Source organism: Nicotiana tabacum, chromosome 4 (assembly GCF_000715075.1).
Source record: "Nicotiana tabacum cultivar K326 chromosome 4, ASM71507v2, whole genome shotgun sequence".
Taxonomy (NCBI): domain Eukaryota; kingdom Viridiplantae; phylum Streptophyta; class Magnoliopsida; order Solanales; family Solanaceae; genus Nicotiana; species Nicotiana tabacum.
The window spans coordinates 121,042,576-121,114,664 of NC_134083.1; the positions used below are offsets into that span (position 1 = coordinate 121,042,576).

Here is a 72,089-nt window from a genome sequence, read left to right on the forward strand (position 1 = left end):
CCATATGGATTGGGGTAAGTGATTCTAACTCAGTTTTAGTTAAAGTACATGAACCTATTATTGTTTTTATCAACAAATTAGTATTTTGGGTTGAAAATAGTAGAAATATTCATAGACTTTAATTGAGGATTTGAAGGCCGAGTTGTGGTCGAATTTGAGCAATTTTGGTATGGTTGGACTCGTGGTTGAATGGGGCTTCGGATTTTGTGAGTTTTATCGGATTCCAAGACGTGGGCCACACGGGTGATTTTTGGGGCGTAATTTCCGATTTTTGGAAAATTTTAATATTTTGATATGGAATTAATTCCTATAATTTTTGTGAGCTGAATCAAATTAATTGTGACTAGATTCGAGCCGTTTGGAAGTTGATACGCGCAGAATGGAATTTCTGGAGCATTGCTTAGCTTGCTCGACATTGGATTTGGCTTGTTCGAGGTAAGTAACTCTTCTAATCTTGGAGATGAGGGTATGAACCCTGAATATATGTATTATGTGAATTGTTGGGAGGTGACGCACATGCTAGGTGACGGGCGTGTGGGCGTGCACTATAGAAATTGTGACATAATTGTTTCTGTGTAACTTTGTAGTTAAATAATCTTGGCATTTTCCATGCGATTTTATGAGTTAAAGTAATTGAGCTGAAAAGCATATTAAAAATCATGTTGAGGCTATGTGCCAGTATTATTGGAACCCACAGAGGTCATATTGCTGTGAATTATTGGTTATGTTGAAAATTCATACTCAGGCGTATGGATCCAGATATTTATATTATGGTACGTGCGTTGTCCGTGCAACACGTGAGTTGTCCGTGCTTATAGTGCTTGGGCTGTAGGAGCCCCTCATAAGTCTGTATACACCCCTAGTGAGCGCAGTCGACTATAAACAGGGATCGGGCTGCACGCCGTAACAGGTATTGTATAGCGCTGAGTGATTGAGTATGATGAGCATAGTGAGAGAGAATGCCAGACAGTGAGATGGAGTACTCTGACAGTGTGAGTACATGAGTACAATCTCTGATATACATTGCATTGACATGCACACATGACATATATGCATAGAGATGTGTTTTCCTTATGCTGTACGGTATCACATTATTCATGATTTCTCACAAATGTTGACAGATGGGCATAGTGATGCATTTATTTTACATTGGTTATCTGGAAAGAAAATGAGACATTTTATTTATTATTGAAAGGATTTTAGAAAAATATTACTGTTTTCAAACTTATTCATATTTTTGGTAACTTCGGTAAGCGATTTGGGGTTTTTCACTGATGTACTTGAAAGGCAGAACTATTTTCAGAAGTCATGATTTAGCTGAGCATTTATTCTTTGAGTTACTTCTGGTATTACTTGTTTAATATTGTTATGAACTATTATTGGTTATGGAAGTTGGACTCTGACCTTGGTACAAGTTTGTCACTACTTTCAACCTAAGGCTAGGTTTGTTACTTCCTCAGTATATGGGGTCGGTTGTACTAATACTACACTTCTGCACATTGCGTGTAGATATTGGCTGTCGTTGTTGCTGTGTTCGATGGTTGCCGGATTTGAAGATATACCTGTGTTCCTGTTGTAGCTGCCTCTTGTTCAGGGTAGTCTTAGATTTATAAAAGCTCCGTTTATATATTATTCAAATAGACTATGTATTTATTTCATTTCCGCTTTGTATACTCTATTCTTAGAAGCTCATGATTTGTACTACTAGTTCTTGGGGAAAAGTATTGGTTTTAGATATTTTCTTTTAATTAATTTCATTGGAATTAGATATTTGGTAATTGGCTTACCTAACGGGTTGGGTTAGGTGCCATCACGACTAGTTGGATTTTGGGTCGTGACAAGGTGGTATCAGAGCTCTAGGATTCATAGGTTCTACAAGTCATAAGCAAGTGTCTAGTAGAGTCCTACAGATCGGTATGATGACGTCCATACTTATCTTCGAGAGGGTACAAGGCATTTATGATATATACTTCCCATCTTTCTTTCCTTATCGTGCGGGGTTGATTCAGCTTGGGACATAACTCTTTTAATTCCTTCCACGTATTCGTATGCACACATGAGCACTCGGTATCAGCTATGCATCGTCGACTTGTGATTCCATGAATGAAGTTCGAGATGAGTATTTTGTGTTTTGGTGATGGGCCAGTCTGGAGGACTTGAGGCCGTGGTTAGACCGCAACTTAGGCTCGGTAGTTTCTGTTGTGAGAACTTGTACATTTGGACTCGTATATCCGGTAATATCCCTACGAGTATAATTTATGGCTCGATGAGTGGTGGAATGGCCTTGTGATGGGTATGATGTGACCGTGGGATGTGTTAAGACGATTTGAATGTGACGAGAAGTGTTTCCTTGAAATGTAAAGAAATGGCCATTGGGTGCTTGATTTTCGTTTTAATGTGACGTACAGTCTCGAGTATGAATGTTTTGAAGGATCTTTCATATTGTTAAATTTTGGGGTAAATTAAATTCTCATGTCTGAGTAATGAGTTTGGACTCAGATTGACTAAGTGATTGCATAGTAATTGTGACTGCAAAAAGATATAACAAGATGCCAATTTGAGGCTAGGGAGGTGGGTTATCTCCTGGAGAGTAATCTACGTAGGTGTGTTCCTTATATGTGAGTGGAGAGTTACTTTTCCGCCAGCAAGGCGTATGTGTGGAGATTTGAATTTGAATCTGGCTTAGAAAGTTGACTTGAGTGTCAAGAGAATGATTGCGAGCTTAGCAGATGATTTGGGGTATTTTTATGGTTGGCGTTATATGAGCTTGAGAAGAATTTTTTATTGAACTGGCGAAAGTATTAGGGCAGTAGTAGAGTATGGATATTGTGAGTTATGAAGTGTTTAAATTTATGGCTTTGAGCCAAGTTGGGGAGCCTGCTGCAGACGGGTTAATTTCATAGTTATATATTAAATTTTAGTTTTGGTCTGAAACATACTTGTGGATTAGTTATGACTTGCAGAGATGGAGTTCGAGAATGACTTGAGTAAACGAATTCTTGGATATGGGTTATATTGTACTTTATGAGTATGTGAAAATCATGGGATGAGTGAGTTGTTATTTTCAAAATATGTAGTACGCACGGAGTATGAATTTGATTGGGGGTATTAAAGTAGAGTTACTTCTATGAGTGTTGTTGTGCTAATGGGGCACGTGTCTTTTGACCCATTTGGGCGGTGCAATTAGATTTGAGCAAAGTGGGTGACTCTCGAGAAAATTCTTGTGGGTTTGAGAATTTTATATAGCAATTGAGAATTTCTCTGGACTTGTGTATGGATAAAATCTGAGATTTACACTGGATGGTGCCTGGACTTGTGGAAATTCTGTATGACTATGGATTCTATGTTGTAATATAAGGAGGGTGAGGAGAACAATTTCAAATTCACATAAGGTATTTTCAGAGCGAGTGTTACAATTGTGGTATTTTTGAAGGTGCTTAAGAAGAATACAGTTGCTTATGGGTCGTAGGGCATTGTGGTTCTATGCTAAGGTTTGTGGGGGGAGTTGTGGTTAAAGATTGTGGTGTTTTAGCAAGGAGAAATATCAATTTCAAGACAAATTCGGAAGGGACTTGGAGAAATAGGACAACTTGGTAGTAATGGATCAGTATGGTAATGGATATGATCGGTTCTTTGAGTGCTTATGGTGTGGGGGGTTTTCTACAGGTGCTTTGTGGCAATACTTTTGGGTTTGGTGACCTACGTGGCTTGGTTGAGTTAGAGAGATTAAATTTGATGGAATCAGAAATAGTGATTCGTGTGTTCTATGGATTTGGAGACTGGGAGTTCTCAGGAGCAGATTGTTTCGTGGTATTGGACTATGAAGTCGTGACCGAAGCGAGTCAGATGATATGATGTATTATGAATCAGTCGCGGTGAAATTTTGGAGGGTTATTTATCCATTGTGTTGACGAGAATTGATTTGGGGTCCATACGAAGTCCCAATTAAGATGTGTATTCTACACCAAGCCGGAATGGTTGGCTCCATACTGATATTGTTGAGGGATGTGTCATCCGATTGATGTTGAACTTATCCGTGTTCTGAAATGATCTGTGACTTACTCCTTTATGCTATGAGGAGTTGTGATTCATTGGTTATGTGCACAGATGGTGCGGTTCTATTTAAGTTTTATAGTGGAATTTGAGAATATTTGGGTATTCCATGAGCGATTGCGTAATGGTTATGTTCTTTCAGGTTTTGTGTGGCATTTTTGTCCTTTGCCTCTCTGTGGTTATTGATTTTGAGCGGGGTGGCTCGAGGTATATATTATGGACCAGCGTTTGGATGGGGTCACGCATTGCAGCAGAGTTATGTTAAGGTATGAACCTTATGTTAGAATCGGGTGATGGTTCTACGGTGTATGATGAATTTTCAGCGTTTCGTTGTGGCGGTATTTGTTAATCTGGCAGGGCAGTTCTCTCATTTGAGTCATTTTCCAGGACTGGATACATTTGAATTGTTGTTTATTGGTGCACGGATTGCACAGGATATGGCTCTGAGTTAAATTGGTGCGGTATGTCTATGGAACTGTTGTTTTTAGTAATAAAAGGTCATTGGACCTAGAATGGGTAGTATCAGGTTTGATTTCGGTATATTCGGGAGTATAATATTGAGAGTCGGCTCAAAAGGTGATTATGGTTCTGGTTGGGGCAAGAGAGCTCTGTGACTTGTTGATCTGATAAGTGGTCATGAAATTTCACATGTTTCTTTTTTATCAACAGTGTACGAAGGTTTTGGGATGAGGTTTGGTTCGATATGGGTTTAATACTAGTATTTGGTTAGTTTTGGAGTAGTCACTGTGGTCAGGAATGGTGCTATGAGCATGCGAGTTGTGTAATATGTTAGGTGATTATGTCCATGGTTATGATTATGGTTATGGCTTGATACAGCTGGTTCAAACTCATACAGGGTGTAAATGTAAGATTCGTGTCTTGAAAGAAATTCTAAAGGTTGGAAATTAAATTCCAAGGTTTATGGGCTAAAGTTAACTCAATGATTTCAGTTGAATTGTATTGTCAAGCTCATATGGAATAGGGTGATGTGGGTTCACCCCCGAGTACGTGTGTGGTAAGATGGAACAGTGATTTGATGGCTTGGAAACAACTCTTGGCACGTTCGAGGATGAACGTATGTTTAAGTGGGGGAGAATGTAACAACTCGACCGGTCGTTTTGAGTATTTCAACCCCGTTTCCATATTTACTACTAAAATTGGGATTTACAGTTGTTGTGTGACTTGCCAGGGCAATTGGTTCAGGTCCGGTGAGGTTTTGGAATAAATTGGAACACTTAGTTCCAAGGTTTAAAGCTTAAGTTAAAATAGTGACCGGATGTCGACTTATATGTAAATGACCTCGGAATTTAGTTCTGATGATTCCAATAGCTCCGTATGGTGATTTTAGACTTAGGAGCGTGTCCGAAAAATTATTTGGAGGTCCGTAGTGGAATTAGGCTTGAAATGCCGAAAGTTGAATTTTTGGGAAGTTTGACCGGGGAGTTGACTTTTTGATATCGAGGTCGGAATCCGATTCTGGAAATTGGAATAGCTTCGTTATGTCATTTATGACTTGTGTGCAAAATTAAATGTCAGTCCGGATTGATTTGATGTATTTCGTCACAAGATATAGAATTTGAAAGTTCAAAGTTCATTAGGCTTGAATTGAGGTGCGATTCATAGTTTTAGCGTTGTTTGATGTGATTCGAGGCTTCGAATAAGTTCGCATGATATTTTAGGACTTGTTGGTATATTTGGTTGAGGCCCCGAGGGGCTCGGGTGAATTTCGGGGTGATTTCGGACCATTTCTAAGCCATTTTTAGTTGCTGGTTTCTGCCTACAGAGGTGTGCATCGCGATCGCGAACATTTGGTCGCGTTCGCGAAGAGCAAACAGCAGTTTGGAACCTTGTGAATCGCGATCGCGGAAGCTCTTTCGCGATCGCATAGAACAAAATCTCTGTTGCGCTGACCCGAATTTGGAAGCTTATATCTCGCAATCTATACGGAATTTGGAGATAATCCAAAAGTGAAAGTTGTAGCCCTTGATGTCTAGTTTTCGTAAATGCTAATCATTTCTCATTTGGAGTTGTATACAAAAAGTTATGGTAGATATACCATAGGTTGTCCGGGAAGAGGTTGGAAATCTCTGTTGCACAGGGCTGACTTTGGAAGATTATATCTAGCAATCTGTAAGGAATGGGGAGATGAAAAACAAATGAAAGTTATAGCCCTTGATGTCTAATTTACAGAAAGTTAAACCATTTAAAATTTAAAGTTTTGTACAAAACGTTATGACCATTATATTAGAGGTTGTCTAGAAGTGCTGGGAATTTGTTTTTCGCGATCGCGAAAGGCAAATTTTGGGCTGAAAATTTTTGTGCTTCGCGATCGCGAAGAGTAAATGCCTGGACAGAAGATATATTTTGAGGTTTCGGCCATTTTAACACATTTGGAGCTATGGAGCTCTGATTGAAGCGATATTTGAGGCGATTTTCACCATATGGATTGGAGTAAGTGATTCTAACTCAGTTTTGGTTAAATTACACGAATCTATTATTATTTTTATCAATAAATTAGTGTTTTGGGTTGAAATTAGTAGAAAAATTCATAAACTTTAATTGAGGATTTGAAGGCTGAGTTGTAGTCGGATTTGAGTAATTTTGGTATGGTCGGACTCGTGTTTGAATGGGGGTTCGAATTTTGTGAGTTTTATCGAATTCCGATATGTGGGCCCCACAGGTAATTTTTGGGGCGTAATTTTGAATTTTTGAAAAAAAAAATAGTATTTTGATATGGAATTAATTCCTATAATTTTTGTGAGCTAAATCAAATTAATTGTGACTAGATTCGAGCCGTTTGGAAGTTGATACGCGCAGAATAGAATTTCTGGAGCATTGCTTAGCTTGCTCGACATTGGATTTAGCTTGTTCGAGGTAAGTAACCCTTCTAATCTTTGAGCTGGGGGTATGAACCCTGAATATATGTATTATGTAAATTGTTGGGAGGGGACGCACATGCTAGGTGACGGGCGTATTGGCGTGCACTATAGAAATTGTGATATAATTGTTTCTATGGAATTTTGTAGTTAAATAATCTTGGCATTTTTCATGCGGTTTTATGAGTTAAAGTAATTGAGCTGAAAAGCATATTAAAAATCATGTTGAGGCTATGTGCCAGTATTATTGGAACCCACAGAGGTCATATTGCTGTGAATTATTGGTTATGTTGAAAATTCATACTTAGTCATATTCATTTCATTGCATATCATATCTCAGTCTCTGTTGTTATTTATTGATACATCATATCATCATTTTTGGGCTATTCTCATGACATTGTGAGCCCGTGAGAGAGAGACTGGAGAGATTGATGACTGAGGGAGGCCGAGGGCCTGATTGTGAGAATATTTTTGGGATCGGGCTACACGCCGCAGCAGGCCATGTTGGTTTTATATATATTATTACTATTATATGGATCGGGACTGCCCGCCTGCAGCAGGCCTTATTGGCTTATTATTGCACGTGAGTTGGCCGTGCGGATCCTTATATTATTATTGCACGTGAGCTGGCCGTGCAGCACGTGAGTTGGTCGTGCGGATCTTTATATTATTATTGCACGTGAGTTGACCGTGCAGCACGTGAATTGGCCATGCGGATCCAGATATTTATATTATGGCACGTGAGTTGTCCGTGAAGCACGTGAGTTGTCCGTGCTTATAGCGCTTGGGCTGTAGGAGCCCCTCATAAGTCTGTACACACCCCCAGTGAGCGCAGTCGACTATAAACAGGGATCGGACTGCATGCCGCTGCAGGTATTGTATACCGCTGAGTGATTGAGTATGCTGAGCATAGTGAGAGAGAATGCCAGATAATGAGATTGAGTACTCTGAGAGTGTGATTACATGAGTACAATCTCTGAGATACATTGCATTGACATGCACACATGACATATATGCATAGAGATGTGTTTTCCTCATGCTGTACGGTATCACATTATTCATGATTTCTCACACAAGTTGACAGATGGGCATAGTGATGCATTTATTTTACACTGGTTATCTGGAAAGAAAATGAGACATTTTATTTATTATTGAAAGGATTTTAGAAAAAAATTACTGTTTTCAAACTTATTCATATTTTTGGTAACTTCGGTAAGCGATTTGGGGTTTTTCACTGATGTACTTGAAAGGCAGAACTATTTTTAGAAGTCATGATTTAGTTGAGCATTTATTCTTTGAGTTACTTCTGGTATTACTTGTTTAATATTGTTATGAACTATTGTTGGTTATGGAAGTTGGACTCTGACCTTGGTACAAGCTCGTCACTACTTTTAACCTAAGGCTAGGTTTGTTACTTACTCAGTACATGGGGTCGGTTGTACTGATACTACACTTCTGCACATTACTCGTAGATATTGGCTGTCGTTGTTGCTGTGTTCGATGGTTGCCGGATTTGAAGATATACCTGTATTCCTGTTGTAGCTGCCTCTTGTTCAGGGTAGCCTTAGATTTATAAAAGCTCTGTTTATGTATTATTCAAGCAGACTATGTATTTATTTCATTTCCACTTTATATACTCTATTCTTAGAAGCTCATGATTTGTACTACTAGTTCTTGGGGAAACGTATTGATTTTAGATATTTTCTTTTAATTAATTTCATTGGAATCAGATAGTTGATAATTGGCTTACCTAACAGGTTAGGTTAGGTGTCATCACGACTAGTTGGATTTTAGATCGTGACAGAAACTAGTTAAGATCGTTATATGAATCCTTACCTATTACGCTAGGATTCATCATAAATCAACTAATTCTACAGTTAATTAGTATCAACTTATTATAACTCTTCTCTTTTGTTTGGCCCGACTTGAGAAATGCATGGAACATTCTCACATTAATTTGTTGGAGTTACTTTGCTTTAAATTATCCTGCTTTAAGAATAATACTAGCTGCCTAAGCCTAAATACTGCTATTAAATGGGTGCTTTTGGAGACTGCCAAGAGGAGCTACGCAAGCGAAACACGGGTGCCGCCAACAGTGTTTGGTCCCAAGATATTAAAGAAAGCAAATTCAGGGTTTAAACTTTTTAAGTTTGAATTTGAGATTTTATTATAATTCAAAAATTTTCCAAAGTGAAGATGCTAATTGGAGCAATATTTATATTTTTTATACAATTCACAAAATCAAGTCCGATCAACCTTCTTAATTATCACTAGAGGAAATAGTAAACGAAGACCAAGCTAGGCCAAAATTGTCTCATTTTATGGAATATATACGTTTGTTTCTTAGTTTCCATGCCTTGTTTGAAGTCAATCTGGTTTATTTAATTTAACTATTTTATACAACTAGATTATTACTCTAATTTCCAAACACCTCCCTCATTTTCATTATATAAATGGTCACCTCTCTGTATCAATATTCTTATATAATAACTATTCACTATAAATGCCGAGTTATTCTCAGAACCGAATATTATATTATGTCATAATATATGTTCTCTATAACTGCACTTTACTATAACAGCCAAAAATCTTTCGGAACAAATGAGACTGTTATATAAAGGTTTGACGGTATATGAACCCTCTTTCACCACTCTCATTATTCCATGCATTAGCTTTACTTATTTCCATATATGCCTTTCTCTTTATCTTCTTCTCTCCTATATATATAGAATCCCAGCAACTAGCAGCAGATAGAGAGAAAAAATATTAGGAATGGAGTTACAGGATAATGTTCCGAGATGGACACCTAGTCCAAATAGATCACCACATAGACGCCAAGAATCTGAAACAGATAATGAAAGTGTCACTTATTCTCAAGATGATATTCCTTTTAACAACAACAACCCAACCAAAAATTTCCCATTTAGTAATAGTCCACCACCTCATATTGCTACTATTGAAGCACCATCTCTTAGGGTTGATTCTGAGATAAAGAGGTTCTTAGAAATGGAAAAATATGAAGCACCACCAATATTTAGGGAAGAGATAAAGGGAAATAGTACTACTACTGGTTTTGCATATGAAGTAGTCCCTTTTAATACAGGTGGTGGTAATGAAGGTATATACTTGACATGGAAAGATTTGTGGGTGACAGTGCCGGACAAGAAAACAGGGAGGAGAGCTATATTGCAGGGGCTGACTGGTTATGTACAACCTGGTCAAGTCTTGGCCATTATGGGTCCTTCTGGTTGTGGCAAATCTACTCTTCTTGATACTTTAGCAGGTACTATTCTAATACTGCAATTGTTTTGGTTAAATAGTCTAAGTTTATTAGTCCGACTAATCTAAAGTTATAGTAAAAATTTTGCAGGCACCCTATTTGGTCGTCTCTTTTAACCTATACCCATTTTTTTTTAAAGTTTTAACTTGTACCCACTTTTTAAACAACTTCACGCCTCTTTCTTCTTCTTCTTCTTCTTCTTCTTCTTCTTCTTCTTCTTCAGGTGACAATGATTTTTTTATATGGTGGTTGTGAACATATTTTAATGTAGTTTATGATATTTTACAATGGTGAGCTGTTATGACGTTTTATTTTTTACTATTGCTTAGGGTTTCTTCTTCTTCTTTTTCTTAATTGCAAAATGGGTTCATTAGATTTATTGTTGTTTTGACAAATTGATGATTGGGGATTGTTCCTGATGATATTTGGAGGTTATAATTATGTTTCGAATTTGAGCTCATTTGGAGTAGATTTAGGTATTAAATCGTATATTGGGTTGTTATAATTCGAACAACAAATTTTTGTTTCTGGGCAATTTGCACTTCAGGCCTATTTGGCCTTAAGTACATAAAAACGTTAGTTGCACTTCAGACCTTTTGGCCTTAAGTGCATCTGAAATGCAATTTTTCACTTTAGACTTATTGGTCTTAAGTGTAGCAAAACATTTGTTGCACTTCAGACCTTTTGGCATTAAGTGCATCTGAAGTGCAATATTTCACTTCAAACTTATTGGCCTTAAGTGCATGAAACCATTGGTTATACTTCAGACCTATTTGGCCTTAAGTGCATCTGAAGTGCAAATTTTCACTTCAGACTTATTGGCCTTAAGTGAATGAAAATGTTTGTTGCACTTCAAACCTTTCGGCCTTAAGTGCATTTGAAGTGCAATTTTTCACTTCAAGCTTATTGGCCTTAAGTGTAGCAAAACGTTTGTTGCACTTCAGACCTTTTGGCCTTAAATGCATCTGAAGTGCAATTTTTCACTTCAGACTTATTGGCCTTAAGTGCATGAAATTATTGGTTACACTTCAGACCTATTTGGTTTTAAGTGCATCCGAAGTGCAAATTTTCACTTCAGACTTATTGGCCTTAAATGAATGAAAACGTTTGTTGCACTTCAGACTTTTTGGCCTTAAGTGCATTTGAAGTATAATTTTTCACTTCAGACTTATTGGCCTTAAGTGCATTTGAAGTGCAATTGTTCACTTTAGACTTATTAGCCTTAAGTGCATGAAACCATTGGTAAACTTCAGACCTATTTGGCCTTAAGTGCATTTGAAGTGCAATTTTTTTACTTCAGGCTAAAGTTTTTTAACTTCAGACCCGATAAGTCTGAAGTTGATCGTAAAGTGGGTACGCTTGCAAACTTTTTTGCAAAATGGGTATAGATTCAATTGTGACTCCAAAACCGGGTATAAATACAAAAGCCCCAAAGTTATACTGTGGGTGAAAATTTGAGCCCAACCCCATTTGACCCGCCCAACCTATCCAAGATTAGGTCAGTCATTGATCCACCTATTTATTGAACTCAGTCCATCTTGATCCAGCTCATCTGAGCTTATCTAAAGTTGAGCTGATTTTTATCCCAAATTGATCCATGAGTGACTTTCTGAAAATATCTTTAAAATAATTCTTTTTTGTTTGATATGTTATATGTCACCATAAAAAAAAGTCTTATTTAGTAATTAAATAATCCATACGAAAATAACACACATTAATTAAAACTTGATAAGAGTTGGGCGGGTTGGGTTATGACCCAAATTTAGCTTATTTTGACCCAGCCCATCTCAGACCAAATAACTTTTTGGCGGGTCATTGATTCACTCATTTATTGACTCGGCCCATTTTAATCCGCCCAAAATCAGCTTAACCCGCAAATTTGATACCTCTAAATTGTACAAATAGGCCTAGTAAGGGGGAAGATTTTTTCCTTCCTATATAATATTTGAAACTTATTTACCAAAATTATCCTAATTTTATATATTACCCATCCTAAACAAAGATTACTTACAATATATATACAATCTATTATTAGTGCCTTAAATTAGGGACTTAATTACATCATTTTCCTATTTTCTGTCCACTCCTCTTTCAATAAGGAGGACATGACTACTCTCCAGTTTTTATCTCTCCAGTTTCCCCCAAAAGAAAAAACAATTACAATATATAGATTTAATCATTTTTACAAAAGACTAATTCAAAATATAATCACTTCATAATTCACTTCGATCTCTTTTCCTTCGTTCTTCATCTATTTATGCTGGTGCACATGGACCACAATAGATACCTCTCTCTTCCAACTTTTGCGAGATAAGTGTATGCGGATTGAACCGAGCTCGATGCTTGATCTAGCATCTGAAACAATAGATCGGACTCGGCACATTTATAAAAGATCGAAGGTATAGATGAAACCGAGATCGATATCGAGGTTCGAAGTTCGACAATACCATCAGATTTGCCCTCGAGTTTACCAAAGGCACGACTGATCTTGCTTCTAACGGCCTCGAAGAAGAACTTTACCAACTCATCCGACAAGGATCCGTGATTCTTGCCATTAACCAATCTTTATGGCGGAAATCACGGGATTAAGTCAAAAAAGGAGCTAACGGTCTACATAATTTCACATAAAATAATGTCTTAAAAGCCTAATCTCCCTAAATATATAGAGAAGAAACTCACTAATTGGGAGACATTGTAACTCACTTCAAAGAACAAGATACTATTTTTTCAGCTTTGTTAATATTATCCTGGCTTCAATAATATCACATCTAAATTCGAAGGAAGTTAACCTTGCGAGGATTAAGTTGTTCAATCTTCATGGTTCGCATTTATTTTTTTACTTATTCTTCCATTTTTTATCTGATTTCTCACTTTGTATCAAATTAGATCACATATCCTTAAAATCGCGTATAAATTCAATTGTTATCCAATTTTGGGGTAAATAATAAGTATCACATGTCAGGATCGAAGACTCTAAAGTCTTACTACTAATTTCTGGCAAAATCAGACAAGAAACCAGAAATTAAACTTCGTCCATTAGTAACAAACCCTACTGACTAGGGATAACAAACCCTAAGGCACAACATATTGTTACAGAACTAAGAGACCCACCAAGACGCCGCTCCCTAATCTAGGATGGGACTCAACAAAGAAACACACTAAACTCAGTAATACATAAAACAACTTTAGCAGCGTAGAATCTTTCATAAACCCCTATCAGAAATTATTTGCTATTCATTGCTCTACCTTTCATATCATAAGGTTAATCCCAATTTAAGAAATCATAACATGGCTTGTCCATGAGCCCGAAATTATAAAAAGTTACCTTGAATCACAACATGGCTTGTCCTTCAATCAATGTATATATAATATGTGTTTGCATATTGACTTCTTTCATTTAACTATGATTTATCAATAGGCAGAATACAACATCCTACAACTTAAATATAATTCTCATACAAATTTTATACAATATGTCTTTTTGTGTATTTTGTATATGATTTGTATATATTTTGTAAGTGGTGTGTTTTTCTTTCTCTATGAAATTCCAATCAAAACTTACTCTTTTAATCTAATTTTGATACATATAAATAAATATAAAAAGATAGTATTTATAACTTAAATACAAATTTCATAGGACGATTCGTACATTATACAACTATTTTTTAACTTTCATACAACATTCAAATAAAAAAATGTATAATATAACATAATACAATTTACATACAACTTTAATACAATTTCGTAAGGATATTGTATGTCATGTATTCTTCTTCTTCTTCTTCTTCTTCTTCTTTCTTTCTTCTTCTTCTTCTTCTTCTTCGAGTTTCAGTCTGAAATTCAGCCAAAATCAAGTCTAATCTTCACCAAACACGAGATATAAACTCCAAAGAATATTTTTAATTATTTGCAACAACACCCAATTCAAACAAACAATAATTTTTGAAAACCCAAATTCGAATTCAAAGCTTCGGAGCTTTTTAATGGCTGTCAATAGTGGAGAATCAAACACCTTCAAAATTTATTGATTGACAATTTTAATTCGAACACCAATTGCGCAACATGAAAGAAAATTGATAAGTTAAAACTCTATATTAAAACAATTGAAATTCACTGATGATTTTTCTGAAAATAAAGGGGGAAAAGCAGAAAAAAATGAAGGAAGAAAAATTGGGGAAAGAACGGAGAATGAGAGAGAGAGAGAGAGGGGATGAGAAATAATTTTTTCCTTATTCAATTCATAATATAAATGGGTGCTCATTAATATTAATTTGTATATAATTGGTAATTTGTATATGCTAATATAATTAAGTTAAAATTTGATTAGGAAAAGTAAATAAATTTTATATGTAATATAGATAGGTAAAAAATTTATGTGGTCACATCCCTCGGTGATTAATTTGATGCTAGGAATTGGTCCATCTAAACCATATATTTAAAAAAAAGAAATGTTTTACTCCATCTAAAAAAGACCCCGCTAGTTGTTAGCTAGTCGATACATTAAAAAATAAATAAGTCCCGTTTGGCAGTAGATTTTGCCAAATTTTTTTCAATTTTTTTTGACAAAATATGTTTGTTTATAGATTTTATTCATGTTTTGGTAAATTTTTAAAACAAAATTTCCAAATCCCAAAACTAGCTATAGGCTTGTTTTTGGCCTAAAATATCACCGTTTATTTTTTTTAATAATTTCAAAAATTACCCCAAACTTTTATATTTTATAAAAAAGTCCACCATCTATTATGACCCAACCCACCAGCTAATTACAATCATTTTCTTTTGGACTGGTGGATCTGGTAATATTATTGCAATTTGACGAATTATAGTGGCTAGTAATTGTGTTATTAACATTTGTATTAAAATGTCAGGTTATGATTTTAGGATAGTGTATTATGTAGTTCATTATAAAAATGATAATTTTGTGCCAAACATATCTATGTTTAGGACTATGGTTTGTGATAATATTAATGAATGGCACCGATGAAGGTTCTACGTATACAGGATTAGCTAGTTTATTTGTTTGGTATTGTTGACTATTTTTGATAATTTTTAGAACTTATGAGTATAAGTCACATTTCATGTTTTTTCAAAAAAAAGTGATATATGTCCAAACAGATTTTTATCTTCAAATCAAACTTCACACAAATCAAATTTTTTAAAATAAATTTGAAAATCTATGGTAAAACGCTAACTAACAATATCTTTCTATGAAATCCACGTTCACATTGCTCAGTATACATTTCTGACCCCACCCGTTTCCTCTATACCGTAGAAAACAGAGGAATAAAACAAGAATTTATGTTTAAGTTTGTAAATCTGATTTTAAGCTGGGAATTAATACTATTGCAGGCAGGGGCGGATACATACCTTTACAAGCTTCACAAAAAAAAACACTAAATTTATGAATAAATGATAAATTAAAAACGAAATAACGGTAAAATATTATTACAGTGACACCATTTGAACAAGTGAAGTGCTCCAGTCCAATGGTAACATAGTTCATTATGCTAGTGTGTGTTGTGGGTTCGATTCTAAGCGTTTTGTTTAGTTTGGGCACATTTTTTACTTATTTATTATAAGTTAAAGAGTCCTAATCCTAATGACATGTGATTCGTCCAGATATTTTCCTTTAAAAAAGTAAGAAAAAAATGACAAATCACAATAGTGGCTCTAAAAAAAAGTTTATTATTAAGGATAAAATATTTAAAATCTAAAATCTATTTAAAAAGAAATTCTTAATGATATTCTACTTGTTTTACAAGTCATAACGTTTCTCGGGGACATAGTTTATTCTCCGAGTTTGGTGTTATGGTAAAAAAAATAATCATTTGTTTACTTTTTTTTTTTAAGTGTAACACCACTTACGCAAAATACCATTGATTGCAGGGAGATTGGATTCCAACACCAGACAAACTGGAGAAATCCTCGTCAATGGTCGGAGGCAAGCTCTTGCTTTTGGCACATCGGTAAGGAGAACTAATAACTCACCTCTTTCTTGTCGAGTTTAACTTCTATATAATGTGTAAAACAGAGTTTAACACTTTAACTTAGTATTTTTAGGAATATAGCATGTTAAAACTATGATATATTTTATAGGCTTGTTTAGTGACTAATTAAATGACATCCTTTTATTTATATTTTTCTTTTTCAAAAGGCTTATGTGACACAAGATGATACCCTGATGACAACACTAACAGTGAGAGAAGCAATATATTATTCAGCACAACTCCAATTACCAGATTCAATGTCAAGATCCGAGAAGAAAGAAAGAGCTGAAGCAACAATCAGAGAAATGGGTTTACAAGATGCAATGAATACTAGAATTGGAGGGTGGAGTGTAAAAGGATTAAGTGGTGGACAAAAAAGAAGAGTTAGTATTTGCATTGAAATACTAACACGTCCAAAGCTTCTTTTCCTTGACGAGCCAACTAGTGGACTTGATAGTGCAGCATCTTACCATGTTATGAATCGAATAGTTCAATTGGCTAAACAAGATGGAAGAACTGTTGTTGCTTCTATTCATCAACCAAGTAGTGAAGTTTTTGAGCTTTTCCACAATCTTTGCCTTCTCTCCTCTGGTAGGACTGTCTACTTTGGTTCCATTTCTGCAGCAAATGAGGTATTATAACACTATAGTCACAGGAGTTTAACTTCTATATAGTACAAAAGATTATTTTTTTAAAACATTATCATGGTTCATAATAAGTGAAATTAATCACCTGAAAATAAAACAGACAACTTACTATAACAGGTTAAATTACACTGATAAATCAGTCGATATAAGTTAAATCTATAACAATGATGTCACTCAATATTATGAAAAGTCTAAAATTAGTTGATGATGAATCTTTAATACTAATATTTTTTCAGTTTTTTGCGTTGAATGGCTTCCCGTGTACAACTATGAGGAATCCTTCTGATCACTACCTAAGGACAATCAACAAGGACTTTGATGCTGTAAGTATATTCCCATCTTCTTCATTTAAAATCTATTTATTTGCAGAAAAATAATTTGTTGAAATCAACATGTGCAGTATAATGTTGTACATAAGCAATGGTAGTTGTACATAATTAATTAGTATAAGTTTAGTACTAATAGATAGTTATATGTATTGTTAGAAGAAGTTCGAGTAGGGGGTATATATTTAAAGGGTTACACATGTGTAAAGATAGATGAAATAATAGAGTCAAAATTTCCAGAACTTTCTTCTCTCTCTGTTCTCTCATTCTTAGCTCGAAGAGCAGATGAACACCCGTTTCGATACGAGTCCAACCATATAAAAATTATCAAATTCCGACATCGGATTGACCTTCAAATCTTCATTTTATATTTTTGGAAGATTTTATAAAAATCTGATTTTTCTTCCATAAATTCATGGATTCATGATGTAAATGAATATGGAATCATGAAATATAATCAATATAGGATAAGGAACACTTACCACAATATTTTTTCATGAAAATCGCCCAAAAATCGCCTAAACCGAGCTCCATAAACTCAAAAATGAGTAAAAATGGCAAGAACCCCGTTTTATAGACCCTTAGATGTTTCGGGCATCACAGGTAGCGTGGGGCGCTGCCTGTGGCGCAGTTTCCAGTATCCCAAAATTCCCAGCGCCAGGGCTAGCGCCCCACGCTACCCTGGGCGCTCGCGGCGACGAAAAATCATTCTTGAAATGAAAAATTAGCATTTTCATATGGAATTGATTCCTATACCTCGTGTTGATTGTATCGAATTATTTTGACTAAGATTCGAGGCGTTCGGAGGCCGAATCACGAGGAAAAGGTTTATTGGAATAAAGAATTTGCTTGGATTGAGGTAAGTAACTCTTCTAATCTTGGAGTTGAGGGTATGAACCCTGAATATATGTATTTTGTGAATTGTTGGGAGGTGACGCACATGTTAGGTGACGGGCGTGTGGGCGTGCACTATAGAAATTATGACATAATTATTTATGTGGAATGTTATAGTTAAATAACCTTGGTATTTTCCATGCGGTTTTATGTGTTAAAGAAATTGAGCTGAAAAGCATATTACAAATCATGTTGAGGCTATGTGCCAGTATTATTGGGACCCACAGAGGTCATATTGCTGTGAATTATTGTGTTAAATTGAAAATTCATACTCAGTCATATTCATTTCATTGCATATCATAACTCAGTTTTATGACTCTATTTTGATGCATAAAAATGCTTTGGGCCGAATGCCCTGTTTAACTGAGATGCCCGAGTGGCTTGAGAGGTTTATGACTGAGTGAGGCCGAGGGCCTGATTTATGTTGCATATTTATGGGATCGGGCTGCACGCCGCAGCATGTTGCATATTTATGGGATCGGGCTGCACGCCGCAGCATGTTTGTTATCGGCTGAGGGCCTGATTGGTGAGGATGAGTGTGGATCGGGGCTGCCCGCCTGCAGCATACCTGAGTGAGTCCGAGGGCCTGAATTGTGAGGATGAGTGTGGATCGGGGCTGCCCGCCTGCAGCATACTTTATTATTATCGCACGTGAGTTGTCCGTGCAGATTATAGCGCTTGGGATGAAGGATCCCCTCCGGAGTCTGTACACACCCCCAGTGAGCGCAGGTACCTACTGAGTGCGAGTGCCGAGTGCTGAGTGACTGGGAGGCATGAGTGATTGTGAGGTATGCCCGAGTGACAAGAGTGATTGTGTGGTATGCCTGAGTGGCACGAGTGACTGTGAGGTTTTGCCCGAGGGGCTGTATATGAGTGATGTTTTGCCCGAGGGGCTGTTTATGATTTTATCATTGAGTTGCATCGCATTGGCATGCACACATGACATACAGGCATAGAGATGTATTTTTTCTCATACTGTACAACATCACATCATTCCTGATTTCTCACACATTTTTGACAGATGGGCATAGTGATGCATTTGTTTTACACGGGTTATCCGGAAGAAAAATGAAATATATTATTTATTATTGAGAATATTTTGGAGAAATTATTGTTTTCAAACTATTCATATTATTGGAAACTTCGGCAAACAATTTGGGTTTTTAATGATGTATTTGAAAGAAAGAACTACTATTTTTGAAAATCATTATCTGGCTGATTATTTTATCCCTGAGTTACTTCTGGTATTATTTGCTTTATTTTGTTATGGATTGTTGTGTACTATTGGTTGTGGACCTGACCTTGGTAGAAGCTCGTCACTACTTTTAACCTACGGCTAGGTTTGTTACTTACTCAGTACATGGGGTCGGTTGTACTGATACTACACTTCTGCACATGGCGTGCAGATGTTGGCTGTTGTTGTTGCTGTGCTTGATGGTTGCGGGACTTGAAGATGTACCTGCGTTCCTGTTGTAGCTGCCTCTTGTTCAGGGTAGCCTTAGATTTATAAAAGCTCTGTTTATATATTATTCAAACAGACTATGTATTTATTTTATTTTCGCTTTGTATACTCTATTCTTAGAAGCTCATAATTTGTACTACCAGTTCTTGGGGAGATGTATTGGTTTTAGATATTTTCTTTTAATTAATTTCATTGGAATTGGATAGTTGGAAATTGGCTTACCTAACGGGTTGGGTTAGGTGCCATCACGACTAGTGATTTTTTTTGGGTCGTGACAGTTTAGACCCATCAGAAATTGTACCAGTCTTTGTTGTCCCATGCGTTCTGCATATTCTTTATGCTTTGTGCATTCACATGGCAATGGTACCATCGACTAATACTCATCCCATGCACGTTTCAATTTTGAGTAATATTCTGACACTGATAAACTCCCTTGGCTAGTGGTACAAATTTCTCGGAGCAGTTGATAAACTCTAGTGAGATTTTTCTTATCAAATCTTTCCTTTAGGTCTGTCCAAACACTATAGGCATTGGTTGAGTACATTATACCATTTGCTAGTTCTTTAGACACTAAATTAGTTATCTAGGACAACATGAAAGCATTACATCTCTCCCATTCATGTTCCAAATCACCATTATACTGTTCTTTCTGATATTTTCCATCTATGAACCCTAGCTTATTTTTGGCTAATAAAGCTATTCGCATAGAATTACTCCAAGCCGTATAGTTTTCTATTCCCATTAGTTGTTGAGGGATTAGAGCACTACCTGGACTGTCGGAGGGATGTAAGTATAGAGGATGCCTGGGATGTATGTCCGTGAACTTTTCTCCGTCGTCCTTCCCGGTCTCCAGAGTTGAATTCGTCATCGACGAGGCTTGGAATTAGTGAATCGAAGGTAGAATCAAGGTCGATCTTCAAGGAAAACCTTGCACTTTGCCGGAATTTGCGAATTATGAGATCGATCGCAAACCCTAAGTGAATCGCCCAAATTTCTGACGAACTCTCTTAATTTCTTACTTCTCCGATAAAATTGAGTGAGTATACTGATACTAATATTAGATTCCTCAAAGTATCAGCTCGAAAACCGCCATGGATCTATGACTCTGATACCATAGTGAAAGGGCTATAGTTTGTTAGATTGGATGTTTTTGAGTCGAGTCAAGTATTGGCTTGTGTGGTCTCTCGGTCTCCTCTTTATGATCGTATCAGGGAGCGTCAGTATGATGACCCCATCTGTTTGTCCTTAAGGACACAGTCCAACAGGGTGATGCTAAGAATGTCACTATTGGGGATGATAGTGCATTAAGGATGCATGGCGGGCTATGTGTCCCCAATGTAGATGGTTTGCGTGAGCTGATTCTCCAGGAGGCTCACAGTTCACGGTATTCTATTCATCCGGGTGCCGCGAAGATGTATCAGTACTTGAGACATCATTACTAGTGGAGGAGAATGAACAAAAACATAGTGGAGTATGTAGCTTGGTGCCTAAATTGCCAGCAGGTGAAGTATGAGCATTAGTGACCAGGTGGGTTATTTCAGAAGTTAGAGATTCCGAAGTGAAAATGGGAGCGGATCACTATGGATTTCGTTGTTGGGCTTCCACGGACTCAGTGGAAGTTTGATGCAGTTTGGGTGATTGTGGACCGGCTGACCAAGTCAACTCATTTCATTCATGTGATGACTATGTATTCTTCCGAGCAGTTGGCTCGAGTGTACATCCGCGAGATCGTCAGGCTTCATGGCATACCATTATCTATCATTTCTGACCGGGGTATGCAGTTTATATCATGGTTCTGCAGGGCAGTAAAACATAAGTTGGGTACTCGAATGAAGTTGAGCACATCATTTCACCCTCAGACGGACGGATACTCCGAGCGCACTATTCAGATATTAGAGGATATGCTTCGTGCGTATGTGATAGAGTTTGTGGGTTTGTGGGATCAGTTCTTACCTCTAGCGGAGTTTGCTTACAACAACAGTTACCAGTCGAGCATCCATATGGCACCGTATGAGGCTTTGTATGGTAGGAGGTGTAGGTCTCCAGTGGTTTGGTTCGAGCCGGGCGAGGCTAGATTATTGGGTACAAACTTGGTTTCAGGATGCTCTGGAGAAGGTTAGGGTGATTCAGGATAGACTACGCATAGCCCAGTCCAGACAGAAGAGTTATGCGGATCGGAAGGTTCGCGATATTACATTCATGGTTGGAGAGCGGGTCTTGCTCCGGGTGTCACCCATGAATGGTGTTATGAGGTTCGGAAAGAAGAGCAAGTTGAGCCCGAGGTTTATCGGTCCATTTGAGGTATTGTGACGTGTTGGGGAGGTTGCTTATGAGCTTGCCTTGCCTCCCAGTCTAGCAGGAGTTCATCCAGTATTCCATATTTCTATGCTTCGGAAGTATCATGGCGATCCGTCTCACATGTTGGATTTCAGCTCAGCCCAGTTGGACAAGGATCTATCTTATGTTGAAGATCCAGTGACTATTTTGGACAGGCAGGTCAGAAAACTAAGGTCAAAGAACATTGTTTCTATGAAGGTTCAGTGGAGGGGTCAGCCGGTCGAGGAGGCGACTTGGGATACCGGGCATGATATGCGCAGCCGTTATCCTCATCTTTTCACCACTTCAGGTATGTCTCTATGCTTGTTCGAGGGCGAATGATTGTTTTAAGGGGGGAGGATGTAGCGACTTGGCCGATCATTTTGAGTGTCTTAGCCCCGATCTCCTATTTACTATTTTTCCCGTACCTGTTTCCGCTTATGTGACTTCTCGAGAGGTATTGTTTTTGGTTTCGGAGTGTTATGGGACATTTAGTCCCTAAAACTAAAGTTTAAGTCTCTTGATTTTGACAGTAGTCGGAAGTATGTGAAGACGACTCCGGAATGGAGTTTCGTCTATTCCGTTAGCTCCATTGGGTGATTTTGGACTTAGGAGCGTGTCCGGACTGTGAATTTGAGGTATGTAGCTAATTTTGGCTTGAAATAGCGAAAGTCGAATTTTTGGGATGTTTGACCAATGGGTTGACTTTTTGATATCGGGGTCGGATTCTGATTCCAGAAGTTGGAGTAGGTCCGTAATGTTGAATATGACTTGTGTGCACAATTTGAGGTCAAACGGACATGGTTTGGTAGGTTTCGACGTCGTTTGTGGAATTTGAAAGTTTAAAAGTTCTTTAGGCTTGAATCCAGGTGTAATTGGTGTTTTGATGTTGCTTTGAGTGATTCGAAGGTTCGTCTAATTTCGCATGGGGCTATATGACTTGTTGGTATGTTTGGTTGGGGTCCCGAGGGCCTCGCGGGTGTTTCGGATGCCCATCGGAAGGAAATTTGGAATTAGGCATTGCTGGTTTCTTCTGGTGTTCTGGTGTTTCGTACCTGCGGTGGGAACCTGCAGGTGCGGCCCCGCATAAGCGAAGAGGAGGACGCAAATGCGGACAAGGTTGGGTTGGACTGAAAGTGCAAGTGCGAGGTTAGGAGCGCATCTGCGAAACTGCAGATACGAAAGGGGAGGCGCAGATGCGAAAATAGGCCTGAGTGAGAATGATCGCAGAAGCGGACAGGGCCCACATGTGCGCACCCACAGGTGTGAATATATGACCGCAGATGCGGAATCTGGGAGCTTAAGTGGGATCTGCACCTGCGATGGAATTTCTGCAAGTGCGGTGTCGCAGTTGCGACAGGAGGTCCATAGGTGCGGTTTTGCTGGGCAGAACCTATAAATAGAAGACTTCAAGATTTTTTACCATTTTCACATTTTGGAACTCGAATTTTGGAGGATTTTGAAGTGTTTGCTGAGGTAAGTTCCTTGTGCCTATTTATCTTCAATAATGGTGTTTACCCACTGATTGTACACCTAGTTGGTGAGTTTTTGAGGTGAGATTCGGGAGATTAGGGCTTGGGAATTGGAGAGTGATCTTTGGGTTTTTGGAGGGAAAAATGTTGTCGGATTTTGATAAATTTAGTATATTGGACTCGTGAGTGAATGTGCTTTTGAGTTTTGTGACTTTTGTCGGGATTCGAGATGTGGGCCCGGGGGGCGATTTCAGCCTATTTCGGATTTTGACTTATAATTTCGTGTTTTGCTTGTGGAATTGGTTCCTATAACCTACATTAATTATATCGTACTGCTTGTGGCTAGATTCAGGGCGTGTGGAGATTGATTCGAGGGGCAAAGGCATTGCAGAGTAGGATTTTGCACGGTTTGAGGTAAGTAACAATTTTAAATCTGGTCCTGAGGGTATGAAACCCCGGATTTTGGTATGATGTGACTATTTTGGAGGTGACGCACATGCTAGGTGACAGGCGTGTGGGCGTGCACTGTGGGGGATTGTGACTTGGTCCTCCCCGTAAGACTGTAAAGTCGAATAGACTATTGTTAATTACCTGTTCTCCCTGTGTTATAGAAATTTGACTGCAAATCATGTTAGAAATCATGCTTAGGCTATGTGATATTACTGTTGGGACCCGCAGAGGTCGCGTACTTGTTGAATTACTTGCTGATTGATGTCTTGTACTCAGTCATGGTTTTACTTGCATATCATATCTCAGCCTCTTCTTGATTTTTGTTGATACACGGTGTTATCTTTGTTTGGGCCGATCTTTGTGACTTCCGAGAGCCCGAAAGATCAGAGAGGTTGATGATTGAGTGAGGCCGAGGGCCTGTCTATGAGGTATTAATACTAGGGCACGTGAGTTGTCCATGTAGCACGTGAGTTGTCCGTACAACACGTGAGTTATCCGTGGGGTTCCACATATTGATACTATAGCACGTGAAAAGATGTTGTTACATGTGTGCAAATCTATACGGCAACCAAATTGCAATGAAGTGTGTTCTTTCGTGAACTTGGTGACCGATGTGATTATTGATGATACAAGTGCCACGATTAATGTGGGCGATATGTTGGAGGCCGTCTTGCTCAACTTTGACGATGACGAGATGGATGGCTTCATGGAATGTGTGAATTCTTTGCAAGAAATGGGGTCGTACTACTATGCACCCCGGAAACTTTCCTTGGATCTTGAGAATAGGAAAACTCCTCCTACAAAGCCTTCAATTTGTGGCAACAGCCTGAGGCTGGTTGCCACAGAGGGTTAGAGGTAATCCTTAGGTTTACAAGAGTTTTGGAAACGTTATTTTTGGCTCAGTGATTTAGTGAAGTGTTGGAAAAAATCCTACTCGGTAGTAGGTCGTGGTTTTTTCAACTTTTGAGCCATGTGTTTTTCAGGTAAAAATACTTGTGTTCTTTATTTTCTGTATTTTCTGCATTTATTATTCCGCAACGATAGTATAAGGAACATATAGAAGAACCAGGTCCTTCTATAATCAGTGCACGCAAAAAATTGGATACCACACAAACCATCCCTCCTCTCTTGTGTGGTATTTAAGTATAAAACATCAATATAAATTTCTATGTTAGTCTTTTTCCTTTTATCTCCTTTTGGGATTCTCCTCTTGATTAATATTTTTGTCCTTCATGCAATACCTTGTAACTTTTGCACATAATGTCTCATAACTTAAACATATTTTTATTTTTTAATTTTAGATATTTGAATTATTTTTAGCCGAATCCCCGCACACGTATCCTTACCTGGATCCGACCTCTAGATCTGCACCCGTATCGGACACCTGCACCCGAATCCGAGCAAATTAGTTTATAACCTTCAAAGGAAGAATTGATCTCATGGTAGATTTTATTCACCACTATAACTGTCAAAACTCCTCGAGAGAATATTAGAAATTTCAATACAAATCTAGTTGGAAATATCTGTCTAGTACATTTACATATATAATGTCTCAAGCTTGGTTGTGCTTAAGGTTCATAGCAAGTCAGCAACATGAACATGGAATTTTGTTGAGAAGAAACTAGAATTTTGGAATTTGCTGAGCATTAGAGGTTTAGAGGTTTTGTTTTTTTCAAAATCCTATTACAGCAAGTAAATAAAGGCAAATGGTAAGTGTTAGGTGATACATATCCAGATGTTTAGTGGTAAAGAGAATTTGGTTGGTGTTGGTGAGAGACAACAGCAACATGCATGAAGCATAACATGGGTTATCTTTCCAACCCATTGTCAAAGTAGTTGCTCCATTCAGTTGTTGAGGAAGACAGCATGTCCTACTACGTCTCATAACAAAGGACAATAGACCCTCTTTATAAGAGTAGAGACTAAATCAATTAGACCCATGTAAATTCTTTCCAAGGACCATTTGAATTAACTTAGCGATTCAATCATTCTGGACTATTTGGACTAGGAACCTAATAAAGACATCCAATAATATTGTTTAAATATGGTAAGTTATGTTAATCATTTTATAAACTTATTTGAAGGCATCATTTATTAATGTTTTGAAAAAGTTTCAAACAAATGGAAGGGTCAAATTTACACTACTAGAAATGCTGATTTTTGTTGACTCTTAGGTGAAAAAAAGAGCTTGGCCTTAACTAGCATAGCTACAGAGTAGTTGATGAAAGAGCTCTCACTCAGCTAAGTGAGCTAGTATTTGAAAGGTATGATACTTCATGTTTGTCCACTCAAAATTTATCAAGTTCCAAGTCAAATTGTAACATAGACAAGATGCTGTGCCACTTGTCAATGTGGATTACTATTTTAAGACTAAGAAAAAAAAAAGAGAAAATTTTAAAATGAAGAAACAAGTCAACAACTAAGAGAGAAGATTTCTTGATGATAGGTTTGACTTCACATACGTGCATGTATGAATACTTTATTTCAATGTACTAGATTTGATAAACAAGTGAAACATTAATTCATTCCCTCTATGCAGGCTTAAGACTTAATTGTCAAGAACTCGATGACCTACCCACTTTGTTGGTAAATTGGCAAAGATGATGCCACTAAATAATGCTATTCCAAGTTCAATTAATGCCTCTACAAATTAAGGAAGAAGAGTAGGTGTAGACAGCAGTATATATATAACTTTTTTATGTAATGTGATATGCTTGTTATTTTAAGTGGTAGGACAGGATGTGTTGAAACGGGTTAGACAAAACCATGTGATCCTTTGCAAAACCAACTTCACCTGATATGTTTGCCAACTTCATTCAGCTTTTGTGTGATCCTATATATACACACACAAACACCCACTTATTTTGATTGCTTCCATTCTTAAAACAAGTTAATACATTTCATCACACTTCGAAACTTCAATTCATTTCTTTGCGTAAAGATGGGAAGAGGTTTAATCGGGATAGCTCAGGCCAAAAACAAGCTTCGGACGAACGATTTCACCCAGAAATGAAAGCATCTCTGCCACTCCCAATGATGTGCCAAAAGAACATTTTGTTGTCTGTATTAGTGAAACCTACAGGAGATTTGTTGTTCACATCCTCTGTTTCAAGATCATTTATTACACTGGGCTGAAGAAGAGTAGTTTGAATAAAATTACCATCCCATGCAGTGAAGATTACTTCATTAGTTTCACCACTCTACTAAAGTCATCATAGACATTACACAATTCTAACTTTTAGTGATTTTTCCTTTTCTATTTCAAAGGTCCGGAAACTGGCGGAAGATATAATTAAGTACTCGGCCTCTTCAATTTTGTAGTGTGGACTGCTGTCATAATTGTCCCATAGACAGCTTCCTAGCAATCTGTAAATCCATTCTTCAGAGAGTTTATAATTAACTTCTATAAGCTTAACTTTTATATTTATCAAGTGATCTAACGATAACTACATGCAGCCGTCCATAAAAAGTGGAATTAGTAATCGATAAAATAAGGAAGATTACATATTACAACAGGTTAAATTCACTATATCTTTCTTCAAAAGCGAAAAATTCTTTTTGTTGTTATCGTCCATTATATATACACTGGCTGAACCCTCTAGTTTTGCACTGCATAGTGGTGGGGAGAGATCATTCTGACAATTCAAGACTGAACCTAAAACACTTCATTGTTTTTCAATCGTTGGTTATGGCAACTATATTAATGGTCATTTGACAGAATTCTTGAAAAGATTTGATTGTTTTTAGGGGAAAATCTAGTCAGAATCAAGTTAGTCGGCTCAGATACAACTAGAGTGTATGTAGACTGAACAATATACATCATGATTAGCAATCAACTTTGCTCAAACTCAAACTAAATAGATCTATATGCATTTCAGAGGAATCATTATAATTAGATCATTGTTACAGTAACCGCCAACTTAATTACTGCAACCGTGCAAGTATTTGGTTGATAATGTCAGTCGTAAGACTTGAATCTACAACCGTCTTCTTTCATTTAAATAAGATAGATCTTACAATTCAAATAATTCTAAAGTTAAAGATTCAAATTCAGATGAAGGTATGTGTACATATTCATGTTTTTTTCTTTTCTACCGTTTTCTCCTCCTATAATTTTCTTCTACAATAAAAAAATTACAATGGCATGAATTCTTTAGCTTATAGAGAGCATCGGCCACTTATTCTTCCATAGTATTGCCGGTCAATTTTGAGTCTCTTTTGCTTTCATACTAATATTTTCATGTTAACTAGATGTTGTCTTCTTATTTAAGATATAAACTCAAACCGTTGCGAATGTTAGTAACAGAAATTAAGAGGATACAAGTAAGTAATGGAAAAATTATTTATTTGCACTTGGTGTTAACAACAAACTAATTTCTTAACATTTATAAATTAAAGTAACAATGCATATTAATTAATATATAATCATGATTAATAAATATGCATATGAAAATATATGTTTTGCACTCAAAGTTTAGTGTAAATCGGGAGAAAGTAAACTATGTTCAATGTCGTTAGGTATATAACTCATCCTTATACAACAAAGATTAGGCGCAAAAAAAATCTAATGCCGTACTTTAAGACTAGCTGATTTGATAACGCACACATCAACACTCAATGCAAGGGGAACTTTCAAGATGATATTAAGTCATCCGAGTGCTTTAAAGGGATAAAGGTCAAGCTTAAAAGTCCAATTGAAGGATCAAGTTAGCTAAGGGTTGTTTTAGTCATTTTGTTATTAGTTAATAGGTACTTTAAATAGTACATTTAGCGTTTATTTCATTTACTAGATTTTGGGAATTGTTCTTGTAAACATCTTGAATCGATTTGGATTTGGAGAAATTCTAGTTAGGGTTTTGAGAGGAAAATTTGAGAACACAGAAGAATGAGAGAAATGATTTCGGCCAAAACTAAAATATCCAGCGGGCGTTTTCTATTTATATCTGGCCCATTTACAAAAGAGTGACTATTACAAAAATGCCTAAACTATACATATATAGCTAATACATTTATGCGTGGCTATGAACAAATAAAATAACAGCGACCCAATATTCAAGTCTTCCTTATTGGGCCTGAAGCCAAGTAATCAGATAGCCCAATACCGCCCTTCAAGTTGGAGGGGGAGAACACCTTCAACTTGGACAGGAAAGAATGGTGAAGCACCCAATAAGCAGCTTAGTGAAGATGTCTGCAAGTTAATTGGAAGTAGAAACATGAAATAACTGGATTAAACTATCTCCCAACTTCTTCCGGATAAAGTGACAGTTCACCTCTATATGCTTGGTCCTCTCATGAAAAACTGGATTCTTAGCAATGGTGAGCCATGTGAGTTCAGCCACCACTTTACTGAGAGCCATATATTCAACTTCAACTGATGAAAGGGAAACAACAGGTTGTTTCTTATACTTCGAGGCCACCAAACAATCACCCAAAAAGAGACAGAAATCAGAAATAAACTTGCGAGTATCAGGGCAAGCTGCCCAATCACTATCCGAATAGGCTGTGAGAGTGCAATCAGGAGAATTAGAATAGAACAACACAACATCAATGGTGCCCTTCAGATATTTCAACATATGTAAGGCAACAGTCATATGAGGCAATCTGGGTGCTTGCAAAAACTGACTTAAATGTTGCATACCAAAACAAATGTCAGATCTGGTATGAGTCAAGAACAATAACTTTCAAATTAAGCTCATGTATCTCTCAGGCTGGGAAAACAGTTCCCCAGAATCAACCTTCAACTTGGAATTCATATCTAAAGTAGAATTTTAACCATGTTTAATAGCAACAATAAGGAATTCAGATCTAGTTGATCCATAGCAACACCTGGTTGATCCATATTGTTTGGAATTCAGATCCAAACAATAAAACTTGTATCCCATTTTGGCAAAAGAATATCCTAGAAAGACACATTTTAGAGCCCTCGGTTGAAGTTTATCCCTTTGTGGAATTAGGACAGTTGCATAACATAGGCAACCAAAGGATCTTAGGTGAGAATAACAGGGTTCCTTCCCATATAATACTTCAAAAGGTGTTGTTGAGCAATTTAGAAGATAGTCTATTGATGATATAAGTGGTTGTCAACAAGCAGTCCCCCAAGAACCTAAGTGACACTTTGGACTGAAAAAGAAGCGCTCTAGATGCTTCAAGCAAAGTTTTATGCTTTCTCTCTACTACCCCAATTTGTTGTGGTGTATGAGGACAACTGGTTTGATGAATGATTCCACTATCAGAAAAGAAGGAAATAGCTGTGTGACTGGATCCAAGTTCTAATGTATTGTCACTCCTAATGGTCTGAACATGTACATTGAATTGAGTTTTGACCAGAAGAACAAAGGCTTTTAGAAGAGAAAAAGCATTACTCTTGGACCCCATTAAGTGAGTCCAAGTAGATCTACTAAAGTCATCTACAATTGTCAAAAAATATCTGGAACTAGAATAAATAGGAGTGTGATAAGGTCCCCAGGTGTCAGCATGGATGAGTTGAAAGGGCTTAGTAGTCTGGATGCTACAATTAGGAAAGGGCAATCTAGTTTGCCTACCCATAGGGGACACATTGCAAGGAAAGCATTGTTTAGCAAAAACATAAATAGCAGAAATAGTTTTCATTCTCACAAAAGATACATGTGCATGTCTTTGATACCAAACAATGTCCATATTATTTAATACAGCTTTATTACAAATAGAAATGGAAGTATTTACAGATGTAGAATTGTGACTAGAATCAATAGAGTATAAGCTGCAGGAAGTAAAGTTTTCAGTAACAGAGTTCTGTGGAAGAGATGTTAAAGGCAACTCAGACTTGTAGAGTCAATCATCCACTCTACCAAGCTCCAAAGGCTTCTTTAGAAAATGGTCCTGGATAAAACATCCAATGTGAGTGAACATAACTATACAACACAATTGATGTACTAGTTTATTCACAGAGATCAAGTTGTGATGGAAAGAAGGAACATAAAGCACATTGTGCAAGGTAATGGATTCATCTAGGGAGTAAGAACGTGTGTTTGTGACTTCCACCTTATAACCATTTGGAAGTAATACCAGGTAAGGAACAATTAAAGGTATTATGTTAAAAAGGACATCTTTATTTGAGGTCATGTGACAGTGGCTCCAGAGTCAATTATCAAAATTATTTTTTTGAAGTTAGTGGTTTGTGTCAGCATACAAGAACTAGAACCAGACCCTAAAGAATCAGACAACAATATACCAGCAAAATTGGTAGATGCCATGAGATTGGATAGAGAGATGGAATCAGATAGTTGGGATTGCTGAAGAAGATTTATCAGCTGAGTGTACTGCTGCTGTGTCAAACCAGGCACTCCAGATCTTTGACCCTCATAATGTACAATAGCACCACTGTTGGTACCAGGAGTAGGGCTAGAGAGATGAGAGTTGGATTCAGTGGGGAACTCACTTTCTGCAGTAACATTAGCTGCAACTCTCTTGCCTTTAGTAAACTTGAAATTAGGAGGGAACCCATGAAGCTTGTAACACTTATCAACTAAGTGCCCAGGATTCTTGCAGTACTTACAAAAGAGATTACTCAGATTTTCCTTAGTCTGATCAAAATCTACCCTTTGATTATACTGTCTCTGAGGCTGAATCATAGGTGCCTTGTTGATGAGACCAGACACATTAAAAGATGCAGACTCAGAACTGAATTATGAACCAGGATTAACCTGTCTTTGTTTTTCATCTTGGAGTAGTATGTTATAAGCATTTTCAAGTGATGAAAGTGGTTGCAACATTAATATGTTACTCTTAACCCCAACATATATGTCATTTAGACCCATAAGGAACTGGTGGACTTTGTCCTCTTCTTCCTCTTTCAGAATTTCAGCCTTAATGGGACATGCACATGTATTTACCTTATTATTGCGAATTACTCTTAGTTCATCCCATAATTTCTTAAGTTTATTGAAGTAGGATGCTATGTCAAGAGCTCCTTGCATAGTGGAAGCAAGCTCTTTCTTTATTTCAAAAACCTTGGTCCCATTTACAGTCCTAAAACTTTTATTTAACTATTCCCAAATACTTTCAACAGTTTGTGAATATTGAACACTTTTAGCAATTTCTGGAGAAACTGAACTGGTCAAAGAAGAAATGACCATGTTGTTACATATGCTCCACTGTTTAATATGTGGTGAACTGTCCGCCGGTTTGGGACAAGTGCCATCAACTAATCCAATCTTATTTTTAGCAGATAAGGACACAATGACACTCATTTTCCACCTGCCAAAACTAGTACCAGAAAATGGTGTATGGACTAAAGAAATCCCAGGTATATCATAGGGATGGGGGGGACATAGGATTAGAGGAATCGATTACACTAGCGTTGCTTATACCCTCAGTACTACCCATGATATAACCACAAAATTATACCAATACAGATATCAGATGACAGAACTCTCAGAATTTGAGAAGCAATCAATAGTTCTACAGGTTCTAAAATCGTAGATTTTTTAGAAAAATTACGATATTACCAAGCTCTTTTGCAACCGAAAAGAGTACGGCCTTAATAAAAACGCGACAATGTCCAAAATCAAGAAATTGAGAAGACGACTGGAGACCGTAATTGAAAAATCCTAGCTTCAAAATACTCCAACAAACCCTAGCTTCGACAATAACATTCAACAACTTAGCAACAATAGAAATCCCCAAATCGATGAAGATGTTGGAGGTTTTGACCATAAATTAAAGGAATTTTGAAGAAATAGGGGAATCGGTTTTGAGATACAAAAATCGATTTTTGAATTTTCTCCAAAAATCGTCAAGGGTACCATCACTCGACTAAGTGTGACGAGATCAATCAGGATCCATGCTTTGATACCATGTAAACATCTTGAATCGAGTTGGATTTGGAGAAATTCTATTTAGGATTCTGAGAGGAATGTTCGAGAACACAGAAGAATGAGAGAAATGTTATGGGCCAAAAATAAAATATCCAGCAGGCCTTTTTCTATTTATATCTGGTCATTTACAAAAGAGTGACTATTACAAAATAAGCCTAAACTATACATATACAACTAATACATTTATGTGTGACTATGTACAAATGAAATAATAGCGGCCCAATCTTCAAGTTTTCCTTATTGGGCATGAAGCCAAGTAATCAGATAGTCCAAAAGTTCTCTTGCATCTGTCTTTGAACCTCTCTTGGATAGATTCATGTGTGATTATCTAATGTATGAGTTCATATCTCTCTCCCTTGGATTTAATTCTAGCAATTAAATGTGTTTTAGTTGCTAGATTATCCTTTCTTTCCTCTAAGTTTCTTCCTCCCTTTGTATTTCTAGATTGATCCTTGCTATCTTATCTTGTTATTATTTTGTCTATTTGTTGCTTTCGCGTATTTTTAATTAGTATCATGATTAGTATTATCAAATGCAATGCATCAATAACAAATCTTTCGAGTCACATGTGACAATTGGCAAAGAGGTCCAGGAAAGAATGTAACCAATTACTATTGGATCATATAGCAATTTGCACCAGAATACAAAGATGATCAATTAAAATGACCTCAGAATCACATGATCAACTTGTACGACTTCAGGGACGTGTGCACTTTAGAAGAAAGATTCAAATGGACATGCGCAAATTGGTAAGGCAAATATGGGAGTCACAATAAACAACTAAATTCTTTATCTGGAGATTAAGAACAAATGGTCTATTTTGATGGAGTTATTGCGGGCAGCTGCTCAGTCATCGTCTCTGACCCCATCGTTGAGCATCTAAACCTTATATTTACGCTTGTTTTCTTTTAATTTTTTTTCTAATAGTGGGAAAGAAGCGATGAGAGGAATGTAGATAGTAAGAAACGAACTTAAACTTATTGTGTGGAAAACTTTAATTGATAAGTGATAACACTAGATTATAAGCAATATTGGAGAACTCTACAGACTACGGTTTCAATTTGTTATTGCAACCTTTACTTTCTCTGCGTGTGTATAAATATTTATGTATATACTTATTACTTTTATAGTAAGGTTTCTGCTCAATTATTCACTCTGATGCAGATGAGCAATGCTGCGTTGGAAACTTCTTTGTAGTGTAACAACATTCACATTGTTGTATATAGTTTATGACTTAAGTTTGAATCGCTTTCCAGGTTTCTATTCTTATTTATTTTTATGATTTAAGCATTATAGTGAACAAAATTTATATACTTATCTCTGTCCAACTCAAAAAGGTGACAGTTTGGAGTCGTATGCTCTATTTAATCTCATCATTGAATATGATATTAAGAAAGTTTAGATAACAACAAAGTATCTGAGTATTCTGAGAAAGTTAATACATATTGTGACAAATATATGTCACACCTCAAACTAAATGAAGAAGCAAGAATCACAAAACATCTGATCAACTTATATATCTTCCTCTTGTTTTTTCAACTTACTACTTTGTTTCTTTACACAATTTTATAATCATAAGCAATATTGAGCACTTTCGAGCAAGAATACATCTATTTCTCATAAATATGAACATCAAGCGTCTGATCCAAACAAAGCCTTGATAACGCCAACGAAATCATGTTTGTAACCATCTGCATGGAAATGCTGTGGTGGGATGATCTTAGTGTACAAATAGAAGGCCCAACAAGCAATTGCAGGCCCAACCCAAAATATCCAATGTCCATTCCAGAGATGGCCTCCTCTAACAAGAGCTGCTCCAAAACACCTCGCTGGATTCATCCCAGCTCCGGCGTACCCCTTTTTTCCAGTGACGGTGGTCGAGATGAACACAAGTAGGCCTAATACGAGCCCAACGATGGACATGACAGTGACAAGCCCTAGTGACTTGGCTTGACGATGATCATAGGCCATCCAAACTGAAGCAAATAAAAATACAAATGTGCAAAAGATCTCTAGCCAAAAGGCTTGGGCCGTCTCTAGGCCCACAGTAATTGGGCCATTTGGGCCTGGTAATATTACCGTGAGAGTGCAACCACCAAGTGAGAAAGTTTGTTCAATACTACTGCTGACCACTGCTTTGAGCGCTAGTGCACCTAAAGCAGCGCCGATACACTGTGCCACAATGTAAATTATGGCTCTTGACATGGAGATAATTCCGACAAGGGTGGCGGAGCAGGAAATGACCGGATTGAGGTGGCCGCCAGACACCGGGAACACGGCAAGGAGTAGAATGGTGATCGTAATTGCAGCGAGAATTGACATGATTAAATTTGGCATTTTAACATCACTTTCGAGGGTAGAAATAACTATGTTGTCCAACATGAAAACTAGAACTGCCGTGCCCAGAAGCTCTCCCACCGATGCTCGCCATACCTATAATCAAAATTTAAAAAGAAATTAAAATGTTAATAAAATACACTACTTGATATACCATTGTCACGTTTAACTTCTCCATAGGTATGCAGAGTTACAACTCTAGCTACTTCAAATATTTCTAGGGTCGTCATATTTGGTACTACTTCTTTTGATGACAGTTATAACAACATTACCATTATGATGATTCATGACTGTTAGATTCTATGGTTCAAGCCATAAATTCTAAATTTAACACTTATTACTTCTCCCTCTGTCCCATTTTAATTGTCGCTTTAACTCAAAAATATTGTCCCAAAATAATTGTCATTATAGGAATTCAGGACTAAATTCAGATGCCTATGAAACTTATGATTCATGACTCAAGAAATTTAAATGTTATTAGAGCTATGCACATATAGTATAGCATTTTCATTTTAGTAAATCTTTGAAAAGGTTGAATAATGATAAAATATATAATACTGACATCCGGAGAAACGAAGTCAGGCAAGCCCAGCCTTTGCGACAGTGTAAGAGGGGATTTCTTCTTATTTTCTTCATCAATCCTGCTAAAATATAGTAGATTATTATAAGGACAAAAGAAAGAGATAGAAAAACAAGAAGACAAGATGTTCAGACTTAGGAATTGGGAAAAGAAGGCACACTTGCTTTGGTATAGAGGAGAATTGGGTTTCTTCATCACCCAAAGCATCTCTAGTAGTGGCAGCCATACCAGAAAGAAGAATTTGCTTCAGCTTTTAATGCCTTTATCCTAAATCGTGTGTGCATGGTGGCGTGTTATATATAGCACTACTACTGAGTAACCATTTGTTTTCTTTTTCCCTCTTTGGCAATCTTTAAATGAAGTTTTTGTGAGTCAAGCAAAGATTTCTCAACCATACGCATCACATGTTACAGTTTTTTATTCAATTATTACTACAAAGTAGTACCTATTTTGAAAGCATTCCTGATACCATTGGTTAGATTTGCAAATACATTATTTTTTTAACATGTTAATAAATGATAGAAATATTGATCACCAGCATTATATATGCAAAAATGAAATATGTATTTTCTAATTAGTTGTGTATTGACAGTGCATCAGTGAAATATGTGTATTTTCTAATTAGTTGTGTATTGACAGTGCGTCAGTTGGATCTCTCATCATAATTATGAGGTTCAAACTAGTATATTCTTCTACGCATAATTAAAAGATTTGGAACATGATTTGTGGTTTGATATTAAAGCTCCATTGTGTGAGGAAGTAATTAATGAACCCATGGTTAATCAAGTTCTATTTGAAAAATGTAGCTTCTTGCATTTTTTGCTGCACAATTCTGGGCTTTCGGCAAATGTATGTAAACGTTGTTCGTTCTTTCTTGTTTGTTCTTTTTTTCTTGTCTTTTTATTTTTTCATAACAGTGGTGAAAGGCTCAACTTGCGTGTATATTTTATCGGGCACCTGCTATCTCTTACTAGCGCAAAATCGAGTATAATTTGTGCCCGACCAAAACTTAAGCAAATGAGAAGAAATTATCTACTAATTTTATCCTTTTGTTTTCTTAAATGTCTCTCTCTTTCCCTCCCCAAAAAAGGATAATGGAGAAATTGAATAGAATTGTGCTAACCACCAAAACTTATAATCTAATGGGTCATTTGGTCTAGAGACAAGTTAGGTAGAGATTAGTAATGCAAGAATTTATGAGGGGATTAATTAATGTAGAAATTATAATGCTTGGTATTAGTTAATACATGAATTGTAATGGAAGGATTACTTCTTGTTAGATGTTTGCTATTAGGAAGGTTGGTTTTGTCATTGTACTAATTTAATCCATGAATTATTAAAAGTACTCATATTTTATTTTATATATTTTACCCCACATAAAATAATACATAAATTCTCACATAACTTATGCAATTATTATTAAAAGAATAAGAAGTGTAACCAAATGTTGTATTGGAGTTAATAATGCAAGATTATATGTGGAGATTAAATCTCCTAATAAAACCAACCAAACGACACCTAGCTAATGGTATCTGTGAAAACCGCTCATTAGTTCGATTCTCATTACCTCATTTCTCTTTTTCCTTTCTCTTCCGCGATCCGCTACGTAATGGAAAACAAATTTTTCTTTAAAATAGTCTTGTGGCACTTGAAGAATAGGGGGCGACAATCAATTATCGGGTAGTTGTATTCAATTAATATTTGGAAATGCAATAACGATATACGAATATGGCTATCAATCTTGTTATATGTCAACTTCCAACTATAAATTAAATCCCCCTTTCTCATTATTGCAAATGCTGGCAAGGACCAGAACTTAAGAAAATCATGTTGCCATAAAGGGTACGTACGTAATTCCACAAGCATTCCGCATTAGGTTTCTCTATACTTTTAACCGATTATCTAATACTTCCTTGAGAAAGAAAATGAGAGAAGGAAAAGAATGGGAGATGATCATAAAATTGTCAAAAACAGGCCACCATGTTAATTCTCAATTTGTATCTTCTGTTTATGTGGAAGTATATACTTTTTAAGACAATCAGTTATATAAGCGTCAGGGGATACGTTAGTTCAAAAAATGATTAGCTTTGATAACGAAAGTTCTAATAAAAACTAAAAGCTGGAAATACTAATATTGTTTCGCACTTTTACTTTTAGGGGAAATTTGGATTTACTCGTAGAGAAATACTTCAAAAGCAATAGAATGATATTTAAAGATAAATTCAAATATTAACTGACACTGCAAAATGTTACTAACCAGCTTTAACAAGTCATCTAACTAGTGGCAGAGTGAGAAACTTTAAACAGGAAGAGATGCAAGAATGCGACCCCTAGGTAATTTAAAATAATTTTTGAATCGCTTTTAATTTGTCATTATGTAACAAACTTTCTTTATAATAGGTAGTGATGGCAAAATAAATAATAAATAAAATATTCATCCATATTATTTACTAAGAAATTAGGCTGGATAATGAATTTTTGAAAAATAAATTAAATATAAATAAGATCCATATTATCTACTTAAAAATGAATACTCAATAGACAACCAATGAGTTTAATTTTTACATTTGCATATCAAATTGCGGGTTCCTTAAATTTGGGAGACTAGAAATTCTCCCAAAAGTAATGAGAGTCAAGAAGTCATGAAAAATATAGGTATTCATATTATCCACCGTTTAACTCATTTCTATCCGTATAAAATATGGTAGGTCGAATATTTTATCCATTTTTACATTACGCGTTTTCGACCCGTCCATATCCAACTCGACCCGTATGTTTGCCACCCTAGGTGGATACAACAATTATTCAAACATACTAGCTAGTATTTTCAAAGGAAATCACTGAGATCCCTTCATATTACATGTAGCTCCGCCACTGCATCTAATTTTCTTTTTTATTTAAATGCTTAACATTTATCTTACTTAATTTGTATAAGGATATGTTTCTTGTTCAATAAGAGTTAAAAATTCAATTACATGCATATATAGCTAGCATTAAATGGGAAGCTACTGAAGTGGGAGACGAAGAGTAGTGGATTTGGGGCGTAGACTTTGAGTCAAGAAGTAGAAAGATATCACAATTAGTCTCGACTGCAGAATATAAATTGGGACACATGCATTTATAGTAATTATTCATTAAATGATTCAGATGATCGATGAGGTCTAAGTGCTGTCACATACTTTAGTTACGGACAACTTCCTTAATTTCTTAAATGATCTAGGCTGCTGGACTGACTCTAAACTCTTATAGAGATAAATTATTTACCACCTGATGTTACATTGTCATTGTCAGTATATAAAGTTAATTAGATGCGCTACGGCAATTAAAAACGATATACCTCATGACTTTTACTGGTTTAGAATAACTTTCCATTATTCTATCTTTCAATAGGCGAATTCAAGACTTTAATTTGGTGGATCCAATCAGAGGCGGTTCAAAAGAGTAGGTGACCTAAAGCTAAATCTTTATTTAATAAAATTCTCATATTTTTCATTTTGAAGTTTATTTTTTAGCTTTTTCCGGTGCAAAATTGCTTTATTTTTATTTTATGATCAATTTTTATAGAGTAATTTTTTTCCAATTAATAATGTAACTAATCCATTTAATCTTTATTGAAACTTTGTTGATCTTAAATAAGATTTTTTAATTATAATTTTGATCATGGCCTTCCAAAGCAACGATCATATGCTAAATACTTATATTCTAATTTGGAGCTTTTTCATGAGCTAATTTACTGGAAACGTGTCTACAATAAACTGGAAAAAAAATTTATACAAAACTAAAGTTGTAAACAAAAGTGATTCAAATTAGAGTAAAATAAATATAAAAATGCTGCAGATTTAATTTGCCACCACTTATATTCATAATTACATCAAGCACATCTATTAAAAAATAACATAAAATATGTAACTATGTGACTAATGATTGTGTAAGTAGGCAGAAAACTAGTTAATGATCGAAGAAAAATCCTCATTAATGGGGTCTGGGGAGGGTAGTATGTACGCAGACCTTACCCCTACCCTGGGGTAGAGAGGCTGTTTTCAAATGACCCTCGGCATCCTTCCCTCCAAGAACTCCCCACCTTGCTCTTGGGATGACTCGAACTCACAACCTCTTAGTTGGAAGTTGGCAGAAAATCAGTAAATGATTGAAGATAAATTCTTATAATTAATCATAACTATTAGTAGTAATTATTTTATATTTATAAATAAAACATATGTTATAAATTTTTGGGCCTCTATTTTTGGGGCCTAAAGCTTTCGCTTTAGTCGCCTGGGGTTGAGCGGGCACTGGATCCAATCTTTAAAGTTTTATTGCTGAATATAGTACACTTTTAAGCTTATGCGAAATGTAATATTTATTAAAATTTTAGTAATTTTTGTATATATATCTATACTCTATATAAAAGTTACTAGAGTACTATTTTAGTTGATCCCATAGCTTGGTAGCTACATCCGCCACTGTAGCAGAGGGGTAAAAATGAAATTTCAAAGAGAAACAATACATTGTTGAAGAAAGCAAAGTTACAGCTCAACTGACTCTAAATTATTACCAAGATTAACTATTATCACCTGATCTGGCAATACCAGCTTAAGCAAGCAAGATAATGCTGCTGTTGATGTATAACTGTGATTAAAGGCGAGCCGCCCGAACTTTTACTGGTTTCGGATAAATTTTCATCCTTCTATTTTGCATATTGTACCGGAGAGGTAAAAAGAAATTCAAAGGATAAACTATTGCCAATTGGAGAACCAAAAGTAAAAAGTATCCGACTAAATTGTTACCAAGATTAATTATTTACCGCCTGATGTGGCAATTCCAAATTAAATAAGCACGTAAATGGTATGTGTTATAAAACAATAAAAGAAAAAGAAGAGTAGTGTAGAAAAAAGTAGAGAGAGAATTCTTATTGATTTGGGGTCAATTACAATAGAAAAGAACCTCTTTATTTATAGTCTATTTATAGAGGATAGGTGACTTAGCCACAAAGAAACAAACTCTAAAATCTCTCTAAAATATAGACATTTACCACAAATGAAATACTATTTATAACACTCCCCTTTGAATTTCTGTTCAACAGATAATATGCCTCATTAAAATCTTAACTAAAATAAAACCTAGTGGAAAAAAATTCTAGTGAAGGAAAAAAGAGTACACATATCTAACAATACGTCTTTCGGTTGCCTCGTTAAAAACCTTGCAAGAAAAACTTAGTGGGACAAAACCTTATAAGGTAAAAAGAGTACAACGCGTATTAGCTCCTCCTAATGAAACAATCAATTCACATCTTTGATTCTTCGCATTCCAATCTTGTGCACCATCTTCAAAAGATCATTGGTAGATAAATTTGATAAACAAATCAGCCATATTAACTTGACGAATACGTTGCACCTTGAAACCATCATTGTTGATAGATATGTAATGTCTTCATATAATATCGCGGAATGGACTTTTTCAATATCTCCGTAGAGGTAAAAATTCTCGCTATCACATTATCATGCTTATAGTTATAGCAAGATACACATGTGAACAAATTGCACTTGGGATATGGTACTTCATGACCAAGAATTGTATATGCTTTAAGCGATTTAAATCCTTCAATGGTTGTCATATAAGCCATATAAATAAACTTTAGATGCATATCAAGTTTTCATCTCATGCGAGATATATAAGATAGATAAAAGTGATTGCACACACCATTGACTTTATACTTTTAAGTGCTTGAACTGCAAGTCCAAAACTACATGTCTTTCATATGAAACCAATTCTATTTGAATTGTTTCTCCAGACTTAAGATCCTCATATATATATTTAGCATTATCATAGATGTACTCGACGATAATTTTATATCGGTTCCAACCTCTTTTTTTCATAAAGACATAACATAGAGATCTCTTCATTCATATTTTCAAATGCCTGAACCTCTCGTGAGTATTATGTCATATGATCTTCTAGATCACTTGCCTTCTTATTATGATCATTTTGATCATTTGTTCATCTATATATATAATTTTATTTAAAATCGATTTGTCTATACAATTTAAGCGTACCATAGACTTTGTCTATCTAGGACTTATTCTAATAGGAACATTTGCAGTGAGAATATAGTTATTTTCTTTGGGTCAGCAAATGCGCCTGGCATGCTTTGCAATATATTGCAGATAAATTATCTTTTTATGAACTTCAAGTTCATATTATCTTATTCGAGGATCTAGATGTACAAATGATAGTTCATTCCATGTAATTTTTCTCAATTGTTTATCTTGTCTCCCCCTCATGTTAGAAAAATTAACTTGCTTACTCAACTTTAGAAACCCACCTTTGTGCGTTATGGTGTTAATCAAAATATGCACCGCACATAAATAATAATAAGATGGTTTTGGTTTCTGACCCTGAACCACTTATGAGGGGGAATATAATATACTTTCGTATATAACGTATATCAAACTGATATAGATAACTTTGTTCTCATAAATAATATTTTAGCTATTAAGTGGAGGCACTCAATAAATTATTTTGCTAAAACAACTGTGATGTAAACAATCTTATCAAGATGAACTGTCTTGAATAGAAAATTTAAAAATTATGCTTTAAATTAAATTATTGAGCAAGTTATCCCGCAAACTATCACGACCCTAATTTTTCTCCGTAGGATATCATGATGGAACCCAGTCTCTAAGACTAGGTAAGCCTAGCATAAATGAAAAATAGCTATCATTTTACCAATAGCTATCATAAAAAAGGACTCTGCAACACAACTGAACATAACTCCCAAAATTCGGTGATACCGAGTCATAAGCTCTACACGAGTGTACTGAACATCCCTATACAATAATATCTATAAAAATGGAAAATAAAATAGAACTAGATAGAGGATGACTCCGAGGCCTACAGACGCCAGCAGGTATACCTTGAAGTCTACGATCCAAGCTCGACTTAGTGATGCCTAGGCTGGTATGAAGTACCTGAATCTGCACAAAAAGATGTGTAGAAGTGTAGCATGAGTACACCACAATGATACCCAGTAAGTATCAAGCCTAACCTCCATAGAGTAGTGACGAGGTCGGGTCAAGACACCTACTAGAATAATTAAAGAAACTGAGCAGGTATAGTACGGTATGATAATAAAAGCAAGGGAAATGAGACAAGGAAGAAATATAACAAGAATAGGTACACTGAGACTAAGGCAATTAATACATCATGGAAGAAACACATAATAAGAATACCAAGGAAATGATGCAAACAAAACACAAGTGATGTAAATGAAAGGTATCAACAAGAATTACTACCGAGGTACCGCCTCGTAGTCTCATTTCACAAATCAAATCATAATCTTTTCTTATATCACCGCGAGAGTCTTACATTTAGTTTCTGAAAATTATTTTCTCGAAATAGCTACCCGTGTTTAGCCCACATTATCACACCGCGTGGCTTCAAGTAGTTTCCCTACTAGCAACACGCTTATCAAGCCCGTCTTATCTCACCGCATGTATTTCAACTCTAATCCTTATACCACCACATGTGTATCAATATCACAACATATCACAAATCGCACTTCAAGTGCCCAATACCACAACTTGCCAAAGAAGTCAACAATAATAGTGTTTTCACAATAAATAGCCCATGGCTCAACCACAATATGTACAATAGTTTCAACAATAGCAACCGAAAGTGAATGACTCAACAAGAATAGTATTCAACAATAAGATATTCCAAGAAATAACAACTTCAAAGAACTCAATAGTTAAATATTTAATAAGGAATTGAGAGAACAATGATTTCAACTAAGCATGTAAAGGCAATTAGCAAGTAAGAGGTGAGACAAGTATTTACAATGTCAAGTAAGTCACGTACGGATAGGTTAACGATGATGAAGATAACATGTTATGACAATTCAATTAAAAGCAAGAAAAGAATCTACATAATTCTAACTGGTCAATTACCATATTTAGCCCATGTACCCACTGTCATCTAGCATACACGGCCCTCACGTACCACAATTAACAAAAAAATAACACCGATCCAAAGGGATTGGTAATTCCCCCACACAAAGTTAGGCAAGATACTTACCTCAAAATACGCTAACTCAATCCAACTAGTAAGCCCTTTCCACGATTATCTAACTCTGAACGGCTCGAATCTAACCAAAATAACTTTATACCATAAATACAAACTATAGGAAACTATTCCGAACAATAAAGTTGCAATCTTTAAAGAAAAATAAAAGTCAACTCAAAAAGTCAACCCCAGGCTCGCGTCTCGGAACCTGACCAAACTTATAAAATTCGAACACCAATTCGATAACGTGTCCAACAATACAAATATTACTCAAATCCGACCTCAAATCGACTTTCAAATTCTTAAAATTTGGTCTATAAAGTTTCATAATTTTTTTCCAAATTTTCCAACTCAAATCACTAATTAAATGACAAAAATAATGACGATTCATGTATAATAGCCAAATCCGAGTTAATATCACTTACCCTGATGATTTCCATGAAAATCCCTCGAAATATCTCCACAAACCGAGCTCTCTATGTCAAAAGATGAAGAATAAAATTAAACCCTCGAACTTACCCTTTTCTGCTCAGCGATCTCGCATCTGCGAGCCCTCAGCTGCATCTGCGGCTTCGCACCTGCAGAATTTTTATCGCAGGTGCGGCCCTCACTTAGGCCCAGCTTCCTTGGCTTCTACGGATGGCTTCTCGCTTCTGCGAGCCCGTTTCTGCCGAATTTTGACCTCTCATGCGGTCCTGATAAGTCCCCCCCAGTTCTGCTTCTACGAAAGAAATGTTGCACCTGCCACTACAAGAAAAAAGGCCTTTAGCGAAGGGAAATTCGGTCGTTAAAAGTCCTAATCCGATCGCTATTAGTCAATAGCAATCGGAAAAAAATCAGTCGTCACCGGTCGTTAAAAGCACCGACGTTAAAAGTTCACGACCGGATTTCAAACCGGTTGTTAAAGATCCTTTAGCGACAACAAAAAATCCCGTCGTCATAGCTTATTTTTAGCGACTAAATTTTCCCTTCGTTAATTATTTTTATGGTCGCTAAAAACCTATAACGCCAACAACAAATCCAATTAATGTTAGTGCTTTTAGTAACATGCTTTTACATTCATTAATTTTCTATTAACTATTACTATAATGATATATTTAAAACCTATATACACACAGTTGCTCCAGAAATATAAGAAATAATCAATATTACTATAAATTTCACAGTTAATTACAAGGAACAAAAGCAAAACACTACAAAAAATATACTTATCCAAAATGGACAATAAACTTGTCAATTCCTAACCAAACAGAAAATAGATTGTAGCATTACAAATGGAAAATCTGTTAAATAACTCCTAACAAAAGAGAAAATAGACTCCTCTTCTAGTTGAACTTGTTCTTTAGCATTTTCAGTTGTTACTTGCTCTGCACTTTCTTCAAGGACAGGTTCTTCAGACTTCAGTTTTCTTATATGTTAAAAGAACAAATTCTTATCAGTCCAATAAAAAATACTCCTAAAAGCTTCTACTTTTTATTCCTTTTCACATTCCCACAAAATGCAGATTAACCACAAAGAAAGCAAGCACAATTTTATAGGAATCATCTAAATATTTGAAAAGAGGACTAAATTGACTGAAACTTCCCAAAGAAAGTAATTACAATTTATCACACAAGAGTATTCCAGGAACAATGAATATTGAACTAGAAGAAAGATCGAAATGAAGACTAACCATAACTAGCTAATGTTTTAACCGAAAAAAAATCAGTCGTCACCGGTCGTTAAAAGCACCGACGTTAAAAATTCACGACCGGATTTCAAACCGGTCGTTAAAGATCCTTTAGCGACAATAAAAAATCCCGTCGTCATAGCTTATTTTTAGCGACTAAATTTTCCCTTCGTTAATTATTTTTATGGTCACTAAAAACCTATAACGACAACAACAAATCCAACTAATGTTAGTGCTTTTAGTAACATGCTTTTACATTCGTTAATTTTCTATTAACTATTACTATAATGATATATTTAAAACCTATATACATAAAGTTGCTCTAGAAACATAAGAAATAATCAATATTACTATAAATTTCACAGTTAATTACAAGGAAAAAAAGCAAAACACTACCAAAAATATACCTATCCAAAATGGATAATAAACTTGTCAATTCCTAATAAAACAGAAAATAGATTGTAGCATTACAAATGGAAAATCTGGTAAACAACTACTAACATAAGAGAAAATAGACTCCTCTTCTAGTTCAACTTGTTCTTTAGCATTTTCAGTTGTTACTTGCTCTGCACTTTCTTCAAAGACAGGTTCTTCAGACTTCAGTTTACTTATCTGTTAAAAGAACAAATTCTTATCAGTCCAATAAAAAATACTCTTAAAAGCTTCTACTTTTTCTTCCTTTCACTTTCCCACAAAATGAAGATTAACCACAAAGAAAGCAAACACAATTTTATAGGAATCATCTAAATATTCGAAAAGAGGACTAAATTGACTGAAACTTCCCAAAGAAAGCAATTACAATTTATCAGACAAGAGTATTTCAAGAACAATGAATATTGAACCAGAAGAAAGATCGAAATGAAGACTAACCATAACTAGCTAATGTTTTAATAGATACCATAACTAGCAAATAAAATATATTGAGCATTTCCCAGTCAAATTTTAAACTTCCAGGTATTCTTTTATATTTAAACTGAATGTAAAAAGTTCTATTTGATCTACATATCCGAAAATGACCATAAACAGTGGAAGGCATTACCATCATCTGGAAAAGTAGAGTATGACGTTGTTCCTCTCTCCAGATTAATGTGTATTGGAAGCAAACCTTCATCTGAAAAAGTTCTATTAAGTTCTAAGATACATTCTCCACCTGAAATGGGAACATATGCCATTCGGTCACTAGCAAAACATTGATTTCAAGTATGTGTAGCTTAATCATTGTCTGCTATGCCAAAATTTAGAATTGTAGTTTTATTTACTAGTAGCTATCAAGAAGTTATATTTTTTTAGAAATTCTATTGGCACATACCTTCTATTGATACTTTGAGTCTCCTATCCTTTGCGAAAGAGCAATAAATTCAATCTGCTTAAAGGCAGAATCTGCCAGGATACTATTACCCTGAGAGCAAGGAGCATAATAATTTTATCAAATGTACGCTAGAACTATATAGATGTAATTACATATGTGTTCAATGTGTTCGTGCATAGAAAATTTACATATTATACATCACATGCCACGAAACTAAAATATTCAAATTTCAAAAGATAGTCATAGGTGTGCAAAAAAGAATTCTGTCCAAGTGTTCAGGAGGAAAAGAACAAGTAAAGAAACCATATAATCCAATAGCTACACAACAGCCTCACGGCCATGCAGCTCCCCCATATTCCCCAAAGAAAAGAAATAAACAGGAATTAAAAAGAAGAGAGTTGGATTCCCACAGGAGAAAATTTCAGCAAAAGCATCACAAGATGGCTGGCTGCACAAACAAGTTGAGAGTATGTGGAAAGGTTTCCTAGAACTGCAATTGCTAAGTTGCAAAGGACATATTTCTCCCAACAAGCTAGAGTGAGTTGGGAGAACGCATGGAAGAGATGCGAGAAAGAGAGAACAAAGATTGGATCATAAGATCCTTTACGTATATATAAGAAAATTAGAGCATTTAGTAACCTTCTATTCTTCATTCACACAATTCCCCTTTTAGATACTTTTCTCCTAATGATGTAGGGTAAAGCATCAAATGAATCGTCAAATAAAATTTAGAACAATGTCCTATATCCCTTTCAGCATGAGATACATGAGTTATACTACAACGGAAATCAACTTGAATTTGATAGAGTTCAAAATTATCCCTGTCCACCCAAGATTATGGGGATTCCCATGTGACAAGTTGATAATGTTGTAATGGATGCACTTTATTGGAAAAACTCATGTGAGTCAGTAAATCAGTTGTTGAAACAAGCAAAAGCATTTAAAAAAATAAAAGGAACATGAGTTATTTTTGTCAAGGTATGCTCCACTAGCACAGCAAATACTCTACCATTATACACTCTACTAGCACTATAAATACTTTACCTTCCTCTAAGTAGTGCAATGGTCATTCAATGATAAAAGCAGAACAAAATAAATCAAAAAATAAATTTAAGATTGTCCTTTCTCACTGGTCATCAGTCTCCTCAGACAATGAAGCACCACAATTAGCAACTTCAAAAAGCCATTTTATCAGCCTCAAAATACATATTCCAACACTTCTAGAATTAGAAGAAAGTCAAAAAATAATCCTAATTAAAAGGAATTAACGAAAAATCATTTGCAATATGCTCATGACGACTAAAGTTCTTTCGATTTGATGATCCCTACAACTATTCTTTTTATTGCTAAATATGTTTGATTTGCTCACTGTACTTTCTTATAAGAAGACATCCACTGAAAAATAGACTAACCATGATTACTAGAGTCTTAAAATGAATGTAAAGCTTGCATTGCTGATGCATTTATAATCTTATTATTTGGCTATTACTTGTTGTTCTCTTACCTTATTTACCTTTCGTAGAAACTTTTCAAGGTGTCAGTTTTCTAGCTCAAAAATTATAACTTATTGAAATTGGCTAACTATGATAGTATTTCAAATGCTATAGTATTTGACTATTTCTAAGAAGGTGGATCTTAGGATCTTTCACTGTTATATTCCATTGTTATTTCCCTTTTCAGTGCTCATGTTACTCTACTTTTCTGGTATCTATCATTTTTTTATGTTGCCTCTACAAGGCAATTATGCTGCTATATGGTACAATATTTTGTAGTTAATCAAATTTTTTAGAAGATATTATATTTCTTTATTCAAATATGTATTACTAAAAATTAAAACACGTATTGCAAAAACTATTGTCTGAAAAAAGTTCTTAGAGTGTATTTAGAAGTGGGGATGAAAGATGCTAGTTCTAAGGTGTCACGACCCAAACTCCCTCCCTATAACGTCGTGACGGCACCTAGTCTCTACGACTAGCTAAGCCTAATAAATTGCGAAAAATAACAAAACGAAAGTAAAACTTAGCAACTAACAGCAATGGATAACTGAATTACTAGTAACAATGCCGCTCGACATGTACAATAACTAACACTCTATAAATACACAGTCTTTCTAAAATCCGAAACATCGTAAGTCACAAGCTACAGAAGGTAACTAGTATCTCTATACACTAGAGTCTAATAAAAGAAGTACGGAAGGTAAATGACATAGGATAGAATAGAGAGGGACTCCGAGGTCTGCGGACACGGCAGATGTACCTTGAAGTCTCCATAAAACAGCAAGCACTCTCAGCTAATAATGGGGCTGATAGAAAGTACCTGGATCTGCACACAAAACATGTGCAGAAGAGTAGCATGAGTACACCACAACGGTACCCAGTAAGTACCAAGCCTAACCTCGGTCGAGTAGTGACGAGGTCAGGTTAGGCCCACTGGTAAATAATAAACAAGGCAGGAGAATATACAGTATAATAAGAGTCTAGAATTTAACAAAAGGAAACACAGCAAGGCAACAGTACAACACAGAGGGGGTAAACAACACGGGATCTCCCGAGAAACCGTCTCGTAGTCCCTAAGTAAAGAAGCAAAGAGATCTCCCGAGGTACCGCCTCGTAGTCTCAAAAGTAAATGTGCAGGGAGAACTCCCGAGGTACCACCTCGTAGTCTCATAAGTAAATATGCAGGGAGAACTCCCGAGGTACCACCTCGTAGTCTCATAAGTAAATATGCAGGGAGAACTCCCGAGGTGCCGCCTCGTAGTCTTAAAAGTAAATGTGCAGGGAGAACTCCCGAGGTACCACCTCGTTGTCTCAAAAGTAAATGTGCAGGGAGAACTCTCGAGGAACCGCCTCGTAGTCTCAAAAGTAAACACACAGCTCAAACCGATAAATACAATAGTTAACAGCAATATATACTGATAAAGAAGAAGGAAAAGCAAGAAATCAACTAGGTATGCTTCACAGTGTTCAAATAAGAAGTTAAAGCACGTAGACATGCGATATTAGACTAAGAAGGATAGCTACACATATTGGAATAACTCAATTAAGAATGAAAACAGACTAATACTCATTTAAACGGTATAACTCAAATTAAAGGAAAAACAGATTACTACTCAGTAAAATAAATCGGGTTTTACAACAAATAGCCCACGTACGTACTCGTCACCTCACGTACACGGCGCTCACATATGACAATAGTATCAAATCCTAAGGGGATTCCCCTCACATAAGGTTAGGCAAGCCACTTATCTCGAACCAAGCTCAATCAATCAGTAAGAATACCCTTTCCTCGATTGTCCAACTCTGAATGGCCCAAATATAGCCAAAAATAATTACATACCATAAATACAACTATAATAGACTAATCTAATTAATGAAATTAAGATTTTAACAAGAATTTCGAAAATCGTCCTAAAAAGTCGACCTGGGCCCACGTCTCGGAATCGGGTAAAAGTCATAAAATATGAACGCCCATTCACTCACGAGCTCATTCGAACCAAAATTATCCAAATTCGATATCAAAATCACAATCAAAACTAAAAAACCTATTTGAAGAGCCTTCCAACATTTTCCCAAATTTCTCAACCAAATTCCTTAATTAAATGATGAATTCAACTATAGATTAGTGAAATATAACCATAAACGAGTTAAGAATCATTACCCCAAAGTTCTCTCTGAAAATTCCTTGAATTATCGTGTCAATCCGAGCTCTCAAAGACCCAAAATGAAAATGAGATCAAACCCTCAATTTTTCCCCTTTTCTGCCCAGCGATCTCGCACCTGCGAACGTCTAGTTGCATCTGCGACGCCGTACCTGCTGAAATTCCATCGTAGGTGCGTAAATGGATTTGTTTGATCAGGTGGTCTCACCTGCGTGTGCGTACCTACGGACAATGGTCCGCTTCTGCAGTTTCCCCATCCAGCTCACTCTCCGCATCTGCAGAACTTCAAGCGCATCCGCGGGCTCACAGATGCGGAAATTCCCTTGCACCTGCGACCCCTGGCCATCTCCTCATCCCCGCTTCTATGCTTGACCTCTCACATGTGCATGTCCGCACCTTCGGCCACCCCACCGCAAGTGTGATTACACCAAAAGCTTGAAAGCTTCAGCAATTACACACGTCCAAATTTTGATCCGTTAAGCATTTGAAACTCACCCGAGGCCCCCGGAACCTCAAATAAACGTACCAACCAGTCCTATAACACCATACGAACTTAGTCGAGCCCTCAAATCATACCAAACAATGCTAAAAATACGAATCACCCTCCGATTCAAACTTAATGAACTTGAAACTTTAAATTTCTATAACCGATATCAAAGCCTATCAAATCACGTATGATTGACCTCAAATTTTGCACACAAGTCATAATTGACATTACGGACCTGCTACAACTTCCTAAATCGGAATCCGACCCCGATATCAAAAAGTCCACTACCGGTCAAAATCTCCAAAAATTTGACTTTCGCCAAATCAAGCCAAAATCAGCTACCGACCTCCAAAACACAATCCAGACACGCTCCTAAGTCCAAGATCACCCAACGGAGCAAACAGAATTGACAGAACTCCATTCCGGAGTCGCCTTCACACATTTCTAACTACGGTCAAAATCCTAAGACTTTAGCTTTCGTTTTAGGGACTAAGTGTCCCAAATCACTCTGAAATCATAACAAAACCTCCCGGCAAGTCTCGTAAGCAGAAAAGGATACGGGGGAAGTAGTAAATAGGGGATCGGGGCTAATACACTCAAAACGACCGATCGAGTCATTACATCCTCCCCTTCTTAATACAATCGTCCGTCCTCGAACGAGCATAGAGACATACCTGAAGTGATGAAAAGATGAGGATAGAGGCTGCGCATATCATGCTCGGTCTCCCAAGTTGCCTCCTCGATCGGTTGACCCTTCCACTGAACCTTCATGGAAGCAATGTTCTTTGACCTCAACTTTCGAACCTGCCTGCCCAAAATAGCTACCGGCTCCTCAACATAAGATAAATCCTTGTCTAACTGGACTGAGCTGAAATCCAACACATGAGACGGATCGCCGTAATACTTCCAGAGCATAGAAAAATAGAATACTGGGTGAACTCCTGCTAGACTAAGAGGTAAGTCAAGCTCATAAACAACCTCCCCAACTCGCCGCAACACCTCAAATGGACCAATGAACCTTGGTCTCAGCTTGCCCTTCTTTACGAACCTCATAACACCCTTCATGGGTACACCCAGAGCAGGACCCGCTCTCCAACCATGAATGCAACATCGCGAACCTTCCGATCCGCAAAACTCTTCTGTCTGGACTGGGCTGTGCGAAGTCAATCCTGAATCACCTTAACCTTCTCCAGAGCATCCTGAACCAAGTTTGTGCCCAATAACCTAGCCTCGCCCGGCTTGAACCAACCCACTGGAGACCAGCACCGCCTCCCATATAAGGCCTTATACGGTGCCATTTGAATGCTCGACTGATAACTGTTGTTGTAAGCAAACTCTGCAAGTGGCAAGAACTGGTCCCAAGCACCCCCAAAATCTATCACACAAACGCGGAGCATATCCTCTAGTATCTGAATAGTGTGCTCGGACTGTCCGTCCGTCTGAGGGTGAAATGCTATACTCAACTCAACCCGAGTACCCAACTCCTACTGTACAGCCCTCCAGAACCGTGATGTGAACTGCGTACCTTGGTCAGAGATGATAGATACCGGTATGCCATGAAGCCTGACAATCTTGCGGATATAAATTCGAGCCAACTGCTCGGAAGAATAGGTAGTTATCATAGGAATGAAATGAGCTGACTTGGTCAGCCTGTCCACTATCACCCAAACTGCATCAAACTTCTGTTGAGTCTGTGGGAGTCCAACAACGAAATTCATAGTGATCCGCTCCCACTTCCACTCCGAAATCTCTAACTTGTGAAGCAACCCACCTGGCCGCTGATGCTCATACTTCACCTGCTGGCAATCTAGACACCGTGATACATATTCCACTATGTCTTTCTTCATTCTTCTCCACCAGTTAATATGTCTCAAGTCCTGATACATCTTCGTGGCACCCAGATGAATGGATTACCGTGAACTGTGAGCTTCCTAGAGAATCAACTCACACAATCCATCTACATTGAGCACACATAGCCTGCTCTGCATCCTTAATGCACCATCATCTCTAATAGTGACCTCCTTAGCATCACCATGCTGAACCGTGTCCTTAAGGACAAGCAGATGGGGTGTAACACCTCGAAAAATTTTAAAGAACTTAAGTGTAAAGCCCGGTAAAAATTTGCAAAGAAAATATTATTTCATGGTGCCGGATTAGGCTTATGTGTTTGAGGATTATAGAAATTCTTCACGGCTCGGACCTTTTGGGTTGAACAATGCATGTGAAAGTAAAGGAAAATTTTTGGCAGAACTGTGCATTTCTGCGGTCCATTATGCGACCGCAGAATCACTCTTCGGACCGCATAATGGCCGCAGAGTGACGCAGTTATTTGGGTCTGTTGGAAGCAATTATGCGGTCGACTATGCGACAGCATAACTATTATGCAGTGTACTATGCGATCGCATAACTGTTATGCAGACCGCATAGGGACCGCAAACTCAAGCAGATTTTTGGTCATTTTGGACACCAATTATGCGATCGATATGCGGTCCGCATAATCATTATGCGGTCGCATATGCAACCGCAGAACCTGTTCGGAGCTCCACTTTTGGGTTTTTAAAACCCGACCCTACTTCGTTAAATACACGCTTTGGGTCATTTCTGAGCAAAAATCTGATGTTTTAGAGAGAAGGGAGAGTGTTTTAGAGAGAGGAAAACCCTAGGCTAATTATTCATCAAGTCTTGCTCAAATCTTGGAAGATTAATAAGGAAAACCCACAAGTTCTTCATCTAAGAGGTAAGGTTCCATACCCTAGTTTTCAATTTCGAATTTGGGTAGAAGATGATTGATTAGGAGTATGATTCATGGGTATGAGATTATTATTTATACATGCATGTACCAATAAGAATTGTGGGAAGATTGTTGAGCTAAAATAAGTAAGGATTGGGTTGTGGAGTGAAGGAAATCTTGTAGGAGAACCTTGTGGTTAAAATTGCACACCTAGTGTCTGATAAAATGCTCAAATGAGCCGAGACCATGAATATCTTCCTAATTGTTGTTAAATTTTGTTATGTCTCAAAATAGATTGGGATTGTTAGAATTTTCGGAACGTTGTAGTAATTTAAGGAAAGCTCAATTGAGGTATGTTGGCTAAACTTTTTTTCTTGGAATTGAATTTCATAATGTTACCGTGATTTTCAAAGTATGGGTTGCGTATTAAAATGTTGTGGCTTTGAATCATATTTCAAATGAAAGCTAGTATGCCAAATTGTGTGAGAAAATCTCAATATTCTTAAGACTCTTAATTGCTCATATGTGTACCTAAAGTCTTGATTGGCAATGTCTTATTGTTGATAACCTATAAAGATGGTTGGAAGTGAAATCAGTGAATTGGGAATATAAAGTGTGGCCAACGTGCCAATAGTGAAAGGTATACTTGTGGCCAATGGTGCCGATGTAATGAAATAATGTGAGAAAGGTTATGAAATGAACTTTGACTCAACTATTCCAAAATTTACTTCGACAATATAATCGGCTAAAAGTTTATGAACTCAAGTGATGCCCATATGTGGCTATTTTAGCTAATGCTATGCTTTTTAAGTAATTTTCAATGTGCTTTGCATTCTTACACATTCGTGAGTGGAAATTGTGTATGATTATAATTTGTGCTTCGATTGCCAATCATTTTACTCCATTTATTGGAAAGAAATCGATTATGTTTAAAGCCTTCATTACTAATAAACTTAAAGTTGTTATTTCCGGAATATCCTACTTGTTGATAATTATGATGATGATCTATGCAAGGGAAGAAATGAAAGTGTGGAATATAAAATACGGCCATTGTGCCATGAATAAAGAATCATATGTATGGCCAAGAGGGCCAATGAAATAATGATGTTGTAAGTGGTTGAAAGTACGGATTAGGTGATATGTGATGTGAAAGGTTATGAGATGTAGGTATTTGTAATTTTGTTTCCAATGTGTTATGAAACCCTATGGACGGTCTTTGAAACGCATAGGTACATTATTTTATGAAATCCTGTGGACGGTCTATGAATGCATAGGTACATTATGATATGACATCCTGTGGACGGTCTATGAAACGCATAGGTACATTATGTTATGAAACCCTGTGGACGGTCTATGAAACGCATAGGTACATTGTGTTATGAAACCCTGTGGACAGTCTATGAATGCATAGGTACATTATGATATGAAATCCTGTGGACGGTCTATGAAACGCATAGGTATATTGTGTTATGAAACCCTGTGGACGGTCTATGAAACGCATAGGTACATTGTGTTATGAAATCCTGTGGACGGTCTATGAAAGCATAGGTACATTGTGTTATGAAATCCATTTTGATATGAAATCCTGTGGACGGTCTATGAAATGCATAGGTGCATTGTGTATAAGAGGTATAGATGTACGGTATGAATAAACACTATGGACGGTCTATGAAATGCACAAGTGTATAATATGATAGGTGAACACTAAGGACGGTCTAATGAGACACATTATTAATGCAGATAATAGGTGTTCCTTTTGTTTTCCTTGTTTGTATAGATTGTTTCAATTACATTATATTATTTGTTCCATGTATAGATCATATGGGCATTCTATTTTGAAAGACGATTTCTAGCTATACATACTAGTGTTATTCGACAGTACTAACGTCCCTTTTGTCGGGGGCGCTGCATCTTTAATGGATGCAGGTGGTTCTACAGCAGGTGGCATTGATCAGTGATAGCAGTGCACTCCTTTCAGCCGATTTGGTGAGCCCCACTTCATTTCGGGGTCATGTATCTTTTGTTTCTCATGTACTTTGTGTTTGAGGTGTAGCCGGGGGCCTTATTGCCGGCATTTCCATATTACTCTTCAGTTGTACTTAGAGGCTCCGTAGACAGGTTGTGGGTGGTATTTTATGTTGGGAATTGGATTATAACTGTTGGTATTTGGCAACATATTTTTCATTAAATCTATAAACTCGTACTATTTTGAAAATATTGAATGATGTTGTTAATGGGAATGAAATAGAAGCGGTCAATGAAATCTCTTCAGTATTTGATTAACGGAGTACATCTCCTATTTATTCACGAATTAAATTTGGGTAGAAGGAATTTAACAGGCTTGCTCAGTCGGGTTCACTCGGTTGAGCGCCGGTCGCGCTCCTCGGTTTTAGGGCGGGACAAACTTGGTATCAGAGCCTAAGGTTTTTAAGTGTCCTAGGATGTCTCGGAGCCGTGTCTAGTAGAGTCCTTATTATCATTGTGTTGTCGACCACATCTATAATTAGGATGCTACATGGTCATTTAGGAATAGTACCCTTCTTTCATGTTCTTGATTGTGCGGTAAAGCTGATTGTAAGATTGTTCCTCCGTTAACTGGTGCCTTACTCTAACTTTCAGTATATGGCGCCTAAAAAGAATGCAAGAACTGGCCAAAGGGCCAATGTCACCCCAGGAGTGGCAGCTGATCATATAATTGATGATGCGGGTGAGCACCCAAGGAGTGAGGATATTCCTCCAGTTACTACACTGCTTGATTCTACTACAACTGATCAGACTGCACCTGTCCCTACACCTACTAAAGGTGCAACAATTTCTCCAACTGGTGTTCCAGTTCTAGTTCCACCTCCAGCTTTCGATTCTGATGTTTCTGATGTTGATGTTAGGGGAGCCATACAGATGTTGGCACAAATAGTGGCTTCCCAGACCCAGAGGTCAAATATTGCACCCACTTCTTCCAGTCAGCCAGGGGATTCTACTAGTTCCAGGGTGAACAGGTTTCTCCAGTTGGATCCTCCAGTGTTCACGGGTACTGACCCAGAGGAAGATCCCCAGGATTTCATTGATGAGATGCACAAAACTCTCAGAGTTATGCGTGCTACTAAAACAGAGGCAGTGGAATTGGCCTCCTACTGCCTGAAAGAGGTGGCGTATTCTCGGTTTGAACTATGGGAGGAGTCCCGTGAAGAAGGGAGCCCTCCGGCAAGGTGGAGTGAGTTTACTAATGCTTTCATTGATCACTTCTTGCCTGCTGAAACTAAGGCGGCCTGTACCGTTGAGTTTGAAAGCCTGAGGCAAGGTAGCCTGAGTGTATGGGAGTACCATATGAAATTCGCGCACCTGTCTAAGTATGTTATTTACATGGTTCCCACTATGGAGGCTAGAGTGCGCCGATTTGTGCAAGGACTTAGTCCCTTGGTAATTAATGAGGCCGCTACGGCTGCATTGAATTCTGATATGAATTATGGAAAAATGATGGCGTTTGCTCAAGCTACTGAGGATCGAAAGTTAAAAAGAAAGAGAGAGCTAGATAATAAAAAAAAGACCCAATCCACAGGCAATCTTAGTGGATCATACAGTGGGGTTAATAGTGGAAGGGCATTACATAGGAGAGTGTGATACAGACACGTGCAGTCAATTGCTCAGTCTTCAGCTAGAGCACTACCATCAGGGCCTGATCAGCAGCGGTAAGGCCATAGTAACCAAGGCAACCATGGGTCTAATCAGTAGGTCCAGTCGAATGGGGATTCTCCGCTGCAGCCAAGGCCCCCATGTCCCAAGTGTGGGAAACGTCATTTGGGAGTGTGCCGACGTGGCACGGATGAATGTTTCGGGTGCGGAGTCAAGGGCCACCAGCTAAGCCACTGCCCCAATAGTCAAGGGACAGCAAGTAAGTCCCTCAACCCCAATATTAGGATATCCTAGCTATGTGGTTTCACTTGTGAATATTTTAGTTTCTAACAAATATCATGAGCATGTTGAATTGAAAGACATATTCGTCGTATCTCTAGTCCTCTCATATAGGATCAACTATTGTGAAGGGTTAAGCTGTCAGAATGATAATAATATCACAAGTGCTCAACTTCTTTTTCATCCTCGTAGGCTTGTGGCAGAGATTCCTTTTTATCGATGCCTACTAGGCAATTCTATGCCTCATGTGTTGAATCAATGATGTCATCACAATGATTAACCATGTCAGCACTATTGGTAGTAACCTTCATGTTTCTTAGGATATAACCTCCTGAAATACCGTGCTCAGTACCTTGATGGATTTTTGAATAATTTTAGCCAATCTCGAACCTCGTTGTTCATATTTATTGAAACCAATGGGGATTGAAGGTTCAATCATGTCAAAGAAGAAGCGTCATTCCGTGATCATATATATGGGATAGGAAGTTTTATGGTAATATTCAAGCTAGCACATCTTAAAGAAATTGTTGGAGGTTGCCAAAGGTTTACTTTGGGTATTCGGCATATAGATTTAGAATGGAAGAAAGTGAACGGGTTATTCTAAAAGATTTGTCTATGAATATATTGTGTGAATTGTTAAGGAAGGTAAAGTATATGTAGTCACATCAGGCCTTTTGAAATCTTGAAGGAAATAGGCCAAACTATGAGTATGATTTTTCCCTATTATTGTCCTCCGTATACTGGTGTGTGTCTATGTGTATGAAGGTGGAGTTAATGAATAATTTGATTATGAGGAGCAACTATTTTCTATCCTTGTTAGATAAGTCCAGAAGTTAAGATTGCCTCCGTCAAGTGCTATGGCGAAACCAATAGGTTGAAGAGGTTACTTGGGAGGCCAAGGAAGAAATGAAGAAAAGTATCCTTACTTCTTTGAATAGCTATGTATTTACAAAGTTGTGAATTATGAAAATTCTAAAAGTTGCTTTCTATGAGTTATGTATCATTTGTACAATTGGCATAAAGGGTGTTCCCTTCTGGTAATACCATATACCGCTTGCGAGGCCACAGTTTGTGTTGTTTTGTATTATGTTACGTCGTTGGATTACGTATATGTTGTTAGGGTATGTTTTATGGGCTCTCTGACAGGTGGATAGGCCTAGTTACAAGGGAAACTCTTGCGAAATTTTTGGAAATTTTGCGAGTTAGTCAAATTTGGGGCTGCTCGAACGTGGTATGAAACAAACTGAGTTGCATAAGATGTTAATAACAGGTTTTGACCCTCATTCGAGGACGAATGATCCTAAGAGGGGGAGAATGTAACACCCCAAAATTTTTTAAAGAACTTAAGTGTAAAGCCCGATAAAAATTTGCAAAGAAAATATTGTTTCATGGTGCCGGATTAGGCTTACGTGTTTGAGGATTATAGAAATTTTTCATGGCTCGCAAGCTCGCCACGGCTCGGACCTTTTGGGTTGAACAATGCACGGGAAAGTAAAGGAAATTTTTTGGCGGAACTGTGCATTTCTGCGGTCCATTATGCGACCGCAGAATCACTCTGCGGACCGCATAATGGCCGTAGAGTGAAGCAGTTATTTGGGTCTATTGGAAGCAATTATGCAGTCGACTATGCAACCGCATAACTATTATGCGGTGTACTATGCGACCGCATAACTGTTATGTGGACCGCATAGTAACCGCAGACTCAGGCAGATATTTGGTCATTTTGGACACCACTTATGTGACCGATATGCGGTCCGCATAACCATTATGTGGTCGCATATGCGACCGCAAAATCTGTCCGGAGCTCCATTTTTGGGTCTTTAAAACCTGATCCTACTTCGTTAAATACACGCTTTGGGTCATTTTTGAGCAAATATCTGATGTTTTAGACAGAAGGGAGAGTGTTTTAGAGAGAGAAAAACCCTAGGCTAATTATTCATCAAGTCTTGCTCAAATCTTGGAAGATTAATAAGGAAAACCCACAAGTTTTTCATCTAAGAGGTAAGGTTCCATACCCTAGTTTCAATTTCGAATTTGGGTAGAAGATGGTTGATTAGTAGTATGATTCATGGGTATGAGATTATTATTTATGCATGCATGTACCAATAAGAATTGTGGGAAGATTGTTGAGCTAAAATAAGTAAGGATTGGTTTGTGGAGTGAAAGAAATCTTGTAGGAGAACCTTGTGGTTAAAATTGCACACCTAGTGTCTGATGAAATGTTCAAATGAGCTGAGACCATGAATATCTTCCTAATTGTTGTTAAATTTTGTTATGTCTCAAAATAGATTGGGATTGCTAGAATTTTCGGAACGTTGTAGTAATTTAAGGAAAGCTCAATTGAGGTATGTTGGCTAAACTTTTTTTCTTGGAATTGAATTTCATAATGTTACCGTGATTTTCAAAGTATGGGTTGCGTATTAAAATGTTGTGGCTTTGAATCATATTTCAAATGAAAGCTAGTATGCCAAATTGTGTGAGAAAATCTCAATATTCTTAAGACTCTTAATTGCTCATATGTGTACCTAAAGTCTTGATTGGCAATGTCTTATTGTTGATAACCTATAAACATGTTTGGAAGTGAAATCAGTGAATTGGGAATATAAAGTGTGGCCAACGTGCCAATAGTGAAAGGTATACTTGTGGCCAATGGTGCCGATGTAATGAAATAATGTGAGAAAGGTTATGAAATGAACTTTGACTCAACTATTCCAAAATTTACTTCGACAATATAATCGGCTAAAAGTTTATAAACTCAAGTGATGTCCATATGTGGTTGTTTTAGCTAATGTTATGCTTTTTTAAGTAATTTTCAATGTGCTTTGCATTCTTACACATTCGTGAGTGGAAATTGTGTATGATTATAATTTGTGCTTCGATTGCCAATCATTTTACTAAATTTATTGGAAAGAAATCGATTATGTTTAAAGCCTTCATTACTAATGAACTTAAAGTTGTTATTTCCGGAATATCCTACTTGTTGATAATTATGATGATGATCTATGCAAGGGAAGAAATGAAAGTGTGGAATATAAAATACGGCCATTGTGCCATGAATAAAGAATCATATGTATGGCCAAGAGGGCCAATGAAATAATGATGTTGTAAGTGGTTGAAAGTACGGATTAGGTGATATGTGATGTGAAAGGTTATGAGATGTAGGTATTTGTAATTTTGTTTCCAATGTATTATGAAACCCTATGGACGGTCTTTGAAACGCATAGGTATATTGTGTTATGAAATCCTATGGACGGTCTATGAAACGCATAGGTACATTGTGTTATGAAACCCTGTGGATGGTCTATGAAACGTATAGGTACATTATATTATGAAACCCTGTGGACGGTCTATGAACGCATATGTACATTATGATATGAAATCCTGTGGACGGTCTATGAAACACATAGGTACATTGTGTTAGGAAACCCTGTGGACGGTCTATGAAATCGCATAGGTACATTGTGTTATGAAACACTGTGGACAGTCTATGAAACGCATAGGTACTTTGTGTTATGAAACCGTGTGGACGGTCTATGAAACACATATGTACATTGTGTTATGAAATCCATTGTGATATGAAATCCTGTGGACGGTCTATGAAACAAATAGGTGCATTGTGTATAAGAGGTATAGATGTACGGTATGAATAAACACTGTGGACGGTCTATGAAACACACAAGTGTATAATATGATAGGTGAACACTAAGGACGGTCTAATGAGACACATTATTAATGCAGATAATAGGTGTCCCTTTTGTTGTCTTTGTTTGTACAGGTTATTTCAATTACATTATATTATATGTTCCACGTATAGATCATATGGGCATTCTATTTTGAAAGAGGATTTCTAGCTATACATACTAGTGCTATTCGACAGTACTAACGTCCCTTTTGCCGGGGGCGCTGCATCTTTAATGGATGCAAGTGGTTCTACAGCAGGTGGCATTGATCAGTGATAGCAGTGCACTCCTTTCAGCCGATTTGGTGAGCCCCACTTCATTTCGGGGTCATGCGTCTTTTGTTTCTCATGTACTTTGTGGTTAGGTATAGCCGAGGGCCTTGTTGCCGGCATTTCGATATTACTCTTCAGTTGTACTTAGAGGATCCGTAGACAGGTTGTGGGTGGTATTTGATGTTGGGAATTGGATTAGAACTATTGGTATTTGGCAACATATTTTTCATTACATCTTTAAACTCGTACTATTTTCAAAATATTGAATGATGTTGTTAATGGGAATGAAATGGAAGCGGTCAATGAAATCTCTTCAGTATTTGATTAACGGAGTACATCTCCTATTTATTCACAAATTAAATTTGGGTAGACGGAATTTAACAGGCTTGCTCGGTCGGGTTCACTCGGTTGAGCGCCGGTCGCGCTCCTCGGTTTTAGGGCATGACATGGGGTCATCATACTGATGCTCCCTGAAATGATCATAAAGAGAAGACCGAGAGACCACACAAGCCAATACTTGACTCGGCTCGAAAATATCCAATCTAACAAACTGGTTGGCCAAGGCCTAAACATCCAATGCCAATGGCCTCTCTGCTTCTGGTAAATATGTTAAGCTCCCCAAACTCTCCGCCCTACGACTCAAGGAATCGGCCACCATATTGGCCTTCCCGGGATGGTACAAAATAGTGATATCATAATCTTTAAGAAACTCCAACCACCGCCGCTGACGCAAGCTAAGATCCTTCTGTTTGAACAAATGCTGTAAACTCCGGTGATTGGTGTAAATCTCCCAAGGGACACCGTACAAATAGTGCCGCCAAATCTTTAAGGTATGAACAATAGCTGTTAACTCAAGATTGTGGACAAGATAGTTCTTTTCATGTACTTTCAGCTATCTGGACGTGTAGGCAATCCCCCTACCGTCCTGCATCAACATCGCGCCGAGACCAATCCACGACGCATCACAATACACAGTATAAGACCCTGAACCTATAGGCAATACCAATACTGGGGCTGTAGTCAAAGATGTCTTGAGCTTCTGAAAGCTCTCCTGACACTCCTCTGTCCACCTGAACGGAGCACCCTTCTGGGCCAGCCTGGTCATAGGTGCTGCAATAGATGAGAAACCCTCTACAAATCGATGGTAATACCTCGCCAAACCAAGAAAACTCCATATCTTTGTAGCTGAGGATGGTCTGGGCCAACTCTGCACAGCTTCAATCTTCTTCGGATCCACCTGGATCCCATCACTCGATACTACATGACCCAAGAATGCCACTGAGTCTAGCCAAAACTCACACTTTTAAAATTTTGCATATAACTTCTTTTCTCTCAAGGTCTGAAGCGTAGTCATCAGGTGCTGCTTATGAGCCTCCCGAGTATGGGAGTACACCAGAATGTCGTCAATAAACACAATGATGAAAGAGTCAAGATAAGGCCGGAACACACTATGCATCAAGTGCATAAAAGCTGCTGGGGCGTTGGCCAGCCGAAAAGACATCACAAGGAACTCGTAGTGACCATACCGAGTCTTGAAAGCAGTCTTCGGGATATCTGGCTCCCGAATCTTTAACTGATGATAGCCTGAACGTAAGTCAATCTTGGAAAACACTCTGGCACCCTATAACTGATCGAATAGGTCATCAATACGAGGCAATGGATACCTGTTCTTCACTGTGACTTTGTTCAACTGGCAGTAATCAATACACATCCGCATAGAACCATCCTTCTTCTTCACAAATAAGACAAGAGCACCCCAAGGTGACACACTGGGCCGAATAAAGCCCTTATCAAGCAACTTCTGTAACTGCTCTCTCAATTTCTTCAACTCAGGAAGAGCCATACGATACAGAGGAATAGAGATGGGCTGAGTGCCCGGCAACAAATCAATGCCAAAATCAATATCTCTGTCGGGCGGCATGCCTGGAAGATCAGCTGGAAATATATCTGGTAAATCCCTCACTACCGGGACTGACTCAACTGTAAGGGTATCAATACTGACATCTCTCACATAAGCTAGATATGCGTCACACCCCTTCTCAACCATTAGTTGAGCTTTAAGAAATGAAATAACTCTGGTGGGAGTATCCTCTAAGGTACCTCTCCACTCTAATCACAATAATCCTGGCATAGCCAGCATCATGGTCTTAGCGTGACAATCAAGAATAGCATAATGGGGCGACAACCAGTCCATATCCAAAATAATATCGAAATCCACCACTCATCAATAATAAATCAGCTATGGTCTCAAAACTACTGATAACAATTAAACACGACCGATACACGCGGTCCACAACAAGAGAATCTCCCACAGGAGTAGACACATAAATGGGGAACTCAAGGAAATCCTGAGATATACCCAAATACGGGTCAAAATAAGAGGACACATAGGAATAAGTGGAGCCTGGATCAAATAAAACCGACGCATATCTATGATAGACCGAGACAATACCTGTAATGACAAAGTCATAAGCAATTGCCTCTGTAAGAGTAGGAAGAGCATAATATCGGGCCTGGCCTCCCCCTCTAGGGCGACCTCGACCTCCCCGACCTCCACCTTGAGCTGGCTGAGTAGGTGGGGCGGTAACTGGTGCTGTAATCATAGCCTAAGGACCCGGTGGAGCACGCTGTGCCTGAGAAGTCTGTGGAGGTGCACCCCTCCTAAGTCTAGGGCAATCCCTTACCATATGGCGAGTGTCGCCACAATCAAAATAAGCTCTCGAAGAGCGTGGCTGCTCTGACTGGCTAGAGCCAGGTCTGCTGGACTGCCCGCTGAAAGTACCCCATGCAGGAGGCATACTAGACACTGGTGGTGGATAATAAGGCTTCTGGGGCCTAGAAGGGGCCGGAATACCACTGACGGCTGGAAGAGCTGAATGAATGGGGTGGCTCACATAATCCCTACCATGGCGAACTGCAGCTGGGGTACGAGTACCACTGTAAGTGCCAGATTCTTGAGACCTCTTGGCCTCCCTCTCCTCTCTATCCCGAGCAAGCATACCCTCCAATCTCCTAGTAATACCCACAACCTGCTGGTAAGAAATATCCATTTCTAACTCCTGGGGCATGCTAAGCCTGATACTGGGGTGGAGTCCCTCAATAAACCTACGAACCCTCTCTCGAACTGTGGCAACCAAGGCTGGTGCATGTTGGGCCAAACCACTGAAGCGAATTGCATACTCTGATACAGTCATAGCACCCTGGCACAACTGCTCAAACTCCGCGCGCCATGTGTTTCTATGACTCTGAGGAACATACTTCCTCAAGAACATGTCTGAGAACTGAGTCCATGTAAGTGAAACTGCCTCATCCAGACTACCCAACTCATAAGCACGCCACCAGTGATAGGCTGCTCCTCTAAGCTAGAATGTAGTAAAAGAAACCCCACTCGACTCCACTACACCCATAGTATTGAGAATACGGTGACACTCTTCCAGAAAACCCCGAGCATCCTCTGATGCAAATCCACTGAAGGTAAGAGGGTGGTACTTCTTGTACCTCTCGAGTCTGAGCTGCTCCACCTCAGAAACTGCTACCCTAACCACGGGCTGAGTAGGAGCTACCGGCTGCATTGGTATAATCTCTGGAACCTAGTCGACCTGAACCCGCTACTCTGGAGTACCGGCGACGGGAGACTGTGCTCCTCCCCCGGTCTGAAACGTGGCTGGAGAAAGTGGAATCAATCCAGCCTGAGCTAAGGTGCTGAGCATGCTCAGAAACTAGGCTAGAGTCTCCTGAAGGGCTGGTGCAGCAACATGTATCTCAGGTGTCTGCCCTCCAGTTGGAGCTACTAGGGGCTCCTCTGTAGCAGCTCGTGCGGGTGCTCTAGCTGCGCCTCATGGACGTCCTCGGCCTCTACCCCTGCCCCGGCCTCTCGCGGCTCTAGCAGCGGGCGTGGGTGCCTGGTCATCAGATCCGCCTGTACGTGTCCTCACCATCTGTGAGAGAATAGAATACAGAAGTTTAGAATTTTGATTTCAATAAATTTCGCACGAAAAGGAATCGAAGAAGTATACTTTTTCCTAACAGTTCCATAGCCTCCCGAAGATAAGTACAGACGTCTCCGCACCGATCCACGAGACTCTAATAAACTGACTTGTGACTCACGACACCTATGAACCTAGAGCTCTAATACCAACTTGTCACGACCCAAACTCCCTCCGTATAACGCCGTGACGGCACCTAGTCTCTACGACTAGGTAAGCCTAACAAATTGAGAAAAATAACAAAACGAAAGTAAAACTTGGCAACTAACAGCATTGGATAACTGAATAACTAGTAGCAATGCCGCTCAGCATGTACAATAACCAATACTCTATAAATACATAGTCTTCCCAAAACTCGGAACATCGTAAGTTACAAGCTACAAAAGGAAACTAGTATCTCCATACACCAGAGTCTAACAAAATAAGTATGGAAGGTAAATGACATAGGAGAGAATAGAGGGGGACTCTGAGGTCTGCGGACGCGACATATGTACCTTGAAGTCTCGATACAACAGCAAGCACTCTCAGCTAATAGTGTGGCTGATAAGAAGCACCTGGATCTGCACACAAAACATGTACAGAAGAGTAGCATGAGTACACCACAACGGTACCCAGTAAGTGCCAAGCCTAACCTCGATCGAGTAGTGACGAGGTCAGGTCAGGCCCACTAGTAAATAATAATTAAGGCAGGAGAATATACAATATAATAAAAGGCTAGAATTTAACAAAAGGAAACACAACAAGGCAACAGTACAACACAGAGGGGTAAGCAGTAGGGGATCTCCCGAGATACCGTCTCATAGTCCTGAAGTAAAGAAGCAAAGAGATCTCCCGAGGTACTGCCTCGTAGTCTCAAAAGTAAATGTGCAGGGAGAACTCCTGAGGTACTGCCTCGTAGTCTCAAAAGTAAATATGCAGGGAGAACTCCCGAGGTACCGCCTCATAGTCTCAAAAATAAATGTGCAGAGAGAACTCCTGAGGTACCGCCTCGTAGTCTCAAAAGTAAATGCGTAGGAAGAACTCCCTAGGAATCACCTCGTAGTCTCAAAAGTAAACACACAGCTCAAATCGATAAATACAATAGTTAACAGCAAGATTTCTACAGTTATACTGATAAAGAACAAGGTAAAGCAGGAAATCAGATGGGCATGCTTCATAGAGTTCAAATAAGCAGTTAAAGCACGTAGACATGTGATATTAGACTAAACAGGATAGCTACACATATTGGAATAGCTCAATTAAGAATGAAAACAGACTAATACTCATTTAAACAGTATAACTCAAATTAAAGGAAAAACAAATTACTACTCAGTAAAATAAATCGGGTTTTACAACAAATAGCCCGCATACGTACTCGTCACCTCACGTACACGACGCTCACATATTACAACAGTACCAAATCCTAAGGGGATTCCCCCCACACAATGTTAGGCAAGCCACTTATCTCGAACCAAGCTCAATCAATCAGTAAGAATGCCCTTTCCTCGATTATCCAACTCTGAATGGCCCAAATCTAGCCAAAAATATTTACATACCATAAATACAACTAGAATAGACTAATCTAATTAATGAAATCAAGATTTAACAAGAATTTCAAAAAACCATCCTAAAATGTCGACCTGGACCCACATCTCGGAATCGGGTAAAAGTCACAAAATATGAACACCCATTCACTCACGAGCTCATTCGTACCAAAATTATCCAAATATGATATCCAAATTTCTCAACCAAATTCCTTAATTGAATGATGAATTCAACTATAGATTAGTGGAATATAACCATAAATGATTTTAGAATCATTACCCCAAAGTTCTCTCTGAAAAATCCTTGCATTATCACCTCAATCCGAGCTCTCAAAGACCCAAAATGAAAATGAGATCAAATCCTCAAAATTTTCCCCATTTCTGCCCAGCGATCTCGCACCTGCGGACCTCTAGTCGCATCTGTGACGCCGTACCTATGGAAATTCCATCGCAGGTGGGCTTAAGGTGACTGGGACCGCTTTTTCGATCAGGTGGTCTCACCTGCGTGTGCGTACCTGCGGATAATGGTCTGCTTCTGTGGTCTCCCCCTCTAGCTCACTCTCCGTATCTGCGAAACTTCAAGCGCATCTGCGGGCGCGCATCTGCGGAAATTCCCTCACACCTGCGACCCCTCACCATCTCCTCAACCCTGCTTCTATGCTTGGCCTCTCGCACCTGTGTGTATGCACCTATGGGCACCCCAACGCAAGTGCGATTACACCATAAGCTTGAAAGCTTCAACAATTACACAAGTCAAAATTCTGATCCGTTAAGCATCCGAAACTCACCCGAGGCCCCCTGGACCTCAACCAAATATACCAACCAGTCCTATAACACCATACGAACTTAGTCGAGCCGTCAAATCACATCAAACAATGCTAAAAATACGAATCACCCTCCGATTCAAACTTAATGAACTTGAAACTTTAAATTTCTACAACCGATGTCGAAACCTATCAAATCATGTCCGATTGACCTCTAATTTTGCACACAAGTCATAATTGACATTACGGACCTAGTCCAACTTCCGGAATCAGAATCCAACCCCGATATCAAAAAGTCCATTACCGGTCAAAATCTCCAAAAATTTGACTTTCGCCAATTCAAACCAAAATCAACTACAGACCTCCAAAAGACAATTCGGACATGCTCCTAAGTCCAAAATCATCCAACAAAGCTAACAGAACCAACAGAACTCCATTTCGGATTCTTCTTTACACAGTTCCGACTACGGTCAAAATCCTAAGACTTAAGCTTCTATTTTAGGGACTAAGTGCCCCAAATCACTCCGAAACCACAACAAAACCTCCCGTTAAGTCTCATAAGCAGAAAATAATACTGGGGAAGCAGTAAATAGGGGATCGGGGCTAATACACTCAAAACGATTGGCTGAGTCATTACATAAGGTTCCAATATTCATTTAGGAAATTAGTCAAACAACTGGTGAGCAATTCCATGGACAACTATAAAAGTGCAATCTCCAATAGATCCCAAAATAATTAGGGCTAAGTGCAACGACCCGGTCATTTGTTTTGGGTATTACAACTTCGTTCTCCCATTTACTGATCACTTTATGCATTACAGTCATTGTATGACTTGCCGGGGTAATTGGGTCGTCTCCGGAAGGATTTCGGAGTTAAATGAGACACTTAGTCTTATAATTAAAAACTTAAGTTGGAAATGTTGACCGGATACTGGCTTATGTGTAAATGACCTCGGATTTGAATTCTGATAATTCCAATAACTCTGTATGGTGATTTAGGACTTAGGAGCGTGTCCGAAAAATTATTTGGAGGTCCGTAGTGAAATTAGGCTTGAAAGGACGAAAGTTGAATTTTAGGGAAGTTTGACCGGGGGTTGATATTTTGATATCAGGGTTGAAATCCGATTCTGGAAATTAGAATAGCTCTGCTATGTCATTTATGACTTGTGTGCAAAATTTGAAGTCATTCCGGATTGATTTGCTATGATTCGGCACGAGTTATTGAATTAGAAAGTTCAAAGTTCATAGATTTTGATTTAAGGTGCGATTCGTCATTTTGATATTGTTTGATATGATTTGAGGTCTCAAGTAGGTCCGTGTTATGTTATGGGACTTGTCAGTATATTTGGACGGGGTCTCGAATGGCTCGGGTGAGTTTCGGAGGAGGTTCAAATCATTTTCATTTCATGTTGCATTGCGGAAGATTTCTAGTTCTGGTGTGACCGCAACCTGCGGAGTGTTGGGCATAGGTGCGGAGCCGCAAAAGTGGCAGTCTCATCGCAGAAGCGTGAATGGGAGCTGGGCATGAGGATCACAGGTGCGGGTGCATGGATGCAACTACGCAACCGCAGATGCGGTTCAAGTGCGCAGAAGGGCGTTCTCATAAGCAGCTTAAAGACCGCATGTGCGAGGAATTTACTGGGTCAGGTCATTTTTGTAGAAGCGAAGTTTTACCGCAAAAGCGGTGGTCACAAATGCGACGAATTGTCCGCAAATGTGGAATCGCTGGGCTTAAAGACTGCAAATGGAGTGCAGAATGAGGCGATTCTTGAAGCAATTTTCATCTTGTGGACTGGGGTAAGTGTTGTTTACTCATTTTTGATTTTATATCATGAATCTATCTTAATTTTTGGTATTTGATTGAGCATTCCAAAAGAGAAATTGGGGTTTAGCCTAAAGTTTCATAATACGAATATTTGAGTTTTGAACACCGATTTAGAGTCGGATTTGAGTGAAACTAGTATGGTTGGACTCGTAATTGAGTGCGTTATCGGATTTTGTAAGTTTGGTCGGGTTTCGAGGCATGGGCCCGGGTTGGACTTTTTGGCCGATTTTGGGTTTTTGATTCAAAATTTGACATTTGTCGATTGGGATTGGTTCCGTTAGCAATGTTTGATGTATTTGAGTTTTTTTTGGTTAGTTTCGAGTCATTCAGAGGTCGGAACGCGCGGGATGGAATTTCGGAGTATCGCTTGGCTTGCTCGATTTTGGAATTGGCTTGTTCGAGGTAAGTAACTCTTCTAATCTTAGAGCTGAGGGTATGAACCTTGAATATATATGTTATGTGTTTGGTGTTGAGGTGACGCACATGCTAGGTGACGGGCGTGTGGGCGTGCACCGTGTGAGCTGTGACTCCATTATTTCTGTGGTACTGTGTAGTTACCTTAACTTGTCTGAAATCATGAAATCTCTACGTACTAGAGTTATCAAGATGTGATCCATGCTATAAACTATGTTTAGGCTATATGCTTATCCTGTTGTGACCCACCGAGGTCATTTCTGCTTTTGAGTTATCTGCTTTCATTGCATTACATACTCAGTCATACGTATTCATATGCATAGCATATCTCAGTCTCTGTTATTATTTATTGATACATCATATCATCATTTTTTGGCTAGTTTCATGACATTGTGAGCCCGTGAGAGAGAGAGAGACTGTAGAGGTTGATGACTGAGTGAGGCCGAGGGCCTGATTGATTTTGATATTGATACTGTGTCACCTGAGTTGTCCATGCGGATTATAGCGCTTGGGCTGAAGGAGCACCTCCGGAGTCTGTACACACCCCTAGTGAGCGTGGTTGATTTATATTAAGGGATGGATCTTCCTTGGACATAGATGTTGTCCGAAGCATTATATACCTGGAGATGGATCTTCTCCAAGGGCTGGATTGGCCCTACTCGATACTGAGTGAGTGATGATCAGTTGATGTGTATATTCCGGGATGGATCTTCCCTGGGCCGGATTGACTATATACAGTACCGAGCGATTGAGCATGATGAGTGGAATGTGTGAGAAAGTGATATTGAGTACTCTGAGAGTGTGAGTACATGAGTTCATCTCTGAGATAAATTGCATTGACATGCACACATGACATACATGCATAGAGATGTGTTTTCCTCATACTGTACGGTATCACGTCATTCATGATTTCTCACACATATTGGCATATGGGCATGGTGATGCATTTCACACTGGCTATCTGGAAAGAAAATGAAACATCTTTTTTATTATTGAAAGAATTTTTGGGAAAAATTACTATTTTCAAACTTACTCATATTTTTGGCAACTTCGGTGAACGATTTGGGTTTTTCCTGATATACTGGAAAGGCAGAACTATTTTCAGAAATTATGAACGAACTGAGCATTTTATTTCTGAGATACCACTTTTGTTACTTATACTATGCTGTTATGAACTGTTGTGGAATATTGGTGTTGGACCCGACCTTTGTGTTGGCTCGTCACTACTTTCAACCTAAGGTTAGGTTTGTTATTTTTTCATGAGCTCGGTTGTAATCATACTACATTTTTGCACCTTGCGTGCAGATGTTGTATGCTGACGTTGTTGTGTTCGAGTGGAGCTGGATTTGAAAAGGTACCTGTGTTCCAGTTGAAGCTGCCTCTTGTTCATGGTAGCCTTAGATATATGAAAGTCTGTTAATGTATTTTTCAAACAGATGATGTATTTACTTCATTTCAGCTTTGTAAACTCTATTCTTAGAAACTCATGATTTGTACTACCAGTCCTCGGGGAATGTATCTGATTCAAATATTTCTTTACTTAATTACTTAATTAATTGTTATTGGAATTGGTTAGTGGTTAATTGACTTACCTAGCGGGTTGGGTTAGATGCCATCACGACTTGTCAGATTTTGGATCGTGACAAGGTGGTATCAGGGCTCTAGGTTCATAGGTTCTACAAGTCATTAGCAAGTGTCTAGTAGAGTCTTGCGGATCGGTATGATGACATCCATACCTATCTTCAAGAGGCTACAGGACATTTAGGATATACTTCCCATCGTTCTTTCCTTATCGTACGGCATTGATTCAACTTGAAGCATAACTCTTTGAATTCTTTCCACGCATTCGTATGTGCATGTGAGCGCTCGATATCAGTTGTGCGCCGGTGGCTTATAATTTCATGGTTGAGGTGCGAGATATGATTTTGGTATGCTGATGATGGGCTAGTCTGGAGGACTTAAGGCCGGGTTTTGATGGTAGCTTGAGCACGGAGATTTCTATTATGTGAGCATGTGCTTTTGGACTTATACGTCCGGTAGTGTCCCTATGAGTGGACTTTGTGGCTCGATGAGTGGCTAGATGGCTACGTGATGAGTATGATATGACTACGAGATGTATTCATATAGTTTGAATATGGTGAGAAGAGTTTTTGTGAGATGTAAAAGGACTATTGGGTGCTTGATTTCTATCATGATTTGATATATTGGCTCGAGTTATGGGTGTGTTGAGGGATTTTTTTATGTTGTTTAATTATGGAGTGAAGTAGATT

At 37.9% G+C, this 72,089-nt stretch overlaps 4 protein-coding genes and 1 long non-coding RNA gene across 8 annotated transcripts; 1 reads left to right on the plus strand and 4 right to left on the minus strand.

The window, feature by feature from the left end:
* Positions 1–9,571: 9,571 nt before the first annotated feature.
* LOC107767441 (ABC transporter G family member 1-like) lies at positions 9,572–19,655 on the plus strand. 2 transcript variants are annotated; one of them, XM_075252376.1, is made up of 6 exons: positions 9,572–10,212; positions 16,096–16,175; positions 16,364–16,828; positions 17,080–17,166; positions 17,960–18,028; positions 19,470–19,655. In XM_075252376.1, exons 1-6 carry the CDS (start codon positions 9,702–9,704, stop codon positions 19,512–19,514), a joined length of 1,257 nt encoding a protein of 418 aa, XP_075108477.1. In that variant the 5' UTR covers positions 9,572–9,701; the 3' UTR covers positions 19,515–19,655. The 2 variants fall into 2 exon arrangements, with proteins under 2 accessions (XP_075108477.1, XP_016441937.2); XM_016586451.2 differs by lacking the exon at positions 17,960–18,028 and having other exon boundaries at positions 9,573–10,212.
* A 10,743-nt stretch (positions 19,656–30,398) lies between these two features.
* On the minus strand, positions 30,399–32,697 carry LOC107808656 (uncharacterized). Its single transcript, XM_016633194.2, has 2 exons — positions 30,974–32,697; positions 30,399–30,621 (listed from the first exon to the last, which is right to left on the minus strand). The coding sequence occupies exons 1-2, from the start codon at positions 31,371–31,373 to the stop codon at positions 30,587–30,589; spliced, it is 435 nt and encodes a 144-aa protein (XP_016488680.1). The 5' UTR covers positions 31,374–32,697; the 3' UTR covers positions 30,399–30,586.
* LOC107808658 (uncharacterized) lies at positions 31,428–31,991 on the minus strand. The gene is made up of 2 exons (XM_075251019.1): positions 31,875–31,991; positions 31,428–31,787 (listed from the first exon to the last, which is right to left on the minus strand). Exons 1-2 carry the CDS (start codon positions 31,989–31,991, stop codon positions 31,428–31,430), a joined length of 477 nt encoding a protein of 158 aa, XP_075107120.1.
* Positions 32,698–33,977: 1,280 nt separating the features above from the next.
* On the minus strand, positions 33,978–35,875 carry LOC107808657 (putative aquaporin TIP3-1). Of its 3 annotated transcripts, none has more exons than XM_016633196.2 (3): positions 35,700–35,875; positions 35,518–35,596; positions 33,978–35,051 (listed from the first exon to the last, which is right to left on the minus strand). In XM_016633196.2, exons 1-3 carry the CDS (start codon positions 35,759–35,761, stop codon positions 34,251–34,253), a joined length of 942 nt encoding a protein of 313 aa, XP_016488682.2. In that variant the 5' UTR covers positions 35,762–35,875; the 3' UTR covers positions 33,978–34,250. The 3 variants fall into 3 exon arrangements, with proteins under 3 accessions (XP_016488682.2, XP_016488683.2, XP_075108478.1); XM_016633197.2 differs by having other exon boundaries at positions 35,696–35,875; XM_075252377.1 differs by having other exon boundaries at positions 35,518–35,873.
* Positions 35,876–45,659: 9,784 nt separating this feature from the next.
* Positions 45,660–47,139, minus strand: LOC142180226 (uncharacterized). The gene is made up of 4 exons (XR_012708390.1): positions 46,982–47,139; positions 46,572–46,661; positions 46,302–46,412; positions 45,660–45,874 (listed from the first exon to the last, which is right to left on the minus strand). It is a non-coding gene; the product is annotated as an uncharacterized LOC142180226 (long non-coding RNA).
* Between the last annotated feature and the right edge of the window lie 24,950 nt (positions 47,140–72,089).

What these genes read in the sequence shown, in the direction of transcription:
- LOC107767441 (XM_075252376.1), top strand. Translation starts at nt 9,702, where the DNA reads ATGGAGTTACAGGATAATGTTCCGAGATGGACACCTAGTCCAAATAGA. An exon ending in TCTTCTTGATACTTTAGCAG is followed by an intron (nt 10,213 to 16,095) that starts GTACTATTCTAA and finishes CATTGATTGCAG; the next exon opens with GGAGATTGGATTCCAACACC. An exon ending in CCATTTCTGCAGCAAATGAG is followed by an intron (nt 16,829 to 17,079) that starts GTATTATAACAC and finishes ATATTTTTTCAG; the next exon opens with TTTTTTGCGTTGAATGGCTT.
- LOC107808656 (XM_016633194.2), bottom strand. Translation starts at nt 31,373, where the DNA reads ATGATTCAGCCTCAGAGACAGTATAATCAAAGGGTAGATTTTGATCAG. An exon ending in GGCATCTACCAATTTTGCTG is followed by an intron (nt 30,622 to 30,973) that starts GTATATTGTTGT and finishes TGTTTTATCCAG; the next exon opens with GACCATTTTCTAAAGAAGCC.
- LOC107808658 (XM_075251019.1), bottom strand. Translation starts at nt 31,991, where the DNA reads ATGAGTGTCATTGTGTCCTTATCTGCTAAAAATAAGATTGGATTAGTT. An exon ending in GGAGCATATGTAACAACATG is followed by an intron (nt 31,788 to 31,874) that starts GTCATTTCTTCT and finishes ATTTGGGAATAG; the next exon opens with TTAAATAAAAGTTTTAGGAC.
- LOC107808657 (XM_075252377.1), bottom strand. Translation starts at nt 35,742, where the DNA reads ATGCTTTGGGTGATGAAGAAACCCAATTCTCCTCTATACCAAAGCAAG. An exon ending in CTGACTTCGTTTCTCCGGAT is followed by an intron (nt 35,052 to 35,517) that starts GTCAGTATTATA and finishes TTTTGATTATAG; the next exon opens with GTATGGCGAGCATCGGTGGG.